At 38.5% G+C, this 72,089-nt stretch overlaps 1 pseudogene across 1 annotated transcript; it reads left to right on the top strand.

The window, feature by feature from the left end:
- The first annotated feature begins 40,511 nt into the window (after positions 1-40,511).
- Positions 40,512-44,862, top strand: LOC308511747 (large ribosomal subunit protein P1-like; annotated as a pseudogene). Its single transcript has 3 exons — positions 40,512-40,540; positions 42,781-42,936; positions 44,628-44,862. The product of its transcript is annotated as a large ribosomal subunit protein P1-like (transcript).
- Positions 44,863-72,089: the final 27,227 nt, after the last annotated feature.

The raw sequence follows: 72,089 nt of genomic DNA, 5'->3' as shown, positions 1-72,089 counted from the left end.
TGTGAGATGGGACATACAGCCAGCAAATGGGTAACATATATGAGGATATTTGATTAACCAAAGTGTCTTCTACACTGAAATCTAATACCCAGTTTGTGGCTAGTCATATAAAAGGTGAGAAAATCCAAATCCAGGACAGTGTGATACTTTGGTAATGGCAAAAGCTCCTCAAAGCAGTGACAGAAATGTGAGCTACTGAACGTGATGGGGTTTTTAAGAAGTGTGCAGATGGTAATGGATCCCTTTGGGTTAACTGAAAAACAATGAAAACAAAAGCTTGATGAATAGGCATCAATGAAATAGTCTGTTAGTTTTGTTTTTGCTCTTTTTTTCCCCTTCATCCCTGTGTATCTTGCCAACCAAATCAGCCAAAACATTTATCCAGCGATGCTGTAATATATCAATGAGTTTCCTTTGACTTTGTAATTTTACAATACTATCAAAGCATACGAAAAGTAGTGGTAATCCTAGAGTGAAGTACTCACAGTAAAACAATGAACTGCATCTTATGTGGCTTGCTAGTGCATGTGGTTTGCTTAGGTCTTGGCTCGGATGGCTAGAAACATGGTCATCTATTTAAATGTTAAAGAAGAAAGTGCCTTATTTCTATGTACTTATGGTAGCTTACATCTATGTGCACCAGAGGATTTTCTCTTGAAAAATTTACCTGTTTGCCAGAATTTCAGTTTCACAGCTTCTATTTTACCTTTACATATGCCCTCATGATACTTTCACTGGTGAAATACTTGCTAGATTTTTGAATTAACCAATTAATTTTACATTTATTTTGGACCTAGAAAAAATCTCATCACATTGAGGAAACCTTAGTATAAAAATTCACACTCAGTCTTGTTCCACTAAATCACTATTTAAATTTTAGTGATGGGTTGAATGATTGATTGGTTTTAGAGATAGAGGATAGGAGAGAAAGAAACAGAGAGAGAGAGAAACATCGATTGGTTATTTCACTTATTCATGCATTCCTTGATTGACTCTCATATGTGCCCTGAGCAGGGATTGAACCAATCAACTGAGCTACCCAGCCAGGGCCACTAAATCATTATTTAGTTTTAGCCATTAAAACACCTCTTGCCTTTCTATGCTGATGTCACTCGCATTCCTATTTTTTTTAAAAAAAATAATAATCTGTACGCTTTCTCTCTAGAAAATCTTTTTGTGAAAAAGTCTTAGATTTCTGCATTAGGCATGTGCCTGGATCCCATAAGCTACATGCAGGGGGCTGCTGTTTTTATCACTGAACCTTATTTGGTTTTCCCTAATCAGAAGTTTCTGCATGAAATAATTGCATGAGTATGTGGTTCCTCTCATCTCAGTGCCAGACAAAGCAACCCAGGCTCTGATGCACTGATGTTAAGGGACAACCACTACTTTTCCTCTCCAGCTTTTATCATAGGCAAATGCCATTGCTGTGAAGATCCCATTCACCCCATCACCTCTTTTGGGTATAATACTTGCCCCCTTGCAAGTAATACACTTATCCTATTAAGTACAATCTGGTAAAAAGCTGCTTTCTAGTAGCATGAATATTTAGCTATATCTCCCTGATCCTTACCAGCATAAGGTCAGACAATTGATAGGAAAAATGTGTGTGTGCATGTGTGCGTTTCCAAGCTTGAGAAGAATAAAAGGACCTTTATATTCTTAAATTAGATTTTGTACTATAAAGAAATAGTAAGCACATAGTTAAAAAATGAACCATGGAGGGGACATATGTGATATTTTCAACAATGAAGAATTAAAAATTAATTAGTTAATTAATTAATTAATTAATTAAACTAAAACGATAAAGGGAGGGGACACTCTATCTGCCTGAATTTATACCTGGAGACAGAAATGAACAAAACTAATGGTAACATCAGCCTGATGTGAACCAGGGTCAAGTCACGGGGGCACATTTTAAAAACACAGATTCCCAGGTTCTGATTCAGTAGATGTGCAGAGGTCCCAGAACCTGTGCAAGTAATTCTAAGGAGCTGTCCTGCTGGGATCCAGTAGAACGCTCAGGGTTCTTGATCTGGAACATGATGCATATCTTATACATTAAAATAATTAGTGCCAAAAGAAACGAACCATGGGTTATACTTCTAAAGTTATGAAATGAGTCAAAATTCCCATTCTTCCGGGAAGTCTCAATGAACTTTTTCCCTGACGAAAGGCCAGGAAACCTGCCCAGGTTTGTGTCCAGTACTCTGGGAGCTGACAGGTTACAGTAGTTTACGCGGATGCTCAGACTGTTCTGTGTGCTGCATCATATTGAAGCTAAACGTATGCATTTCAGTGTTCTACTTCCAACAGTGCGTGCTTGCTGCTTCCCTCTTTGCTCCCTGAATTTTCAAAATAATAACGAATGGTTTTAAGTATGAATAAGGTGTTTGTGAACAGCGCATTAAACCAGGGATGAGGAGACTAATACTCAGATCCTGGCTTTGCCACTAACTAGATGAATGGTTTAAGGCAAGCCACTTCCCTTCACGGGGCCCCATATTAACTTTGGAAAACAAGAGATTTAGATTCTTTATGTTCCCTTTTATCTCTAAATATCCATGATGTATTGTTTTAAGACTACCTTTACCAGACAATAACATTTATTATGAGGCACTATTTTTCAACCTCTTCAGAAAAATGTTTTCAATTTATTTACAGAATTATAGCAGCCATTTTGAAGTCCCCTGTTCTTTTTTGTCATATTGAGAAACAAATCAACATTGAAGTATGATAATATCCGTATTTTCTTTTAACTGGCAGCTGTTTAGCAGTGCAGTAATAAATAAGCTGACAGAATTTATTGACAAAAGAGAAGTTCATTGTTTGTATGAGTTAATCTTCTTACCTGTGATGCATTAATGTCCTTCAATAAAGATCATCCAGTTTTGTTGCCCCTCTTCAGGAGACAGGTTTAAAATGTGTTCCAGACAATAGTTCTCATGTTTAATGAATTAGAATCAGAGGAATCTTTAGAACAACCCAGAGGAAATTTTTTTTAAAAAAAGGAAATCCCTGTTCTAAAGGAAGGGAGCTGTGACAGAGATGCCAGTTACTGTTACTCAATGTACAAATCCAAATAATTCATTTTTCTTTCTTACTTTTGTTTCCAGACCCCCTAAATTAGAGTGCCTTCGAAAGATACTGTTTATGCAAGCTGGCATTGGGAGGACCTAAATTTAAGGATCTTTATGGTGATGAAGATAAAACAAGAGGAAGAAGTTCTATTTATATGGCTGAGTTTTATAGGTTCACTCATTCATTCATTCAGCCAGTCAGTCATTCAGTTAATCAGTCAGTCAGTCATTTTTCAAATATATCAAGTACATCTAAGTGCCAAGCACCTTGGTTTGACCTACATACTGCTCCTATTAATAACATAGTGTGTTTTCCTCTCTTTATAAAAATTCTGATATATATCAAGCTGTTAGAGAGGAATAGATAATAACTAAACAAACATTTTTGTACTTACCACTAAGTTTTACTCTTTTTCAATATTTCATTTAGATATTTAAAAAAAATATTAGAGATACCTTTCCTGTTCCTGTTACCTTCACTTACCCCTTAAGGTGATCAACAACTTTCATTTGATATATTTTCATACATATGCATGTATCTATGCTAATTTATGAGATTGATTTGCATGTTTTAAAATTGTACATAAATTGCATGTAAATAGTGTCATTCTAACTATATCATTCTGCAACATAATTTTTTTTTCTCAATCGTATGTTTTTGAGCTTAAATCCATATTGGTACAAATAGCTCTATTTCTTGAATTTTAATTGCTACGTACTATTGCATTGTTTAAATATTCCACAGTTTGTCTTTTTTCTTATTGATGCCCTTTTACATTTGATTTTTTAATGTTTTTTGGGTGTTACAACTCTACAAGATAAAGAAAAAATATTGTAGGAGTATTCTCGCACAAATGTGTGAGTTTCTTTATAGTTGGATCAAAGGATATCTTCAAATTCACTAAATATTGCCAAATTACTGTCCAAATAATGTGCATACAGTTATTTCATTCCCATCAATGAGTGTTCCATCGCTACACGTTTACCAATAAGTGGTGGCTTAAGGTTTACTTTGCTTCTTTGTTCTCTAAACATAAAATAGGGATTCTTGTTTCCTTGAATTTTTGATAAAAGTCACCTGTTAAAATCATCAGAGTCTAGGTTAAATTTTTTGAAGGGAGATTTTTTTTATTGCTGATTTAATTAATTTAATGGTTATTGATTTACTCAGGCTTTCTATTTTTCATTGATTAATTTTGGTAAATGATATTTTCTAGGCAATTTTTCATTTCATTGAAGGTTTTAAATTTATTGGTATAATAGTGTGTATCATATTTCTTTATGATTGTTTAACTCTATTTTCTCTGTAGTTGATTTCCCTTTTTGGTTTCTAATCCTATCTAATAAAAGACAAAAAACGTAATTGATCATACCTTCCCTACACTTCCCATTAGCTAATCAGGGAGATATGCAAATTAACCGCCAACCAAGATGGCGGCCAGCAGCCATGCAGCTGAAGCAAGCAGGAGGCTTGCTTGCTCCAGTGATGGAGGAAGTCAAGGCTCCCCGCCTGCCACAGCCTGGCTCTGAGCTCCAAAAGCAACAAAGTTTCAATTATAGAAGCTAAACAAACCCCAGATACCTGCTTTCAGCAGGCCCTGGCCTCAGAGCTGGAGCCGGCTCTCAGCTCCAGTGACAGCAACAAAGTTTCAATTATAGAAGGTAAATAAATCCCAGAATTAAAAAAAAGAAAAGAAAAAAAGGAGAGGCTGGTAGCTTCAGTCGCCAGTCAGCTTGGAAATGTCCCTCAGCCCCTCACCCAGGCTGGCCAGGCACCCAAGTGGGGACCCCCACCCTGAAGGGGGTGTGACCAGCTGCAAACAGCCATCAGCCCCTCACCCAGGCTGACCAGGCACCCAAGCGGGACCCCTACCCTGATCCAGGACACTCTTCAGGGCAAACCAGCCGGACCCCATCCATGCACCAGACCTCTATCCTATATAGTAAAAGGGTAATATGCAAACTGACCCTAACAGCAGAAGGACTGGGAATGACTGGTCACTATGACACACACTGACCACCAGGGGACAGACGCTCAATGCAGGAGCATCCCCCTGGTGGTCAGTGCGCTAACACATGGGGGAGCTCTGCTCAGCCACACGCCAGGCTGATGGCTGCCAGTACAGTGGTGGTGGTGGGAGCCCCTCCTGCCTCCTCAGCAGCACTAATGATGTCCGACTGCAGTTTAGGTCTGCTTCCTGCTGGCAAGTGGACATCCCCCGAGGGCTTCCGGGCTGCCAGAGGGATGTCTGATTGCCATCTTAGGCCCAATCCCCCGGGGAGCAGGCCTAAGCCAGCAGGTGGTCATCCCCCGAGGGGTCCCAGATTGTGAGAGGGCACAGGCCGGGCTGAGGGACTCCCCACCAAGTGCACAAATTTTTGTGCACTGGGCCTCTAGTATTATTTATGAATGAAATTTGTCCTCTTTGATTAATCTTTTTTTTTCCTCTTTTATTCTATTTTTTTTTAAATTTATTGCTTAAAGTATTACAAAGGGTATTACATATGTGTCCATTTTATCCCCCCGCCCTAGACAGACCCCTAGCCTCCCCTATCCCCCAATGTCTTATGTCCATTGGTTATGCTTATATGCATGCATACAAGTCCTTTAGTTGATCTCTTACCCCCCTACCTCCTGCCCCCCAACCCTCCCCGGCCTTCCCACTGCAGTTTGACAATCTGTTTGAGGCAGCTGCCTCTGTATCTATTATTGTTCAAAAGTTTATAATGGTCTCTACTATCCATGAATGAGTGAGATCATGTGGTATTTTTCCTTCATTGACTGGCTTATTTCACTTAGCATAATGCTCTCCAGTTCCATCCATGACGTTGCAAATGGTAAGAGTTCCTTCTTTTTTACAGCAGCATAGTATTCCATCGTGTAGATGTACCACAGTTTTCTAATCCATTCATCTACTGATGGGCACTTAGGCTGTTTCCAGATCTTAGCTATGGTGAATTGTGCTGCTATGAACATAGGGGTGCATATATCCTTTCTGATTGGTGTTTCTGGTTTCTTGGGATATATTCCTAGGAGTGGGATCACAGGGTCAAATGGGAGTTCCATTTTCAGTTTTTTAAGGAAACTCCATACTGTCTTCCATAGTGGCTGCACCAGTCTGCATTCCCACCAGCAGTGCACAAGTGTTCCTTTTTCTCCACATCCTCTCCAGCACTTGTCGTTTGTTGATTTGTTGATGATAGCCAGTCTGACAGGTGTGAGATGGTACCTCATTGTTGTTTTGATTTGCATCTCTCGGATGATTAGTGACTTTGAGCATGTTTTCATATGTCTCTTGGCTTTCTGAATGTCCTCTTTGGAAAGGTGTCTATTTAGGTCCTTTGCCCATTTTTTGATTGGATTATCTTCCTTTTGTTAAGTTGTATGAGTTCCCTATAAATTTTGGAGATTAGGCCCTTATCAGATATGACATTGGCAAATATGTTTTCCCACACAGTGGGCTTTCTCGTTGTTTTGTTGATGGTTTCTTTTGCTGTGCAGAAGCTTTTTATTTATTTTTTATTTTTTTAAAAATACATTTTATTGATTTTTTACAGAGAGGAAGGGAGAGAGATAGAGAGTTAGAAACATCGATGAGAGAGAATCATCGATCACCTGCCTCCTGCACATCTCCCACTGGGGATATGCCCGCAACCCAGGTACATGCCCTTGACCGGAATCGAACCTGGGACCTCTCAGTCCGCAGGCCGACGCTGTATCCACTGAGCCAAACCGGTTTCGGCAGAAGCTTTTTATTTTGATGTAGCCCATTTGTTCATTTTCTCTTTAGTTTCAAGTGCCCTAGGAGCTGTATCAGTGAGGAAATTGCTTCGTCATATGTCTGAGATTTTGTTGCCTTTGAATTCTTCTAGAATTTTTATGGTTTCCTGTCGTACATTTAAGTCCTTTATCCATTTTGAGTTTATTTTTGTGTATGGTGTAAGTTGGTGGTCTAGTTTCATTTTCTTGCATATATCTGTCCAATTTTCCCAACACCATTTATTGAAGAGACTATCTTGGCTCCATTGTATGTTCTTGCCTCCTTTGTCAAATATTAATTGAGCATATTGGTTCGGGCCGATTTCTGGGCTCTCTATTCTATTCCATTGATCTATATGCCTATTCTTGTGCCAGTACCAGGCAGTTTTGAGAACAGTGGCTTTGTAATACAACTTGATATCTGGTATTGAGATCCCACCTACTTTGGTCTTTTTCAGGATTGCTGTAGCTATTCGGGTTTTTTTTTACTCCAGATGAATTTTTAGAGAGTTCGTTCTAGATCTCTGAAGTATGCCGCTGGTATTTTAATGGGAAGTGCGTTGAATTTATAGATTGCTTTGGGTAGTATGGACATTTTAATGATGTTGATTCTACCAATCCATGAACACGGTATGTTCTTCCATCTGTTTATGTCTTCCTCTATATCTTTTTTCAACGTCCTGTAGTTTTCTGAGTAGAGGTCTTTTACCTCTTTAGTTAAGTTTATTCCTAGGTAGCTTAATTTTTTTGGTGTGATGGTAAACGGGATTGTTTTTATAATCTCTCTTTCTGAAAGTTCACTATTGGTGTATAGAAATGCCTCAGATTTCTTGGGGTTAATTTTGTATCCTGCTACATTGCCAAATTCATGTATTAAGTCTAATAGCTTTTTGATGGAGTCTCTAGGGTTTTGTATGTATAATATCATGTCGTCTGCAAATAAGGACAGTTTTACTTCCTCTTTTCCAATTTGGATGCCTTTTATTTCTTCTTCTTGCCGAATTGCAATGGCTAACATTTCCAGTACTATGTTGAATAGGAGTGGTGAGAGGGGGCATCCCTGTCTTGTTCCTGTTCTTAGGGGAAATGGTGTTAGTTTTTGTCCATTGAGTATGATGTTGGCTGTGGGCCTGTCATATATGGCTTTTATTATGTTGAGGTATGATCCTTCTACTCCCACCTTGCTGAGAGTTTTTATCAAAAATGGGTGTTGAATTTTGTCAAATGCTTTTTCTGCATCAATTGATATGACCACTTGGTTTTTTTCTTTCAATTTGTTTATGTGATGTATCACGTTTATTGATTTGCGGATATTGTACCATCCTTGCATCCCTGGGATAAATCCTACTTGGTCATGGTGTATGATCTTTCTGATGTACTGCTGGATCTGATTTGCGAAGATTTTGTTGAGGATTTTGGCATCTATGTTCATGAGGGATATTGGCCTGTAATTCTCTTTCATTGTGTTGTCTTTACCTGGTTTTGGTATTAGGGTGATGCTGGCTTCATAGAATGAGCTTGGAAGTGTTCCTTCCTCTTGAATTTTTTGTAGTAGTCTGAGGAGGATAGGTTTTAGTTCTTCCTTGAATGTTTGGTAAAACTCCCCTGTGAAGCCGTCTGGTCCTGGGCTTTTGTTTGATGGAAGCTTTTTGATGACTGCTTCAATTTCTTCCATAGTTATTGGCCTGTTGAGATTTTTAGATTCTTCCTGATTGAGTTTTGGAATGTTGTATTTTTCTAGGAATTTGTCCATTTCCTCCAGGTTGTCTAGTTTGTTGGAGTAGAGCTGTCCATAGTATTTTTTAACAATCATTTGTATTTCTGTAAGGTCTGTTGTTATTTCGCCTCTATCGTTTCTGATTTTGTTTATTTTGGTCCTCTCTCTTTGCTTCTTAGTGAGTCTGGCTAGAGGTTTGTCAATCTTGTTTATCCTTTCAAAGAACCAGCTCTTGGTTTCATTGATTTTCTGTATTGTTTTTTTGGTCTCTATGTCATTTATTTCTGCTCTAATCTTTATTATCTCCTTCCTTCTGCTCACTCTGGGCTTTTCTTGTTGCTCTCTTTCTAATTCTTTGAGTTGTAGAGTTAGCTGATTTACTACCATTTATTCTTGTTTTTTTGAGATAGGCCTGTAGAGCTATAAACTTCCCTCTCAGGACTGCTTTCATTGTGTCCCATAGGTTTTGGATTGTTGTATTTTCATTGTCATTAGTTTCCAGGATGTTTCGAATATCTTCTTTGATTTCATTGGTAACCCAATCAATATTTAATAGCATGCTATTCAGCTTCCAGGTGTTAGAGTATTTTGGGTTGTTTTTATTGTAGTTTCTTTCTAATATTATGCCATCATGGTCTGCGAAGACGCTTTTTATTATTTCAATCTTCTTGAATTTGTGGATACTTTGCTTGTGACCCAATATATGGTCTATTTTTGAATATGTCTTATGAGCATTTGAGTAGAATGTATATTCCCTGGCTTTGGGGTGAAGTGTTCTGAAGATGTCTGTTAAGTCCATCTGATCTAGTGAGTCATTTAGGATTGCTGTATCTTTGCTGATTGTTTGTCTAGAGGGCTTATCCAGTGTTGTCAGTGGTGTATTAAAGTCCCCTACTATGATTGTATTGTTGTCGATCTCTCCTTTGATATCTTCCAGGAGTTTTTTTTATGAATTTGGGTGCTCCTGCATTGGGTGCATATATGTTTACCAGAGTTATATCTTCTTGTTGTATTGATCCCTTTAGTATTATGAAGTGGCCTTCCTTATCTCTTGTTATGGCCTTCACTTTGAGGTCTATTTTGTCCGATATAAGTATTGCTACCCCAGCTTTCTTTTCCTTTCCATTTGCCTGAAAGATATTTTTCCATCCTTTCACTTTCAGTCTGTGTGAGTCCCTTCTAATTAGGTGGGTTTCTTGTAGACAGCAGATGTATGGGTCATGTTTTTTGATCCATTCAGCCACTCGATGTCTTTTGTTTGGAGCATTTAGTCCGTTTACGTTTAAAGTTATTATTGAAAGGTACTTGTTTGCAGCCATTTCTGTTTTTGTGTGGCTGTTTTCTTTCTGAGCTTTTTATTTCTTATTTTTATACCAGTCCCTTTAGCATTCCTTGCATTGCTGGCTTGGTGGTGATAAACTCCCTTAGCCTTTTTTGTCTGTGAAGCTTCTTATTTCCCCTCAAGTTTGAATGATAGCCTTGCTGGATAGAGTATTCTTGGATTCAGTCCTTTGCTTTGCATCACTTTGTAAATTTCTGTCCATTCTTTTCTGGCCTGATGTGTTTCTGTTGAGAAATTATTTGACAATCTAATGGGAGATCCCTTGTATGTAACTTTCCGTCTCTCTCTTGCAGCCTGTAAGATTCTCTCTTTGTCCTGAACGTTTGCCATGGTAATTATGATGTGTCTTGGTGTGGGTCTTTTCGGGTTCACCTTGTTTGGGACTCTCTGGGCTTGTGTGACTTTTTTCTTCCCCACCTCAGGGAAGTTTTCTGATATTATTTCTTCTGATAGGTTTTCTAATCCTTCTTCATCCTTCTGTTGTTCTGGTACCCCTATTATTTGTATGTTGTTTCGTTTCATGTTGTCCCAAAGCTCCCTTAGGCTCTCTTCCTGTCTTTTAATTTTTTTCTCCAATTGCAGTTCAGTTTGGGTGTGTTTTGCTTCCTTGTCTTCTAATTCACTAATTCGGTCCTCCACTTCTCCTAGTCTACTGTTGATACTTTCAATGGAGTTTTTCATTGCAGCTATATCACTCTTCATTTCTTCTTGGGTCTTACTTAAGTTGTTGATTTTTTCATCTGTTTCTTCTAGCTTCTTGCAGAGGTTGTCGATTTTTTCCTCCATCCGGTTTATGCACTCTAGGACCCTTATTCTGAATTCTTTTTCCATCATGTTGCATGCCTCTGTATTACTTAGCTGCTTTTCTGGAGAGTACTCCTTCTCTTTCCTTTGGGGGTTTCTTTGTCTACCCATGTTTGATCTCACTGACATATCTAGACGTTGAGTCGTTCAGTGGTTGTTCCCTTGGTGGCAGTGACTCCTTGGTCTGTGGTTACTCTTCGGGCTGTTGCAGTAGCAGCTGCTCTTCAGTTGGCAGCAGCTCCTCTGGTGGGTGCTGTTCACAGCTGTGGTGGCTCTTCTGGCTGGTGGGGCGAGGTTTCACGTTCAGCTGCTGTTCCTCAGCAGAGGGTGTTGGTGCTCAGGAGGTTGCTGTTGCTTGGATCTGCTGCGTTGATTTAAAGGCACAAAATACAACACAACAAGGCACCACGTACCAGGCACTATACACAAATATATTCACGATATTAATAACCCCAAATAAAGGTGACCACCTGAATTAAGAGAATTAGGGGATAAGGAAGAAGGAAGAGAAAAAGATAAAAGAGAAAAAAGAAAAGAAAAGTAGGGACCAAAAAAAGGAGTGCAAAAATGAAATTGGGAAAAAGGAGTGGGGAAAATTAAAGCGAGAAAAGAAAAAAAAGAAAAAAAAGAGCGAAAAGAGAGAATGAAGTGGAAGAGGGGAAGAGACTTTTTTATATGAGGAGAATACTCCTATAGAACAGCCATTAATCCCAACAAATTCCAGCAACAGCTCCCTGGAGATGAATGCAAACTAGAGACAACCAATAATATAACAATGAAAATAGAATGGAGAACACTAATCCCAAAATAAAATAAAGAGAAAATAAAATGGCACTTTAAAAAAAAATGGTAAAATGGTAGCAGTAATAATACTGGTTAAAAATAAGAAGGAAGTAATTAAAAGGGTAAAATCAGGTGATGGAAAAAAGAAGAAAGAGAAAAAAAAAGAAAAGAAAAAAAATTGGTTTCTTAGTTAAAAGGTGAAAATAGAAAAAAAAAATTGCAGTAGTGAAGGTCCTTCTGTTCTTCTATTCTTCAGTGTGGCTCGCCTTAGACCTGCCAGGTATTCAGGAGAGTGTTGAGTTTCCCTGGGATACACTGTTCCTCTGTGTTGTAAACCACAGTCCTTATTTTAAAGCAAGCCGCATTTGTTTCCCAGACTGCCTTATTTTGTGTTTAGCAAAGAGTCAGTTTGTGGGTCAGCCTCTGGGTGGCAGTGTTCTGGGGTTGGCCTCTGAGGCTATAGGGCCTCTCTGTCCAGTGGAGGTTCACTGCCCAGACCTGGCTGCGTAATAGTTAGTTACTGGAGCTGTGTTGTTGTTGGGATTGAAAATCCCTCTATAGGCCAGACCCTGTTAACTCCCAGGGACTGATCAGGTTATTTTAATCCTTGATCTCCTACAGGGTGGAATCTGGGTGTGGCTGTGCTCCTTGCCTGGGGGCTGGGGGGAGGAGTCTCACTCTCAGGAGAGAATGTCTGCCCCAGACCTGGGCTTGGGGGTGTCTCAGCACTCAATTCGCTGCCCCCTCTCCCGGCCCCCCTTCTCTCCTCAGTCTCTCCCCAGATTCCACTCCTCCGCACACTCTCCCTCTCTTCAGCACAGGTGAGTGTCTGTATCCGAAATGTCCCATGAACAGGATTCAGTAAAAACAAACAAACAAATGCTGGCCGTGGAAACGGGAAAGCTTGGTTTCTGTAAGCTTCTTCTCTTACTGGGACTGCATGGTCTGGTCAGCTCTTCAGGGTGCCCCCTTTAGGCTCAGTCCTCTGTGATCACAGAACCCAGCTCTCAATTCCCCCTGTGGCGGCGCCAGGAATCCCACGGTTCTCCTTTCCCCTGTCAGGGGCTGTGCCTGTCCCAAGGGACGCGGCTGTCTGCCACGTGGTCTCCCTCCGACTCTCTGGGCTCAGAGGTCTGACAAACTTTCCTGCCCAAATCCCTGTTTTTTTTTTACCTTTCCAGGGGAGTTTTGCTCTTCCTGGCTGCAAACCGTCTCATCAGCTGAGCAATTTCGCCAATTCGGGGTGGATGTTACTAGTTTCAGCTGCTCACTCCATTTGCTCCGGGACACGACCTGGGACGCGTCTGCCTATACCGCCGCCATCTTGCTCCTCTGATTAATCTTGTTAAACTCTTTTATCAGTCTTTCTTTATTTTAAGAACCAGATTTTGGTTTTCTTAATTCTCTATATTTTTTGTTTTCTCTTCCACTAGCTATAAAAACTACTTTCATATCTCAGACTTCATTAGGATGAGCAGTTAGAAAACAGGGAGTTGCCCTAACCAGTTTGGCTCAGTGGATAGAGCATCGGCCTGTGGACTGAAAGGTCCCAGGTTTGATTCTGGTCAAGGGCATGTACCTTGGTTGTGGGCACGTCCCCAGTAGCGGGTGTGCAGGAGGCAGCTGATTGATATTTCTTTCTCATTGATGTTTCTAACTCTGTATCCCTCATCTTGCCTCTCTGTAAAAAATCAATAAAATATATTTAAAAAAAGAAAAGAAAATAGGGAGTCGTCAGTGTTTATACTCAAGCCTGTACAGTGTGCTGATTAAAAGGAAGGGGGGCCCTAGCCAATTTGGCTCAATGGATAGAGCATTGGCCTGGGGACTGTAGGGTCCTGGGTTCGATTCCAGTCAAGGGCACTTACCTAGGTTGCAGGCTCAATCCCTGGCCTTGGTCGGTTTGCGTGTGGGAGGCAACCAATCGATGTGTCTCTCTCACATGGATGTTTCTCTCTGTGCCTCTCCCCCTCCCTTACACTATCTCTAAAAATCAATCGAAAAGTATCCTCAGGTGAAGATGAACAACAACAAAAGGAGTAGTTGATCCAATTATGTAGATAATTGGTCTAAACATTGACAAATACAAGAATGGATAAAATATCATTTATTTTGTCAATATAGTGAAGAGGTCCATGTCTCCACTTCCCAAGAGGAATTAATATAAAGTCAGTTTAGATTGAGATAACATCCTAATCTTGCATAGGAGGTAATTCTGAACTGTCCCTTAGCTAGACATAAGGGGAAAAACAATAACCTGTAGAAGGACAGTCCTAATCTACAGCTAAGGAAACACCTGCACAATTATAACTCAAAATATACAGCTGATGTGTGATTGAAACATAGGCTTCCATTTCCCCCCAGTGATTTTATTTTATTTTTTTTTCCCCCTTTGAAAAAGGATTTGTCTCTTTTAAGATCTTCCTCCCTTTGGAATGGCCTCAACATTGATTACTTTGATTAGTATTTTTATCTTAAACATAAGTCGTCCAAACCATCAACATGGGTTGTATTGCTTTTTATTTTGATATTTTTAAATTTCTTTCAGCAATATTTTGTAGTTTTCAGTGTATAACTCTTCCGCGCCCTTGATTAATTTTATTTTAAAATGTTTTATTCATTTGATTCTATTGTAAATTATAAAAATATTATTTTTCAGGTTTTTTATTGTTAGTATAAGAAATGCAATTGATATTTGTTTTTTGATTTTGTAACTTGTAACTGCTGAATTTTTAAATTAGTTCTAATAGGTGCATGTGTGTGCATGTTTGTGCATGTGTGTGCGTAATCTTTAGGGAATTTTTACATGTAAGAGCATGTCATCTGCAAAGAGAGACAATCTTCCTTTTTTTCTTTCAAATATGAATGACTTTCATTTCTTTTCTTGCCTAATTGCTATGGCTAGAAGATTCATCACTATGTTGAACAGAAATGGGAAAACTGGTCATCTTTGTCTTGCTACTGATTTTAGAGAAAAAGTTTTCTGTCTTTCAATTTTGAATATTATCATAGTGGTGAGTTCTTAATATGTGGCCTTTTTCATGTTGAGGAAGTTATATTTCTAATTTACTGGCTTTTAAAAAATCAGAAATGGGTATTGTATTCTGTTAAATGATTTTTCTGCATCAATTGAGATAATAATATGATTCTTTTTTAATTTAAATTCTTTATTGTTTAAAATATTACATATGTCTCCTTTTCCCCTATTGACCTCTCCCCAGCCACTCCCACCCCCAGCAAATGCCCTCACCCCCCTAGTGTCTGTGTCCATTGGTTATACTTATATGCAGTCATACAAGTCCGTTGGTTGATCTCTTACATACCCACCCTCCCCTGCCTTATCTCTGAGATTTGACAGTCTGTTCAGTGCTTCTGTGTCTCTGGATCTATTTCTGTTCATTATATTCCACAAATGAGTGAGATCATGTGATATTTATCTATCTCCAACTGGCTTATTTCACTTAGCATAATGCTCTTCAGGTCCATCCATGCTGTTGCGAATGGTAAGAGTTCTTTCTTTTTTACAGCAGTGTAGTATTCCATTGTGTAGATGTACCACAGTTTTCTAATCCACTCATCTACTGATGGGCACTTAGGTAGTTTCCAAATCTTAGTTGTTGTAAATTGTGCTGCTATGAACATAGGGCAATTTTTTTGAAGGTTTTAAATTTATTGAAGGTTTTAAATTTAAAACCATCAGCCATAAGCCCCTCATCCAGGCTGGCCAGGCCCCCCAGTGGTGTGACCAGCTGCAATCATATATCCTTTCTGATTGGTGCTTCTGATTTCTTGGTATATAGTCCTAAAAGTGAGATCACTGGGTCAAATGGGAGTTCCATTTTTAACTTTTTGTGGAAACTCCATACTGTTTTCTACAATGGCTGCACCAGTCTGCATTCCCACCAGCAGTGCACAAAGGTTCCTTTTTCTCCACATCCTTGCCAGCACTTGTTGTTTGTTGATTTGTTGATGATAGTCATTCTGACAGGTGTGAGATGGTACCACATTGTCATTTTGATTTGCATCTCTCAGATGATTAGTGATTTTGAGCATGTTTTCATATGTCTCTTGGCCTTCTCTATGTCCTCTTTAAAAAAATGTCTATTTAGGTCCTTTGGCCATTTTTTATTGGATTGTTTATCTTCCTTTTGTTAAGCTGTATGAGTTCCCTGTAAATGTTGGAGATTAAATCCTTATAGGATATAACATTGGCAAATGTGTTCTCCCATGCAGTGGGCTTTCCTGTTGTTTTGTTGATGGTTTCTTTTGCTGTGCAAAAGCTTTTTATTTTGATGTAGTCCCATTTGTTTATCTTCTCCTTAGTTTCAATTGTCCTAGGAGCTGTATCAGTAAAGATATTGCTATAACATATGTCTGATATTTTGCTGCCTATGGATTCTTCTAAGATTTTTATGGTTTCTCGTCTTATGTTTCAGTCCTTTATCCATTTTGAATTTATTTTTGTGTATGGTGTAAGTTGGTGGTCTAGTTTCATTTGTTTGCATGTATCAGACCAATTTTCCCAGCACCCTTTATTGTAGAGACTATCTTGACTCCATTGTATGTTCTTGCCTCCTTTGTCAAGTATTAATTGAATATAATGGCTTTGGTCAATTTCTGAGTTCTCTGTTACATTCCATTGGTCTATATGTCTGTTCTTGTGCAAATACCAAGAAGTTTTGAGAACTGTGGCTTTGTAGTATAGCTTGATATCTGGTATTGTGATCCCTCCAACTTTGGTCTTCTTTCTCAGGATTGCTGCGGCTATTCAGGGTCTTTTTTTATTCCAGATGAATTTTTGGAGAGTTTGTTCGAGGTCTGTGAAATATGTCATTGGTATTTTAATGGGGAGTGCATTGAATCTGTAGATTGCTTTTGGTAGTATGGATATTTTAATGATGTTGAATCTACCAACCCGTGAACATGGAATATTCTTCCTTTTTTTTATGTCTTCCTCTATCTCTTTACCTGTAGTTTTCTGAGTATGGGTCTTTTACCTTCTTAGTTAAGTTTATTCCTAGGTACCTTAATTTTTTTTTGTTGAAATGGTAAATGGGATTTTTTTTTTTAGTTTCTCCTTCTGTGGGTTCATTATTGGTGTATAAAAAAGCCATAGATTTCTGGGTGTTAATTTTGTATTTTGCTACATTGCCAAATTCATTTATTAGGTCTAGTAGTTTTTTGATGGATTCTTTAGGGTTTTTCTATGTACAATATCATGTCATCTGCGAATAATGACAGTTTTACTTCTTTTCCAATTTTGATGCCTTTTATTTCTTCTTCTTGTCCAATCGCTATGGCTAGCATTTCCAGTACAATGTCAAACAGGAGTGGTGAACATGGACATCCCTGTCTTGTTCCTGTTCTTAGGGGAAATGGCTTTAGTTTTTGCCAATTGAGTATAAAGTTGGCTGTAGGTTTTTCATATATGGCTTTTATTATGTTGAAGTATGATCCCTCTATTCCCACTTTGCTGAGAAAGAATGTTGGACTTGTCAAATGCTTTCTCTGCATGAATTGATATGATTATGTGATTTTTGTCTCTCAATTTGTTTATGTGGTGTATCACATTTATTTATTTGTGGATATTGTACCAGCCTTGCATCCCCAGAGTAAATCCCCCTTGGTCATGGTGTATGATCTTTCTAATGTAATACTGGATCTGATTTGCTAGAATTTTATTGAGGATTTTAGCATCTATGTTCATCAGGGGTATTGGCCTGTCATTCTCTTTCATTGTGGTGTCTTTATCTGGTTTTGGTATTAGGGTAATGCTGGCTTTATAGAAAGAACTTGGAAGTGTGCCTTCCTCTTGAATTTTTTGGAATAGTCTGAGGAGGATAGGGTTTAGTTCTTTGAATGTTTGGTATAACTCCCCTGTAAAGCCATCTAGATCAGGGCTTTTGTTTGCCGGCAGATTTTTTATTACTGCTTCATTTTATTGGTAGTTATTGGCCTATTCAGGTTTTTTTTTATATTTCCTGATTGAGTTTTGGAAGATTGTATGTTGCTAGAAATGTGTCCATTTCATCTAGGTTGTCCAATTTGTCAGAGTAGAGTTGTTCATAGCATTTTTTTTATGATCCTTTTTATGTCTGTGGGGTTGGTTGTTACTTTTCCTCTTTCATTTCTGATTTTGTTTACTGGGTCCTCTCTCTGTTTCCTGGTGAGCCTGGCTAGCGGTTCATCAATCTTCTTTATCCTTTCAAACAACCAGCTCTTGGTTTTATTGATCTTTTGTATTTTTTTTGTCTCTATGTCGTTTATTTCTGCTCTGATCTTTATTATTTCCTTTCTTCTGCTTACTCTGGACTTTTATTGTTGTCTTTCTAATTCTTTAAGTTGTAGGGCTAGATCATTTATTCCTTTTTTTTTTTTTTTTTTTTTTTTTTTTTTTTTTTTTAGGTAGACCTGTAGAGCTATGAACTTCCCTCTCAGGACTGCTTTCACTGTGTCCCATAGATTTTGGATTGTTGTGTTTTCATTGTCATTTGTTTCCAGGATGCTTTTTATTTCTTCTTTGATCTCTTTGGTAATTCAATCATTGTTTAATAGTATACTATTTAGCCTCCAAGTGTTTGATTTATTTCATTGTTTTTCTTGTAATCGTTTTCTAATTTTATGCCATTGTGATCTGAGAAGATGCTTGACATGATTTCTATCTTCTTGAATTTGAAGAGACTTTGCCTGTGTTCCAATATATGGTCTATCTTTGAAAATGTCCCATGTGCACTTGAGAAGAATGTATAGTCTGTAGTTTTGGGGTGAAATGTTCTGAAATTGTCAATTAATTCCATCTGATCTACTGAGTCATTTAGGATTGCTGTTTCTTAGCTGATTTTTCAGTTAGAGGATTTATCCAGTGGTGTCAGTGGGGTATTAAAGTCTCCTACAATGATTGTATTGCTGTGATCTCTCCCTTGATATCTTCCAGAAGTTCTTTTTTATGTATTTGGGTACTCCTGTATTGGGTGCATATATATTTACCAGAGTTATATCCTCTAGAGATAATCATCTGATTCTTTTCCTTAATTCTCTCAATGCAGTATACTAGAATGATTGATTTTTGTGGGTTGAATCATCTTTGTATTTAAAGAATTGTTTTCCCCTGATCATGATATATAATCCTTTTAATATTCTTCTTAATTAATTTGCTAATGTTTAATTGAGAAGTTTTACATCAATATGTACATGAAATATTGGTCTCTGGTTTTCTTGTAGTTTTTGTGTCTGATTTAGGTATCAGGATTGCTGGGGTCCAGACCCAGCAGGTCCAGGGGTCCCTAAAGGTGTGGACGGAGTCGGCAAAGAAGGAATGACATGGAGGCAGCTTTCAGTTCATCAGCATAGTTGGGTTCTCTCGCCTGGTTCTATCCAGGATCTCCAGCCAGGTACTGTCCGGGTTCTCTTGCCATGTTCTCTCGCTAGGTTCTCCAGCCAGGTTCTGTCACCAGGTTCTGTCCAGGTTCTCCTGCCATGTTCTCTCACTAGGTTCTCCAGCCAGGTTCGGTCGCCAGGTTCTGTGACCAGGTTCTATCCAGGTTCTCCCGCCATGTTCTGTCTAGGTTCTGTCTCTAGGTTCTGTGTCCTGTTGTCTTGTTACATCTGTATTTATACCAGTTGATTCCAATCCTATCAATTTCTATTCCAAAGGTTAGGGCATTTCTTATCTCCATTCCAGGGAGTAAAGATTATGTAGCTTAAGCATGATTGTTCGTAGTTAAAGTGATTAACTACCCGCCTGGCACTAAGTTAAGGGGTTTTATTCCCTCCCTAACTTCAGGGAAAAATCCCTAACTGGGGAAACAACCTTTCTCGGAGAGGTGACCTTGGTTAAAACACATAGCGCCAAGAAGGTGAGCAAACATATTAAGAACAGTATGCCATTTATGCCAGGTCCCTTGAAACATATGCTGTGCAGATGTTTCTTCCCTGCAGTGACTGTGTCAAGCAGCAAGGATGGACTGGCTTCCGGCACAGGATAATGCTGACCTCATAAAATTAATTAGATACTGTTTTGCTTCCTTGATTTTTTGAAAGAATTTTGGGGAAACATGGTGTTAATTTGTTTTTAAAGGTTTTAGAAAATTCATCAGGGAAGCCAGCTGGTCTGAGGCTATTTTGTGTTTGAAGGTTTGGATTATGGGTGCAATATTCTTATTTGTTATAGGTCTACTCAGAGTTCTATTGGTTCTTGAGTTGGTTTTGGTAGTTTGTAAAAATTTGTTAATCTAATTTTTGGCATACAATTATTTGTAGTATTCTCTTATAACATTTTATTGTTGTAAACTTATTAGTAGTATATTTCTGATTTTAGTAATTTGAGGCTTTTTTATTTTTTCTTAGTAAAACTAATGAATGTTTTGCCAATTTGTTGATCTTTTCAAAGAACCACCTTAAGTTTTGTTGCATTTCTTTATTGTTTTTCTATTCTCTATTTCATTTATCCCCACTCTAAATTTTATTATGTTTTCCCTTCTTCTAGCTTTGGATTCAGTTTACTTTTTTTCTAGTTATTTAGGTTATGTATAGTTAGGTTGTTAATTTGAGCTCTTTCTTCTTTTTAAATATGTGCATTTAAAGCTATAGATTTCTCTCTTGGCACTGCTTTCACAGAACTCATAAGTTTTTATATGTTGTGTTTTTATTTTTATTTGTCTCAAGGTATTTTATAATTTCCTTTATGATTTCCTCTTTGACCCATTGGTTGTTTCTGAGTATGTTCTTTAATTTCCTCATATTTGTGGATTTTCAAGTTTCTTTTCTGTTGTTGATTTCTAGTTTTATTCCGTTATGATCAGAAAATATACTTTGTATGATTTCAAACACTTAACATTTACAGAGTCTGTGTTGTGGCCTAACATATTGTCTACCCTGGGGAATTTTTCATGCGTACTTAATAAGAATGTTCTCTGTCTGTTTTTTCTAATACTGTTCAAGTTCTCTATATCATTATTGATCTTCTGCCAGGTTGTTTTATCCAATATTGAAAGTAGGTTATTAAAATTTCAAATTATTATTGCAGAATTGTCTGTTTTCCCCTTCAATTCTGTCAATTTTTGCTTCCTATATTTTGGGGCTTCTTTGTTAGGTTGTACATATTCATAATTTTTGGATAATTTGTTGTACATATATAATGCCTTTTTTTGTCTTTTAATCTTGTCTGACTTAATGTTTATTTTGTCTGACTAGTTGTCTTTTGGTTACTATTTGAATGGAATACCTTTTTCTACCTTTTTACTTTCAACCTCTTTGTTTCCTTATATCTGAAATGAGTCTCTGGTAGATAGAATATGGATAGATCCTATTTATTAATCCATTCTGCCAGTCTCTGTGTTTTAATAGGAGAGTTTAATGCATGTTTGGGTCCAACCCCAGCAGGTCCAGGGGTTCCCAAAGGTGTGGATGGAGTCTGCAAAGAAGGAATGACACAGAGACAGTGTTCAGTTGATCAGCAGCCTAGCCAGGTTCTCTAGCCAGGATCTCCAGCCAAGTTCTGTCTTTATTGTCTTGTTACATCTGTATTTATACCAGTTGATTTTAATCTTATCCATTCTATTCCAAAGGTTAGGGCATTTCTTATCTCCATTCCAAGGTTACTCTATTGTTCTATTAAGCCACAAGGAAGTAACTGAAGGAGATTATCCTAAGTAAAGATTATGTAGCTTAAGCGTGATTGTTTGTAGTTAAAGTGATTGATTACCCGCCTGGCACTTAGTTAAGGGGTTTCTTTCCCTCCCTAACTCCAGGGAAAAATCCCACCTAGGGAAACAACCTTTCTTGGAGAGGTGACCTTGGTTAAAACACATAGCGCTAAGAAGGGGAGAAAACATATTAAGAACAGTATGCCATATATGCCAGGTCCCTTGAAACATGCTGTGCAGATGTTTCTTCCCTGCAGCGACTGTGTCAAGCAGCAAGGGTGGATCGGCTTCCGGCAAATGCATTTAGATTTAATTTGATTAATGATAAAGTAGTATTTATTTCTGTAATTTAATGTTGTTGTTGTTTTTTTACTTGTCTTATATATTTTTGTTCTTCAGTTTCTCCATTACTGACTTTCTTGGTATTTAGTTTATTTTTAATAGTGTACCATTTTGATTCCCTTTCCCCCCTTTTCTGTATATTTTTAGTTATTCTCCTAGTGGTTACCTTGGGGGCTACAATTAGCAACTTAAATTTGGAACAAACTAGTTTGAATAATACCACCCTGATTTCAATACTATAAAGACACTGTCCCTGTACATCTCATTTTGTTCAGACATTGTTTTCCTGATTTCATTTAGTTCTTTTAATAGTTTTGTTTAGTTCACAAAACATATTTAAGACAGTTGATTTAGCATCTTCGACTAATATTTTCAATGTCTGGATATCCGTGGGGGCGATGGTTTCTGTCAAATTATTTCTTCCCTGTGAATGGGCCATTCTTTCATGTTTCTTTGTCTGCTTTGTGAATTTTTGTTGAGACCAGGACATTCTGTGTATTATCTTGTGGTAACTCTGGAAATTCTCTCATTGTAATTATCTTACCTCTAACGGATTGCTGGGGTTTTTGTTTGTTGAGGGCTAGAACCATCCTTTAATTATTTTTTGAAATATTTTTGCAAAGTGTGTATCTTTGCTGTCTATGGTCACTGAAGTTTCTCTTTCATTGTCTTTGCAGTGATCTGACAAAAGTTTCTTCAAATGTCTGGCTTCCAATAGGGCTGAAAAAGGGTTCTTGTGTCTTTAAATTCCTTTGTAGCTGGAAAGTGCATTAGCCCTTTGGTATTGAAATAATGGTTGACTTCTATACCAGAGCCTCCGTGATTAAAGCAGCAATCAGCAATCAAATTATAAAATTCATATCTCTGGTGGGCAATGTTTTCATTGCCCATCCTGACTCTAGCAAGTTGTATCAAGAACATGGGCTGCAATTGCACAGCTGCCTGTAGTGGTGTTGGTAGGGGATTGGAAGGAGGATGGTAGCTGGTACCAGTAAATGCTGGGAGCCGGTCCATCCTTGCTGCTTGACACAGTCACTGCAGGGAAGAAACATCTGCACAGCATATGTTTCAAGGGACCTGGCGTATATGGCATACTGTTCTTAATATGTTTACTCACCTTCTTGGCGCTATGTGTTTTAACCAAGGTCACCTCTCCGAGAAAGGTTGTTTCCCCAGTTAGGGATTTTCCCCTGAAATTAGGGAGGGAATAAAACCACTTAACTAAGTGCCAGGCGGGTAGTTAATCACTTTAACTACGAACAATCATGCTTAAGCTACATAATCTTTATACTCCCTGGAATGGAGATAAGAAATGCCCTAACCTTTGGAATAGAGATTGATAGGATTGGAATCAACTGGTATAAATACAGATGTAACAAGACAACAGGACACAGAACCTAGAGACAGAACCTAGCAAGAGAACCTGGCTGAAGAACCTAGAGACAGAACCTGGCTACAGAACCTGGATAGAACATGGCAAGAGAACCTGACTAGAACCTGGTGGCTGAACCTGGCTGGAGTACCTAGCGAGGAACATGGCTACAGAATCTGGCTGGAGAACCTGGAGAACCTAGCAAGAGAACATGGACACAGAACCTGGCTGGAGATCCTAACCAGAACTTGGCTAGGCTGCTGATCAACTGAACGCTGTCTCTGTGTCATTTCTTCTTCGCCGGCTCCGTCCACACCTTTGGGGACCCCTAGACCTGCTGGGGTTGGACCCCGGCAAGTAAAGTCTAAAATTGCCTGAAATTTACCATCTTCTTCATCAAGCTCTTCCCTGGATGTTGCAAGTGTTATAATAGATTCAGAGTTCCAAAATAATAGCTTCAGACAGTTCCTGCTAGTTCATTTGTTGTTTCTGTGACAGGATGGATTCCTGGAATATCCTACTCTACCATCTTTCCTCACATCACTCATGAATTGTTTTTTGTGTCCATTTTTTATTTGATTGTTAGTAACTTTGTTATGAATTTTTGAAAGCTCAATACATAAAGGGCATTGAGCCTTTGTCTGAACTATTTTTCTATTTGCCCTTTAATTTTGTTGTTACTAATATATATATTGTATATATGTTTTGAAATACATTGATTTTTTTCTTTGATAATTAAAAAGTCCTTCCCCCTTTTCAAGATCAGTTACTTAATAACCTACATTTTTTTCTAAATGCTATGATTTCATTTTTCATATTGCATTTTGTAAACCATGTGGAAAATATTTGGATATATGATGTATGGTAAGGATCTAACCTGATTTCTTTTTAAATTGTGAGCTAACGTTCCCAACACCTTCTGTTTAGTAGCCTTCATTTTACTAAATGATTGTGAATAATTCCTTTCATCATAAATTAAATTGATATTCCAGTGTTTTAGTCTGGCCTATAAATTATATTCTAATAGTATGCCAGCCAATTCCTTCACCTATACACCTTCATTTCAAAACTTTATATTTGTGGTAGATTTTATTGTTCTAAATCTTTATTGCATCCCCTGCAATAAGATTATTCACATATTTTGCTATGAAATTTGAAGTGCCCTCCCACTCTGATTCTTGGCTTGGCCATGTGACTTGATTTGGCCATTGTGATTTTAGGAAATGTGAGACACTTAAAAAGTGTTTCCAGTATTTGGCTTGTTTTCTTTCAGTTCTGGGACTACCATGCAGGACATACCTAGGTTATTCTGCTAGACAGGAGGAGGATGAAAGACATAGAGAGGAACTGCCTCAGTCTAGGTTACCTAGCCCTTAGTCAAACTTCAGATGTTGAAAAAATCCTAGTCAATATCCATAAAGCTAAATATCCTGGACTATACTAGATCAGCCAGTCCCTAAGTGATTCACAAACACCTGAGCTAAATAAATGTCAGTAAGTTTTTTGTGTGGTTGTTTATTATTTAGCAATAACTAACCAATTTAATAATATATTTTAATGTATGGCAGGATGTCAAAGCATTTTATTTATTTACTAATTTGCAAAGGTATTTTGTAGCTATTCTTGGCTGTTTATCCTGGTTTGCTTAAGAATGTAATTATTTGTGTTCATGTCTTATCTTTCACTTTGACTCTAAGATATTTTTGAAAGCAGAGTGCCAAAGGCTAAGACCAAAGGTAGTTAGCATATTAATGCCATATTCAGCAGGGGTGAAAATCAGCATAATATTGCCCTGCTGTTGGCCAAATGGCTCAAGACATTTCCCTAACCTGATAATTCTTTTACTGTTTACCAAACTTTACCTTTTGATATGCCTGTACTTATTCTTAAAGGGCAAATGTTTATTCAAGTGAATAAAAGCAGACAGACCGAGTTTTCAGGGAGCTTCTCCACTGGAGGGAAGTTTTCTGCCTGGCCCCCATGACTTCTAAATTCATATTTCTTGTCTAGTGTTTTCATTTGTGCAAGGCGCCTTCTTCAGATCCTGAACCCTAGCCACAAAAGGATGCGGCTCCACAGCAGAGACCAATTGGTTCATTTTTAGTAGTATCCATCACAATATCTATGCTCATAATGATACTCACTACCTAGTCATTTGCTGAATTAAACCGAATAACTGCAAATCAAGTTCCAGAAGCACATAGTGAATCCCTACATTACTATTTACTTCATTACCTATAATGATATTTAGAATGTTTGGTGATATATAGATGCAGCCTATATTTAGCTGAGTTTAATTTTATTCTGTCGTCTCTTCTCCATCATAGCAGTGGCTATTATAATTTATATCAAATGGTATATGCTACATTGGATTATATAGTATTGAAAGGACAAAGCAGATATGAACTCTCCTCCACTTTATCTTGTAGGGTTGGGCCCTCACCCCTTTCTGAGAGTGACCACAGGAATGCCAGTAATATCCTAACTCCCCCAGCCACCACCTGAGTGGACCAATGAAGCTCCAGGAACGCAGCTAAGGTCCTAATAAGGCTATAGTGGGGGACGGCTCTAACCTTCAGAATGTGTTGGTCACTTCCTGACCTTTGTGCTGTAAAACCCTGCTGAAAAACCCTGACCAGAGTGACCAATCTCTGTAACTTACGTCACTTACTTAAGCCCACCCAAATGACTAGCTAGCCCTATATAACCTTTGTTCTCTTGGGACTCGGGGCTCTCTTTCACATCCAGTAATGGAGGCAGAGGGGGACCAAGCTGGCTTGAATAAAAGACTCTCTGCTTTTGCATCGGATTTGGCGCTCCCTGGTGGATCTTTGGGAGGTCTTGAAATCTGGGCATAACAGTATTCATAATATAGGAGCTATGTAACTAGTTTTCATTTCTCTGTTTTTCAATTTTACTTTAACTTACTTCTCCAAATTACTCTGGCATCTCCCTTAATTTTCTTATTTTTATTCCAAGAAACTAAGTAATATTTGGATATATATATGAAGATATTTGAAGTAGGTGGACAACACTGATTCAGCTCAGTAAGAATGTTTGCAGATTTTTCATGGGGTTTTAGTGGCCTCAAATGTAATGCTCTTGTATAATGATAAAGTAGATTCATTATCCATAATATATAAATTGAATTTCAAAATTGCTTGGCTTTTGATTTTTGCTTGAAGAAAAGAAAAAGTAGGCCAGAATATCAGAGCCTGGTGCATATATGATCAATGTAATGCAAATAATTTTCTTCTTTCTTTCTCTCTCTCTTTTCTTTCTTTCTTTCTTTCTTTCTTTCTTTCTTTCTTTCTTTCTTTCTTTCTTTCTTTCTTTCTTTCTTTCCTTCTTCCTTCCTTCCTTCCTTCCTTCCTTCCTTCCTTCCTTCCTTCCTTCTGTCTTTTCTTTCTTTCTTTCTTTCTTTCTTTCTTTCTTTCTTTCTTTCTTTCTTTCTTTCTTTCTTTCTTTCTTTCGAGAGATTGATTTGTTGTTCCACTTATTTACGCATTCCTTGGTTGATTCTTGTATGTGCCCCAACCGGGTATCAAACCCACAACCTTTGAGTATTTGGAGGATGCTCTAACCAACTGGACTGCCCGGCCAGGGTACAATTAATTTTCTTGAGTGGGAATATATTTTTAATATTTATATCAGGATTTGCTGGATCCATCTTCCACTTAATATTTATCCCGCTGGAGGTCTTCTTACTGGTACTTATCTTTTGGTGTACCTTTCTCTCTTTCCATCTGTTTGTGGGGCATTTTAATTGCCTCTACAGATCTCCACTACAGCTAAATATTTTCCAATGCAGCCCATGATAAATGGATCTGCTATTGTGTTTAATCATTTCCATTAAATATTATAGTAAAACTGAATTATGATTTTAAATTAAATTAAAGAATAATATATTACATTGGTTTTCATTTAGAAAATCTCATTAATTTATGTTTGCACTTAATAAAACTAACCTCTTAAATCATTTGTCCAAAGTTTAAAAAACATGTTTCCCAGAAAACAAAGTAGTTAGAAAAAGATAACTAAATTGCTGTTGTGATGACAGCACTTTCAAGACCTTCTAGACATGTTTTAGGATGTGTGAGAAGCATGTAACTTCCCTAATTTTCATTCTGTCAAGCTTTTCTCATGACCTTGTGCAGGTTATATGACCTTGTCCAAGTCTCTTAACATCTGTGAACATCTGCTTTTTAACGTTTTTATCTTACAAACTCATCATCTTATTCTGTACATGGTAAAGCAAGGTAGCTATAGTACTTTAATAATGATTCTCCTGGGATATTTGCAATATAATTGTTATAAAAGTATATATTAACATAGAGTCAATATGCCACTCTGCTTCCATCTTTTGAGCCATACACATATAGCTGACTCTGGGTTATGAATGCAAATGGTGTCTCAAAATTATCATTATCCAACTGGTGTATGTGGTGAAATGAAGGTGCCTATAGCACAGGGCCGATTATACAAATAGTCAGTAAACGCTTATTGTATTAAAATGCTCTCCAATAAGACAGCATGTATCTATTGTTTGTTATTAATATAAATCTCCTGAGGCAAAGACATCTCTAGGTAAAAAAAGATCTTGTATTTTCACTTGGAGCTGAAAATTTAGCCTGTGAAGACAACTGCACACAAGCAAATCCAATGATGATGACTGAAATAGTTGAAGGAAATCCTTTTATTAAGGCTCCTACAAATTTGGCCATGACATTAATTTTTCTTTCTTTATTGATTAAGGTATTACATATGTGTCCTTATCCCCCCCATTTCTCAAACCTCAGAGGGAAGGTAGGGGAGGGTGGGGTAAGTGGGAGAGATCAATCAAAGGACTTGTATGCATGCATATAAGCATAACCAATGGACACAGACACCAGGGGGGTGAGGGCAAGAGTGGGTGGGGTGTTGGTGGGGCAATGGGGGGATAAGGGCATTAATTTTTAAAAGACCAACAGGATTTCCTTTTCTTTCTCTTTCCAAAATGGTTGCATGCCAAGAGCACAAACGATTGCAATTTTCCATGACTCCCTTCACCTGCCCCCACATCTACCCATATCCTCCAACCACTCACTTTAGTTCTCTTTTCATTATTGATGCTGAATAATATACTCTTCCCACTTTTAAATTTTTTTGGTGGAAGGAGAAAATCTAACACTCAGGCCAGGTCCTAATGTTTTGATAGAAAAGAATGGGTCCGAATCAAGAGCTGGCCAATAGGAGACACTGACCAAATACCCAGACCGGGGAATGAGGAAGTAGAGTTCTGATCCAAAAGAAAAGTAACAAGTCAAATCGAGGGACAAAATAGTGTTCACTATGGATGTCAGACTAGAGAGCAACTCTATTGAATGGGCGCTTTCCCTCTGTTCCTATGCTCTTAAGACTTTTGCTTCCTTTTATGAGCTTTGAGGACCCGTGTCCCCACTTCTGAGCTGATGTTCAGTAAAAAGCAGATGTGGTGCTCTACATAAGGGCTGCAACTGGACGCTGGGCCTCTGGTATCAGGTGACAATCCTGGAGGCCTGGAGGCAAGTACAGAGGCCAACAGACTGTTAGAATGACCTATTCTGACTTCATGCTTTTTGGGCTTCTACTACTTCGCCTTTCTTACTTGAACACATTTTATATGAAGAGTGAACAATATAGAAGATTTTCAATGGTGGAGAAAGTTAAGGTTGTTTTTTTTCTATATTTGGGCAGATAGTCTGCATATGGGATACTCCATAATGACTAAAGCCTAACTTGTTGAAAAATTACCTTCAGATGTTCATGAAGACATTGCCGCTGAACGGTCCTTCTCAGAGTGAATGTGTCAGACATCACAGACACCACAGCAGCGTTGCACAGCTTTCCTGGGAATGTGCTCTAAAAATAGCAGCATGTTCTGTGTGTGATAATTGTTGAGTTCAGCATAACCTTCAGAAATTTAGATAAGGCATACCTGGCAAAAGAAAGAACAAAAGGAAAGAGTGGTAATGAGAAGAACCCTTTCTCTTATGGCCAGTGATCAAGACGATTCCTACTTTATTCATTAACATGAACATTTCTGAAATAATACCTTTTCCCTTTCAAAAAAGTAGATTTTCCCCCTTACACATCAACTTGTCCAGTGTAGGGACACATCCGTGTGATACTAAATTACATGCATAAGAAGTTAAAATTCTTCTCCATTACCCAGTGTTTGGCCCATGTAACACCAAATCCTTCTATTTGATCGTACCCGGGTCATGCTCCACTGCCTTCCACACCCCGCTCCTCCCGGCCACTGAGGCTGCTGCAGGACTGGGGTGCCAGTTGGCCTTATTGACATCACTTTCATTTCCTACCTTAGCAAAGGAGCAAAAGGCTGAGGATGCTTGTCACAAGAACTTTTGGCGTCGTCCCTCTGGTGTGTGCTTCTCCCAAACACTGTACAAGTCTCCTTGGGGCAATGAGGAAAGAAAACATTATGTCATCTCTGAATCCTGCTGGGTCAGAATTGGGTTAATTTAAATGAATGAGAATACAGTGGGGCCTTGATTTACGAGTTTAGTTCCTTCCGAGACCGAGCTCGTTAAGAAGCTCGTTAACTTAAATTACTCTATCAACTCAATGCAAAAAATCGGCTGAGAGACAGTTGGTATCTCAAAAAACTCGTTAGTCGGGACACTCGTAAGTCAAGGCTCCACTGTATTTGAGAAAGGTGGATGCATCTGCACAGATGGGAAAACAATAGGGGGATTCAAGTGGTGGGTTGAAGTCCATTTGTATAGATGGTATAGTCATGGTTTGAATCTAGGCTCAGCTTGTCATATGATCTTGGGTTATCTGACTTAACCTCTTTGAGTCTTATCTATGTAAAATGAGGATTTTACCTAACTCACAGGTTTCTGTCAGAAAGAAATGACGTGAATGGGATGTAGTAAGCATTAAAACAAACGGCACTTCAGTTTATCTTAGAACACAGATCTGTGGGCTATGAAAGATGCCAGTGCAGGCAGCAGTCATGCCTGGGGTTATAAGGAGCCTTGACAGGCTGAATGGACTAAGTGGTGGAGAGAGGGGAAGCCTTGCAAGTGGAAGGAAGAACACAAGCAAAGGATTAATGGTGCAATAAAAGGGAGCCTATTAGAACAGATTTAGAAAAGAAAAAACAAACAAACAAAAAAAAAACCCCAAGAGTTGCAAACGATCTCTATTTCATGCAGGCAAATTCCAAGAAAAAGGAAAAGGCTCTTTTAAAATCAGCTTCCGGACATTACTTTTTATGTTTACCATTCCTATTGCCAGAAGCCTGATTAAGTTGGAAGTACACTCAGTTTTGTCAGGAAATGGTGTGGGTGTTAATTAGAGTGGTGTGAAACTAGCAGGTTTCAAGTATCAGCGGGGTCAATGGAAATTTTAGTCACTGCAACTTTCAGAGCCTTCCTCCAACCATGAAGTTTTCAAATTTTTTTTAACATATACCAAATAAGGAAGCCTATTGACTACAGAACCTGCTATAAACAGGATTGCCATTATCAATACTTCCAGGAGGGGGCAGGGGAGAGCATTGGGAAATAGAACCACTTAATCATGACTACTGCTATCCACAAAGGAGAAGGGGAAAGGAACATATGACATATTTCATTAATTGAATGAAAACACCTATACAATATTAGTCCAATTTTTTTTATTACATCATAAGATAATGTTAGAAGGGGCCCCTGGAATATACCAATGTTCCTGGTGTAGATAGAGGGAACTTGAAATGGTGCTCCTTACAATAAATAACAGAATTACACCCCCAAGTCACTCCCTCCTGGTGCCTGCAGTAATCATTAATCACTCTTTTGACTTGAGGTTTTGATGGTCCCCGTTAAATTGCTAATAGCTTTAGGAGGGATAATATATTAAGTTATGAAGTGTTGTTAAACCTTAAGTGAGAATTAATTGATCAGATCCTTTCCAAGGAAATAATCTATTGAAAAGAGGTTTTCCAAGAAGGAATATAGGAAATTATCTGCTGGGAGTGAATTTGATTAGAGAGTGATGGGGCATGCAGCATAAAGACACTGTGGGGATACCTGGATGATGGTGCAAAATTATCTGGGAGTAGGAAAAAATCTGAAAGAGGAGGAATAAAGGTTCAGGGGGGAATTTTAGCAAGAGATTACAATGTGCCTGGCATTGGGTGAGACACACACTTCGTTTTTGCCGTATGTACTGAAGTTAAGCACTGCTTACTTCACAATTTTGCCTGGGGCTAGCTATGCATATATTATAGCTGTTTATCTATATCTGTGAGTTTTGATTCAATTTCTTATATTTGACTTTTCAAGTGTAAGCGCCAGTAAAAAGTAAAAGAACATTCCTTAATGTACACCAGTAGCTTTCCATCAGGAAAGGAATTAAACAATATTTGATCAGTGGTAGCATGATGAAAGGGAAGTATTGTACTGTAATTTTTTCTGGCTATTTTATTTTTATTTATATTTACATGTTTTTATTGAATTTTTTAGAGAGAGAGGAAGGAAGGGAGAGGGAGAGAGAAAGAGAAACATCAGTCGGCTACTTCAAGCCCACAACCAGGGCATGTGCCCTGACCGGGAATCAAACCAGTGATGTTGGTGCATGGGACGACGCTCAATCCACTGGGCCATACCAGCTGGACTTTTTCTGTCTATTTTAAAAGGGTCTTTCAAACTCTTCACATCCTCCTGCCTTATGTGCAAAGTTATGGAGATAATTTTGGATGCTGCATTCCAGCCTAGGCATATATTTCAGTGAATATTCAGGTTCAGTAATGAGTCCTTATAGCAGAAATACCACTCCTGCTCTTTCAAGCTGTGCTTGTGCATTTGGTGTTAGGGACACAAGAGAGGAATGCTCGATCGTGTAAACTGGACAACTGGCAAACCTCCTTGTGGGTCAAGATTTCTTTTAACCTTAGTGCTTTAATGGTAGACACTGCACTCAGAACGAGTGATTTCCATTTTATTTCATTTTTCTCTAGAGCAGTTGTTCTCAACCTGTGGGTCGCGACCCCTTTGGCGGTCGAACGACCCTTTCACAGGGGTTGCCTAAGACCATCCTGCATATCAGATATTCACATTACGATTCATAACAGTAGCAACATTACAGTTATGAAGTAGCAACGAAAATAATTTTATGGTTGGGCCACAACATGAGGAACTGTATTTAAAGGGCCAGAGGGTTGAAAACCACTGTTCTAGAGCATAACACCCCAGTAAATAAAAATAACTAAGGAGAAGGATTTAGTTTTAAATTCATGCAAGTGGGACTTAAGCTTCAGAATTTCAGCCTCCTGGGCTGTGTTGTCAGCTGCGCCTTTTCTGCGATGTGTGTGCTGGTTTACTCTAAGCTCACAGCCACGCCTCTGGATTCATTAGGGTCTGCATATATGAGTTGATAGAAAGCCTATCCGGCAAATACAGTAAGATGTACAATTATACAGAACACATTGGCTGTGTGCACTCATAACTATGACACCAGTTTGACACTTGAAAAAATAAATCTGTGCCCATCAGCAGCAGAACTTTCTGTTCTGTTGTTCAATGAACATTATGTTGTTCTTAAATGAATAGGGGGTTAGGGAAGTAAGTACACTGATGTCAAGAATTGCATATGCCATCAAATTCATTTCAATCAAATACAATTATGTATGACAGGCATAGCACCATTTGGAAAGGATTTTAATCATTTGTTTTCAAATAAATCAGCTTAATGGACTTAGTTGATCATAAGTAGTGTGAAATTCATAATTTTAATTGGAAATCATTGTCGAAATTGTACTCTTGTACAATTAAAATCTCTAACTGAACAAATAGAACATTACAAATAGCCAGACTGCGAAGTGAAAAGGAAGAGGAAAGAAGGACATGAAAGGGAAAAAAGTTCCTCCCAGTTGGGTGTAATACAGTGGTTCTCAACCTGTGGGTCGCGACCCCTTTGGCGGTCAAATGACCCTTTCACAGGGGTCGCCTAAGACCATCCTGCATATCAGATATTTACACTATGATTCATAACAGTAGCAACATTACAGTTATGAAGTAGCAACGAACATAATTTTATGGTTGGGTCACAACATGAGGAATTGTATTTAAAGGGCCAGAAGGTTGAGAAACACTGGATAGGTGTCGTCTTTGAAGTATATGCTTTGACAAAAGAACAAATGATGCCAAAGGGATGAAAATGTATCATTTAAATCAAAACACTTTGGGGAATTGAATGTATGAACAGCCCCTTACTTTCTTGTCTTACTATGCTGAAATTTGGGGAAATGATGTTTTTGAGGTCAAAATATACAGGAAAATACTGATCACCAGGAGAGAACTTTGATCCTAAACCTGTAGAAACAGTATCACCCTCATTGTCATGGAAGGTTAACAGGGAGGCAAGAATCCAAGATTTTGATACGTCTCAAAAGCTAATGAGTTACCATTAGTTCTCTGCACCGCATAGGTCTCAGTGGGAGACAAGGAGCACTGAAGCTGCTTGTGGCACAGCTGGAGTTAGAGGCCTCTTGCCAGTTAGTGAACTCTCCAAACAGAAGCACCTACACAAAAACTTAGCTACTGGTGTCATCAGAAATGAATAAGCATACTTTTCTTTATCAGGAATTAAATTGAATTTAACTAAACCACTATATAGTAAAAGAACTTTTAAAAAGAATATTTGGGAAACTAAAGGCAGCAATAGGAGATGAATGAATTTTATCGAATGTTGCCAGAAGGTGATTTCTGTTCCAAGATAAAAATTTGTAATTCAGAGATTAATGGAAGTTCTACACTTTTTCTTAATAGTATAATTTCTCCACTCTCAAAGACATAATATTATTTATAACAAAATAAAATTCCTTTGAGCTCATGAAAGTGTTTTATAGCAATAAAAATTAAACAGAAAAGTCCACCCCCTGAAAAATATGCAACTTGCTTATTGTTTCTGCCTTAAGGAAAAAATATTTTTATAAGCATGAGAGAAATCAGAATTTATACAGCATAAACTATACATCTTTCTCATACTTTTTCTAAACAATATTAGAACAAAGACCAGTAAGGATATGAAATTATTTTGCTGCCATAAAAAGTGAACATATAATCTCTATAATTAAACTTCAACCTGACTATTTACTCGAATGAGCACATATCTTTGGGAGAGACACATATAGTGAAGTGAGGAGGGAGGTAGACACCTCCCTAACAAGCGAGATGTCCAGAATCAGCCCTAGTGATCAATGCAGTGAAGGTCAGATTCCATTTGATCCCATCTGATTATAAAATAAGACAGTGTTATTAGGTGAATGTTATTCATATACAAAATTGCATGTGGTTTGCATAATGATGTTATGTGCATCTGAGAATGCTTTCCTAAAATGATGGGAATGTGCATGTTTTATATACATATATTCACACTGCTGAAAGATCTAAAGTCACAGAAATAGAACAAAGATATCATCATCTCTACTGAATAACACATTTTAATATTAATATGGAGAAAGTGTGTTTTTGACAAGTTAAAGCACATTTATTTTGGTGGCTCTCAAATCTATATTTCCAGCCTAGACCTCTCCACAGAATGTCAGTTCTGTATAGTCAACTGTCTACCTGAATATCCCATTGGTCCCTCATATCAACATGTCTAACATGGAAATCATGTGTTTCTCTGTCCTAACTTGTTTTTCCTTTGCTAGTTCCACCTGTGGTAGAAATATAGACCTTTACATTCAAGTTGAAACTACATGCTAATAATACTACCTTTTTAGCACTTACACTGCACCTCTTCTGGCTCCTCAGTGAGTTCAGTCTCTATTCAGCTCTTCCAGCTCTTCTGATTGTTTCCAGTCTTGGCTTCCTCTAAACTCTTCTGTCTACAATATTGCCTGAGTTATTTAATGGAATGTATATTGGATCATGCTACTCCCCTAACTAAAGCGCTTCAATGGGACTTCTAAATAAACACATGTGATGATCAGACCACTTCTTGAAGCCTATAAACCATTGATAGTAAAAGCAACTGAGAAGGTATAAAACAGGGACAAAGAGGATGGGAGGAAATCCTGAAGACTAGACAGATCGACACATTTTGGAAGATAGAAAGTAAATGTGTGAGTAGTAACTTATGTAACAGAGTATGAAGAGATAAAACTTAAATATTTGCAGAAGGAAGACGTAAACTTATATAACACACCAGGAAGGCTCAGGAACTAAATGCAGCAGGTAACTCTAGAGTCAGATTGGCTGGTTTCGGTTTTTAAGTAGAAACAAGATCGATTGAAAGTCTGGATAAGCAGTAAGATCCCAGATTCCTAAGAAACTCACTTTCATTCTTTTTTAGGCAACAGTTCTGGAGTAGAACATCTATATTTTTCAAAAAGTCTTTAATACCTTAAAATACACGTGATATACATGTGAATATATTAACATAATTTTATTACAATGCATATGAAACTTATAATCATTCATTAGCCTGGGCAGTTATGACTGTCACTTATTCTCTTGCAAAAGCTTTATGAGTGCCTTTCAGGCAACACAGTGTTCAGAAAGTAGATGTTTAATAAATACATCATTGACTTTCAATGAACAAGCTGTGCAGATAGGCTTCTTTACTGAAACGGGGTTTACGGGATAGGGGATTTCTAGACCCTGAAACCTGAAAAATCTTAGATCTTTTTTGATGGAGCTTTGAGGTCCTATTGCAGTGGTTCTCAACCTTGGCTGCATATTAGAATCACCGGGGAATCTTTTTAAAATCCTGATTTCTGGGCCTCATCCTCCGGAAATTCTGTTTCTTTGTTAGGGGGTGGGGCCACAACATTAGTAACAAAGAAACAGAATTTCCGGAGGATGAGGCCCAGAAATCAGGATTTTAAAAAGATTCCCAGGTGATTCTAATGTGCAGCCAAGGTTGAGAACCACGGTCCTATTGTTTTGTAGCAATCAAAGTTTAAGAAGGAGCAGCAGGTGGAAACCATACATACAAGGTGAAGTTGAAGAAACCTGTAGGTACCATACAGTGTGGAATTACAGAGGAAATTTACAATCTGCCTTGTATTTTGGTAGGCAAAATGACCAGTGCAGCATGGAGATAGGATATAGAATATCCAGTCTTTGGGGAAAGGAAGGATAATAAGGCTGAGATGAAAGGTAGGTAGGTTATAAAATAAGAAGAAATTATGTTTCATGTGAGCAGGGTATGTGTTGTGATTTGGAGTCCTTTTCAATTTTCATCTCTCTCTAGTGCCAACTTGGGAGACATATTATCATGACTGAATTGGAGAGTCGACAGCATACCAGAAAGTGTCATTGTATAGCTTGGGACTAGTGAAGATGGAAATCATAATACCATTTTTTTTTTTTTGCACAAGCACCCCAGGAAATTAACCTCCAAATACAACTGAGGAATAGGCACTGTTATGGCTTCTTTATGGATCAGTAGATTGATGAAATATGGTGAAGCTATATAAGTAGACCAAAGATGTACAAGAAGACATGCATTGAGCAGAAAATAAATTGGAGCCTGGCCTCTCAACTCTTGATTTAACCAGAGACAGTTCTATCCCAAATAGGAGATTCAATATAGAAGCAGGATGGAATTCGGAAGTAAAATCTGATGAGTATTTTTCCTGAAATATTACAGCTGTCACTCCCGGGGCCCTAGTCCTGAGATAGTGGCAGGTTAAGATATTAAATTTATATTTTTCCGGGAGCTCTTCATGGACTGTTGCCATGTCAATGACAGTGCAGACAAGTACGGTGATTTTAAAGAGCGTGCTGCTTGGTGTGCCTTCTGCATAGTGCAGCTACACTCTAGAACAGCAAATGTTCATCTGAATTCTTTACTATTTCTCCAAAGGATTCGTGTTTTCTGACATAACCTTTCTTTCCTAAGAAAAAATATCAGTGGTGCATATTGTAACTATGCTTTAGCATCTGAACTTCTGTCCTAAAGATCAATACATCAAGATGACCCCAAAGAAAATGCTGATATGGTTCTAAAGCAAGTGTTTTAAAAATTTAAAAATCTGCTATCCTGTTTCTCTCTCTCTCTCTCTCTCTCTCTCTTTCTCTCTCTCTCTCTCTCTCTCTCTCTCTCTCTCTCTCTCTCTCTCCTTTTAAAGCATTGAGCATCATCTCATACAGCCATGAACATAAACCGTGACCACTTTACTGAGTAAGGCTATAATCAAAAGAACACATAATGATATATTTGTCTTTCCTTTCTTGTCTTTGCATTTCATTTTCATATATATCCATGTTTGTGCAGTGACTTTGAATGTGTTTCCTGGAGGCGGATGCCCGTGCAAGTTTAACAGCAAAGACAGGAGAGGGGAACACAATGGCCAGGGGAGGAGATGCTGTGCATTGAGGGCAGGGCCAGAATATATTGCAGGAAGGGAAGCAGGCTTTTGATAACAAAGGGAGCCAGAGTATGTGCCTTTGCTTGCTGCAGAGACTATAGATAAGGAGCTCTGACTTTTCATGATCTCCTCTTTATACCTAAAGGAGATGCTTTCCAATGGATTCCTTCACAGTCTTTTCATCATAGTTTTATAACAGTCATGCCAACACACTGGCTTTTAATTATAGAAAAGGGACTAGTTTGGGAGACTGTGCCAGCACAAGTGTTCACAAGTCTACCTCTGCCATGGTCGGCTCTGACGGTGATACTGGCGGTAAATCACTTCCCTGACACTATTCTTTTTGCACAGCAAAGTGATTACAAGGTCTTTTAGTCTGTTACATAAATTAGAGGAATGTGTATCCTCATGAAATCAATAATTAGAAAAAATAGACACCAAGGATAAATGCAATGAGTTTTCAAAAGTTTCTTGGTAATGACAATAGCAACACAGCTACCAACATATATCACACTTTCTATGTTCCAGGAACTCTTATAATTACTTTACATTTCTCATGTCATGAACACTCAGAAAACCCCGTGACATAGGTACTGATGTCCTCATTTTAAGAGGCAGATTTGAGATTGAATCCCAAGCAGGGTGGTTCTAGGGGCTGCACCCTTTATTGCTATGCAGTACTGCCTTTCATGAGATAACCTTCTGTATTTTTTGACGTGGCTTTATGACAGGACCAGAGCTTAGGCCTATTTGTGAGCAGGTGAAGTTTTTGTGTGGCTTAACTCACTCTTCCCTTTCGTACTTTGCACAGCTACCCTGCCTCCCAACCTCTAGTGTCCCATGCTGTACTGCTTCCTTGCACTTTTGTCCTAATAGGGAAGCACATGATAAAAAGTATCCTCTAAATCAGTGGTTCTTAACCTTTCTAGTGCCGCGACCCTTTAATACAGTTCCTCATGTTGTGGTGACCCCCAATTTCATTGTTACAAATTGAACATAATTAAAGCATAGTGATTAATCACAAAAACAATATGTAATTATATATGTGTTTTCCGATGGTCTTAGGCGACCCCTGTGAAAGGGTCGTTTGACCCCCAAAAGGGTCGCGACCCACAGGTTGAGAACCGCTGCTCTAAATATTATGTTCTCCCCCTCAGAAGTATATTCTTTCAGGTATAACTCTCCCAGAAATATTTGCATTGTCAAAGAGGATGTGTGGAGAGGAGACTGGGAGCATACTGTGTAGGTAAGATTTCTAAAAGCTCCTCAAATTGCAAAAAGGTAGATAATGACATACGTCGCTACCCTGTGGGCAGTCTAGCTTTATGGTGCTATCAGCACTTCCTTGCCAGATGCAAAGGTCATGAGGATAGTTTTCACATCACTTCAGAGGCTCCTGTCTCCTCTGCTCACCCTTAAGTCATTACTACATCTGGATTTCTGTGGAGAGGAAAGATCCTTACCATTTGTGGTACAATAGGGACGAATTCCCGGCTCATTGATTTGCCAGGTTTAGCAAATATAAATACATGACTCGAGTGCAAATTTGAATTTCATATAATGAACAATTTTTAGTATAAATACATCTCATGCAGTAGTTGGGACATTCTTAGACAAGAATTATTTGATGTTTATCTGAAATTTAAATTTAACTGGACATCTTGTATTTTATCAGGTAATCATACTCGGGGTGGACTTTAACTGTCCGTAGACAGGAAAACTTCTCTTTATGGAGATCTTGTGGTAATCTAGGTATGCGGTGATGAGAGCATGAAGGGGAGTGGTGGCTGTGGAGAAAGGGCCACATCCACCCCCACTGTGGAAGAGATTCAAAATGTGGTGATTGCTTACCTGGGAGGGGTTGATGGAGACATCCCAAGTGTCTTGCATAGAAGTTATAAGTAACAAAGCAAAGGTCATTATAAAAGACTAAGGCTGGAAACTCAGGGATTTGGGTTCAATTTTGATGAGAAAAGAGGTTGCATAAGTTAATCAGAACAGAGACAAGATTGAGTCCAGGAAGTTGAAGAAGACTTAATGAGATTAGCAAAACTTAAACATTTTTCCAGGTAACAATCCAAAAAACTAAAGATCAGTTAGCTTTCTATTGAATACCTAACAACCAGATATTATTATATAGTCATACTCCCGTCTGAATTAAGATCATACCTTATATTTAACAGTTCAGTTAATATGATCAGGTTAGGTGCAATTGTTTACAACCAAAACTAAAATTGCAATATGCTACACATGTAGTCTTCTGGAAAAATTCTAAACATCGAATAGCTATTTTCTGATGTCACAAAATACTTCAAACATAAAAGAGAATCCACTTTCACTGGGCTATAAGTTTGCTCCCCCCTCAGGATAAGCATGGAACAGACTGTGAAATCTCAGAGGGAAGGAGGGGATGGGTGGTGGGAAGAGACCAACCAAAGAACTTGTATGCATATATGCATAACCCATGGACACAGACAATAGGGTGGTAAAGGCCTGGGGTAGGGGTGGGGGGCAGGCTAGAGGAGGTCAATAGGGGAGAAAGGGGACATCTGTAATACTTTCAATAATAGATTTTTTAAAAAATTAGATGATAACTAATGGCTAAATTAGGAAATACAAGTTTTATTTATGGAATTGCTCACAACATGAAGCTGATTTTCTGTTCTAGCTAGAATGCCCATTAACTATTTTGATTTATTTAATTATAGTTTGATTTCAGAAGTTAAGAAATCATTGTTCATATGGTAAGATGAATGAATAATACCTAATTAGACAGCTTTTGCAAGATGCTAATACGAGAGGTGGAATACAGTGTAAGGAAAGTATTTTAAATATAAAGACGGTGTTGTAGGGCATACACCGTAGGGGAAGAGCAAGGCTACTGTGGGAACTGCAATCCGGAATTTCATGACTTGTCTTGTGTGATTACAAATTTAATGCTGTAGCAAGACTGTGTGACTTTTTCCTTTAGTTTGAGAATGATTTATTCATGAATAATCAGGAAAGGACAAGGCTTAGATGTGACCTGAATCTGCCTAAACTAGGAGGATCCTACATCTTTTAGGAAGATAGAGGGGGGAAAACGGTATGAAAAGGTGATCTCCTCAAAAGTACATGAGCACACTGTAGAAAACTATCTTGCACTTTCACTCGGACTTCCTTTGCAGCTGAAGATTTCCAAATGCTTGGAGATGGGCACAGAAGCTCTATGATGTTTCTTGAAACTCCATAGGTCTAGTCGTGACCGTGAATGAATTTCAGAGGCTAGCTCGCAGCTGAAGCTGGCAACAAAAAGCAAGAGAGGCTACAGGAACATGGATTTCCTGGAGTATAACTTGCAACAGTGAAGTATGACTACCATTGTCTGAGAAAGAGCAGCAACAGACAGGTGAAGTGTGTAGCAGTCAACATATGAGTTGTCTTGCTCTTAGAAGAGGGCTGGAGTCAAACATGGGTATCAGATTGCGCACGCACACAAAGGAGTGTCACACTGACCATACATTAGCCTGCTACGTGTGTCTTCACTTTATGCATTTTGATGGAAAGAGAAGTTTATGGTCAATGAATAGGGTCTTTTTACCACAGTTCTAAGCATATGGATGTCTCCAAAGAGTTGGGTATTTGACACATTTTACAATATATTGATTAGCTTATTTTTCTTTGCATATTGCTAGATCCCATAGATTTTGAGGCTATGCCAGTTTAGGCAATAGATATTCCAAATAATAACTTCCACTGTGTACAGTTTGTATGAAACAATTTTGATAAGGCACAAAAGGCCCACGTATACACTCACACATTGGCGGATATCATATAAAGGTTAGGTTCCTTCTGGTACCTTTTGGAGAAGGATTTAATATAAGTGCTGCTGCCTAGACAAATTTAACCAAAATTAACATGCTGATTAGTTAATGCTACTACTAATACATACTAGCACTTTCTGGCTTCATCTATTTTCTCTTCAAGATGTGTCATTTCTAAAGTCAATCAATGTAAGTTCCTGAAGCCTGAAAATGCAGTATGTACTCTACAGAAAATAAAATTAAAATTATTGCTATTGATGATAAATAAGGAAGTAAATGGTGAGTGGGATATAATTCTAGAGTAACAAAGATATAAAAAAATTTAAATTAAATATGCCCTTCAAGTCATGGAGCACTAAGAGTATTATCAGCAAAAAAAAAAAATTTCTTAGCCTTATTCAGGTTGGCTCAGTGGATAGAGTGTCAGCCTGCAGACTAAAGGGTCCTTGGTTTTATTCTGAACTCGGTTGCAGGTTCCTCCCTAGCCCGGGCCCTGGTCGGGGCGCTTGCGGGAGGCAACCAATAGATGTGTTTCTCTCATATCAATGTTTCTCTCTGTCTTTTCCTGTCTCTTCTACTCTCTCTAAAAATCAATGGAAAAATATCTTCAGGTGAGGGTTTTTTAAAAAAGAATTTGCTTAATGGAAGAAAATCCCTATTAAAAGTTTGAAACAGTGGTTAGCATCAGTAAAAAAAAAAAAAAAAAAAAAAACCAATGATGAATGAATTAAAATGTAGAATATCAGTCAAAAACAAGCATTCCAACATTTTAAGTTGTTTTTATTTTTCAGTTACAATTGACAAAATATTATATTAGTTTCGGGTGTACAACATAGTGATTAGGCATTTATGAAGTAATCACCTCAATAGGTCAGATACCCATCTCACACACCATGCATAGTTATTACAGTATTATTGACTACATTTCCTATATGTACTTTACATACCCATGACTGTTTTTATAACTGGAAATTTCTACTTTTTTTGGAGTGAGAGACAGGAAGGGAGAGGAAGAGAGAGAGAGAAACATCTATGCAAGAGAAAAACATTGATCAGCTGCCTCCCCAGCCCACCCCAACCAGGGATTGAACCCGCAACCCGGGCATGTGAGCTGGCCAGGAATGGAACCAGAGACCACTTAGTGCAGGGAGGATGCTCCAACCAATTGAGCCACACTGGCCAGGCTACCAATTTGTCCTTCTTAATTTCTGCCCCTTTTTCACTCAGCCCCTCAACCGCTCTTCAATCCAATCTTTTATAAGGTCAGAAAAATGGTCAGAAAAGAGGTCATCTTCATCTTGGTCAACTTATAATGAAAGTGGGTTATTCTAAGAAGAAATAGAAAGGGAGAGACAAACAAAAGGTAGTCAAGTTTTAGGTTTTCACTAAGTCAGTGATGGTGAACCTATGACACGCGTGTCAGAGGTGACACATGAACTCATTTTTTTGGTTGATTTTTCTTTGTTAAATGGCATTTAAATATATAAAATAAATATCAAAAATATAAGTCTTTGTTTTACTATGGTTGCAAATATCAAAAAATTTCATATGTGACACGGCACCAGAGTTAAGTTAGGGTTTTTCAAAATGCTGACATGCCGAGCTCAAAAGGTTCGCCATCACTGCACTAAGTGCATGTAGATTGCAATGAATAAGAAATAAAAGAAACAATTAAAAGAATGTAAGGCTGCCCTTTCCCCAGCTGCCGATAAGGTGCTTGGTTCTTCCGAGGAAGCTAAAGCCATGTTGGGGTGAGGCCCTCAATTCATCCGGCGACTAGCACCGCTCCCAGCAGCACTCGCCCAGCACTCAGCCTCACCACGGCCTCAGTCTCAGAGCTCGCTTGCATCTACTCGGCCCTTATCCTGTGTGAGGATGAAGTGACGGAGGATAAGATCAATGCCCTCATTAAAGCACATACCATATTCCTGGATTGGTAGAATAAACATCATTAAAATGTCCATACTACCAAAAGCAATCTATAAATTCAATGCACTCCCCATTAAAATACCAATGGCATATTTCACAGACCTAGAATGAACTCTCCAAAAATTCATCTGGAATAAAAAAAAGACCCCGAATAACTGCAGCAATCCTGAAAAAGAACAAAGTAGGTGGGATCTCAACACCAGATATCAAGCTTTATTACAAAGCCACTGTTCTCAAAACTGCCTGGTACTGGCACAAGAACAGACATATAGATCAAGGGAATAGAATAGAGAACCCAGAAATGGACCCGAACCAGTATGCTCAATTAATATTTGACAAAGGAAGCAAAAACATACAATTGAGTCAAGAAAGTCTCTTCAATAAATGGTGTTGGGAAAATTGGACAGATACATGCAAAAAAAAAATGAAAATGAAACTAGACCAACAACTTACACCATACACAAAAATAAACTCAAAATGGATAAAGGACTTAAATGTAAGATGGAAAACCATAAAAATACTAGAGGAATCCAAAGGCAACAAAATCTCAGACATATGCCGAATCAATTTCTTCACCGATACAGCTCCTAGGACAATGGAAACTAAAGAGAAAATAAACAAATGGGACTACATCAAAATAAAAAGCTTCTGAACAGTAAAAGAAACCATCAACAAAACAACAAGAAACCCCACTGCATGGGAGAACATATTTGCCAATGTTATAACCTATAAGGGTTTAATCTCCAACATTTATAGGGAACTCATACAACTTAACAAAAGGAAGATAAACAATCCAATAAAAAATGGGCAAAGGACCTAAATAGACACTTTTCAAAAGAGGACATTCAGAAAGCCAAGAGACATATGAAAACATGCTCAAAGTCACTAACCACCTGAGAGATGCAAATCAAAACAACAATGAGGTGCCATCTCACACTTGTCAGAATGGCTATCATCAACAAATCAACAAATGACAAGTGCTGGAGAGGATGCGGAGAAACAGGAACACTCATGCACTGCTGGTGGGAATGTAGACTGGTGCAGCCACTGTGGAAGACAGTACAGAGTTTCCTCAAAAAGTTAAAAATGGAACTCCCATTTGATCCAGTGATCCCACTTCTAGGAATATATCCCAAGAAACCAGAAACACCAATCAGAAAGGATATATGCATCCCTATGTTCATAGCAGCACAATTTACCATAGCTAAGATTTGGAAACAGCCTAAATGCCCATCAAAGATGAATGGATTAGAAAACCGTGGTACATCTACACAATGGAATACTATGCTGCTGTAAAAAAGAAGGAATTCTTACCATTTGCAACAGCATAGATGGAACTGGAGAGCATTATGCTAAGTGAAATAAGCCAGTCAATGAAAGAAAAATACCATACCACATGCTCTTACTCATTTATGGATAATAAAGACCATTATAAACTGATGAACAAAAATAGATACAGAGGCAGAGCAGCATCAAACAGACTGTCAAACTACAGCATGAGGGCCCGGGAGGGTTGGAGGGAGGGGTAAGAGATCAACCGAAGGACTTGTATGCATGCATATAAGCATAACCAATGGACACAAGACACTGGGGGGTAGGGGATGCTGGGGGAAGCTCAAGGGAGAAAAAAAAGGAGACATATGTACTATTCTTTGTAATATTTTAAGCAATAAAACAATTTTTTTTTAAAAAAGCAACTGCTATAAATGGTGAACCTTTCTGGCCAGGCTTGTTTGCAAAGGCTCTGGCCAATGTCAACATTGGGAGTCTCATCTGCAATGTAGGGGCTGGTGGACCTGCCCCAGCAGCTAGTGCTGCACCAGCAGGAGGTCCTACCCCCTCCACCATTGCTGCCCCAGCTGAGGAGAAGAAAGTGGAAGTAAGACGCATCTGAGGAGTCTGATATGACATGGGCTTTGGTCTTTTTGACTAAACTAGGTCTTTTGTAATGCATTCAATAAAAGCTGATTTCTGTAGCAAAAAAAAAAAAGTAAAGCTGAAGCAAAAATCCAAAAACAACATATTTGAGTGTAATATATGTTGCATGAACAGACTTTACTACCAAAAAAATGCTAAAAGCACTTGCAGGTAAAAAGTAGAATGTCAGAGGACCCAAATTTGATAAAAATTTGATATAATAGAGTAGTTACTTTGCCTGAGTTCTTGTTCTCTTTATCACCATTTTTTTCTCATGAAATGTCTTCCTTGTAGTGGAGAAACAGTGTTTTAATAAGATAGCCATGAGAACTTTTATAATTGAAACCAAAAGATTGAGCTCTATTTCATCAGATTGATATAAACCAGAAGCTCTTTAAAATGAAAAAGTAAAGGGAACAGATTTCTCAGAATAAAAATAATTTAGAAATAAGTTCAATATCAAAATGGATAAAAGGGGCTGAATTGCTTAAATGTCAGTTAGGATGAAAGTGGTACAGACAAAAGTGAGAGGAGGAAGACAGTGAAACTGAGCCATCCATATATGAAGCAAATGAAAGGAATGTGTATCACAATGTGCATTGATGCCCGTATTGTTCAAGTCATGTCAGCAATTCCCCGAATATCGTGATTTGCAATGGGTTTTAGAACTTAAGTATAACGCATAGACTCTCTGTCTGCACAAAGGGGATTTTTATAGTTTACTCACAATTTAGGAAAAAATAATCAATTTGGTCCCTTGGGCTCTTTAAACCACAGTTTCTACAGAAGCTGTAGTATATTTTCTGTATTGTTTTCCCCACTTGTTAAAAGACACACACAAAACATGATAAAGGTCATCTGTGGAAAACCCACAGATAACATTGTAATCCCTTGTGAAAGCCTGAAAGCTTTCCCCTGAAGATCGGGAACAAGACATGGACATGCGTGCTTGCACCACTGCTATGCAGCTTTGGATTGGAAGTCCTACCCAGAGCGATTAGTCCAACTCAAAGAAACAAAAGGGTCCAAAATTGGAAAAGAAGTAAAAACTATTTCTATGGGCAGGTAACATAATCTTATATTTAGAAAACCCCAAGGACTCTACAAAAAGAGAATCCAACCCACTTTATCATGTTTTGAATTTTGTCCACCAAATAGATAGGTATAAGTTTGAGATACCCCCAGTACCACAGGATGTGACATTATTTGTGGGAAATAAGGCTACTGTAATGATTAAGATGAGGTCATACCAAGGTAGGGTTGCCCTTTAATCCAATATGACTGGTGTCCTTTAAGAAGAGGTGAAGAGACAGACACACAAAAGGGGAATGCCATGTGATGGTGAACACATAGATTGGACACACATGTACAAGCTAAGGAATGCCAAAGATTGTCAGGACTGCAGAAATCTGGAAGAGACAAGGATGGACTCTCCCATAGAGCCTTTTGAGAGAGCATAGTCCAGCCAACAGCATGGTTTCAGATTTCTAGACTCCTGAAGTATGAGAGAATGCATTTTGGTTGTTCTGAGCCATCCAGTTAGCGGTAATTTGTTATTGCAGACCTAAGAATCTAATGCAGATCGTAGTATCAGGGAGTGAGGTGTTGCTGTAACATATGTGTAAGAACGTGGAGTTGGCTTTATTGAGTAATGCGTAAAAACTGGAGGAAATTTGAGGGCCTTGATAGAAAAATCACTGATTGCCTTGATGGTTGGTAGAAATATGAACATTAAATGTACTTATGGTGAGTCCTTAGGTGTAAATGATAAACGTGGTTTTGGGGCACCAGAGGAGACATGATTCTTGTAATAAAGTGGTAGATTTTTGGCTGAATTATGTTCTATCTTTGGGAGGAAAGTGGAATTTGTAAGCAATGAGCTTAGATATTTAACCGATGAAGCAATGTGTGGAAGGTTCGGCCTGGTTGCTCCTTGCTCCCTAAGATGAAGATAAAATAAGGACTAAACTTAAACACAATGGCACCAACCTGACGGTTTTGATTTAGAAGGTTCTCTGCTTACCCGGAGAGTGTGCTCTGGAAAGCCGGCCAAGTGTGTGGCTGGACAACAACTTGCTGAGAGATTAGGCATGTGACTTATGTTCAGTCAACCATCTCAGCAGAAGCCAGGGACAGAGATGGGGATATCTAGAAAGTATCTGTGGGGAACCATTTTGTCTAATGGCTTGGGTCTCTATAAATTGGGTGGGAGACCAGCAAGTTTTTTGAAAAACTTTTATCACCAAAAATGCTGCCAGCCTGGATTGAAAGGGACAGAGGAACAAAATGAAAGAAAAATGACTCTGAGGGCAGAGCCATGAGTGCAAAGGACAGAGCTTCTCAGCCCTTGAAATCTAACAGAATTTTTCCTGCTGGGTTTGGGCTTGCTTGGAACCTTTGGCCCATTTTTTCCTTCCTAGTTTTCCCTTTTGGAATGGGAGTGTCTATCCTATGCTTGTCTCACCACTGCATTTTGGAAGTAGATAAATTGCTTTACAGGTTTACAGATGGAGAAGAATTTTGCCTCAGGCCATACCCAGAAGTTCACCCATGACTGATTTAGATACATAGATGAGAATTTGGACTTCATCAAAATTAAAAAACTTTTGTGAAAAGGGATATTATCATGGAAGTTAAAAGATAACCTACAAAATAAGAAAAAATGTTTATAAATCATATATCTGATAAGTAGCTAGGAGAGAGAGAGAGAGAGAGAGAGAGAGAGAGAGAGAGAGAGAGAGAGAGAGAGGACTCTTACAACCCTAGAACAAACAAACCAGTTTAAAAATGGGCAAAGGATTGAATATGCTAGAAATCACTGAATTGCACACTTTAAATTGTGAATTTATGCTATATGAATTATATCAATGAAGCCATTGTGTTTAAAAACAGGTTTAATTAGGCAAAATGAGTGGCTGTGATATGGGATTAGTCAGTGGATTCTTAGATATGATATTTAAGTATAAGCAATAGAATAAAAAATAGATAAATTGATCATAATCTAAAATTAAAATGTTTGTAAAAAGACACCATCAAGAAAATGAAAAGAAAACACACAGAATGGGAGAAAGTGTTTGTAAATCATGTATTTGTAAAAACTCTAGAATATATAAAGAAATCTTGAAAATAAATGATAAAAAGACAAATAACCCAATTGAAAAAAATGGACAAAGGATCTGAATAGACATGTCTCTATAGATATACAAATGGACAATAAGCACAAGAAAAGATGTTCAACATAATTAGTAATCAGGAAATGCAATCAATTCGAAATCCAAATCACAATGAGACCACACCACAGCCACTAGAATGTTTATAATAAAAAAGAAAGACAGCAACAAGTGTTGATGAGGATGTGGATACATTGAAACCCTCATACGTTGCTGGTGGGAATGTGAAATGGTATAACCACTGTGGAAAACAGTTTGTCAGTTCCTCAAAAAAGTAACATAGAAGTATTATTTGATCCACCAATTTCCTTTCTAGGTATGTGAGTTGAAAGAGAAATGAAAACATATGTCCACACAAAAATGTGCACATAAATGTTCATCGCAATATTACTCATAATAGCTCCAAAAATGAATGAAGTAATAATACATGAAACAACATTGAAGACCCAGGAAACATTATGCTAACTGAAAGAAGCCAGTCACAAAGTTGCACATATTAAATGATTCCATTTATATGAAATGTCCAGAGTAGGCAACTTAGAAACAAATACTAGGTTGTTGACTGGGTGGTGTGAGGGAGTGGAGAGTGTCTGCTAAAAGGTATGGGGTTTCTTTTGGGGCGATGAACATATTCTCCAATTAGATTGTGGTGATAATTGCACAATTCTGTGAGTATACTAAAAACCACTGAATTAAAAACATTCAAATTATACGTAAACAAAACTTCTAAAAAGCTGGACTGTGTTGATTTCAGAGGATGTTTATCAGTAATGAAGTCAAATTTGGGAATAAAACATTCCAACTGAAGGCTAATAATTAGTGACAAAAACATTTATTCACTAAAATTAAAAATATAAAGCTAATAAGACCTGGAAAATACAGGGCGTTCCCAAAATGTATAGATACTTTAACAGCTGATAGCTCAATTTTGAAAATAAAATGTATTTTTAAAATTTATCTTTATTGTTGAAAGTATTACAGATGTCCCCCTTTTTCCCCATTGACCTCCTCCACCGTGCACCTGCCCCCCCAGGCCTTCACCACCCTATTGTCTGTGTCCATGGGCTATGCATATATGCATACAAGTTCCCTAGTTAATCTCTCCCCCCCACTCCCACCCCACCTTCCCTCGAAATTCATCAGTCTGTTCCATGCTTCTATGTCTCTGGATCTATTTTGTTCATTGCTGGGGTCCAACCCCAGCAGGTCTCCAGGGGTCCCCAAAGGTGTGGACAGAGTCAGTGAAGAAGGAATGACATGGAGGCAGCGTTCAGGTCATCATCATAGCCAGGTTCTCTAGTCAGGTTCTATCCAGGTTCTCTAGGTAGGATCTCTAGCCAGGTTCTCCAGCCAGGTTCTCCAGCCAGGTTCTCCAGCCAGGTTCGGTCGCCAGGTTCTGTAGCCAGGTTCTTCTGCCAGGTTCGGTCGCCAGGTTCTGTCCAGGTTCTATTACCATGTTCTCTCGCTAGGTTTTCCAGCCAGGTTCTGTCGCCAGGTTCTGCCCAGGTTCTCCTGCCATGTTCTGTCTAGGTTCTCCAGCCAATTTCTGTAGCCATGTTCTCTCGCTAGGTTCTCCAGCCAGGTTCGGTCGCCAGGTTCTGTAGCCAGGTTCTGTCTAGGTTCTCCAGCCAAGTTCTGTAGCCAGGTTCTGTCCAGGATCTTTTGCCATGTTCTCTTGCTAGGTTCTGTCTCTAGGTTCTCTGTGTTGTTGTCTTGTTACATCTGTATTTATACCAGTTGATTCCAATCCTATCAATCTCTATTCCAAAGGTTAGGGTGTTTCTTATCTTCATTCCAGGGAGTAAAGATTATGTAGCTTAAGCATGATTGTTCGTAGTTAAAGTGGTTAACTACTTGCCTGGCACTTAGTTAAGGGGTTTTATTTCCTCCCTAACTTCAGGGTAAAATCCCTACCTGGGGAAACAACCTTTCTCGGAGAGGTGACCTTGGTTAAAACACATAGCACCAAGAAGGTGAGTAAACATATTAAGAACAGTATGACATATACACCAGGTCTCTGAAACATATGCTGTGCAGATGTTTCTTCCCTGCAGTGACTGTCTCAAGCAGCAAGGATGGACCGGCTCCCAGCACATAAGGGCCCGGCCAGCGTGGCTCAGTGGTTGAGCGCTGACCTATGAACCAGGAGGTCACAGTGTGATTCCCAGTCAGGGCACATGCCTGGGTTGCAGGCTTGATCCCCAGTGTGGGGTATGCAGGAGGCAATCGATCAGTGATTCCCTCTCATCTTTGATGTTCCTATCTCTCTCTACCTCTCCTTTCCTCTCTGAAATCAATAAAACAATATTTTAAAAAAACATAAGGAAGAGAAAATACACTTACAGTACTTATTTTTAAAAATCCTCGTATAAGTTGACCTGCACAGTTGGAACCTGTGTTGTTCAAGAGTCAACTGTGCAGTGATCTACCTGGTCAGTGTTAGATTTATAGGCGGGCATGTGATTCATTTTTGCCTAATGAAACTAAACAAAGATCGGATGGAGGCATATGATAAAGAAATTTTTCTTCTTAAAAAGAGTTATAAGGAAAAAAAATAACCTGCTTCATATTCCACTAGACATCAAGTGTGTTGGGATAACCATCTTGTGACCATGAAGAAAAATAGCCCGAAGACTAAGCTAGAACAAAGTAATGGAAAGATCCTGAGTCCTTGATGATGTCACTGAGGCAATGTAATGACCTATGGAGGATATGTCTACTCTGAACTTTTTTTAATAGGAGAATAAATGTCCTCATTGCTTATCCCACTTTTGTCTCGGTTTTCTGTTACTTAAAGCTGAAGGCATTCTAACTGACCATTGCACTGCTATTGCAGCATTGGGAAGGATCTTGCTAAGGAAAAACCAGGAAACCAGTGACTGGAAAATTTCCATACAGCAAATAACTCTGTCCTGGCCCGTATTGCTCAATGGCTAGAGTATCAGCCCACACACCAAAGGGTTTTAGATTTGATTCCCAGTCAAGGGCATGTACCTGGATTTCAGGTTCAACCCCTGGCTCTGGTCAGAGTGTGTGTGCGGGAGGCAACCAATTGATGTCTCTGTCACATAGACGTTTCTCTCTCTCTCTCTCTCCTTCCCTCCTCCCTTCCACTCTCTCTAAAATCAATGGAAACAATGTATTTGGGTGAGGATTAACCAAAAAATTGATTGATTCACATCAAATTAAGGATGGAAGGTAAACTACTATAAAGATGCAAAGTAGACTGAATTTAAGTAGGCTGCATTTGACAAAAGTATAGCTTAAATGAAAAGAAAAACAGTGCTTTAAGTCTGTGTGCACTCATGCAATCTGAAATGGAAAAATGAAGATATTATCCAAACAATTCACCTTTGCTTTAATTACCTGAGCCTATTATGAAAAAAAATCTTTGAGTTGTACAAATCTGTGAGTTGTACATGAATATGTTTGGAGGGCAAGGATATGCGTTCGTGTGAAATGCCTAAGTTAATGAAATTATTTTAAAATATAATAAATGTGAAAGTGATTTCTTAACTACAAAATGCTACATTGAACTTAATGAGGTATTTAATTGGACTTATTAATTCACTTGATTTTGCACATGTAGATGAAAATTTCAACTTCAATTATCTATAATAATAAAAGGGTAATATGCTAATTAGACTGGACATCTTCCAGACATCATTCCGGACTTCCTTCCTGATGAAGCCGGGGCCCAAGGGAAATCAGCCCGGGGCCTGAGTGCCTGTGGCGGGGGGGGGGGGCGGCGGGGGGGGCATAGGGAAGCCAGCCCAGGTCCCGGGTGCCAGAAGCCGGGAAAAAGAAGGCCTACTCTTTTTCATGCAACAGGCCTCTAATATATATCTACACTAATAAAAGAGAAAAATGGTAATTGGCGTACGGCGATACCGTTTTCATTGGCTAATCAGGGCTATATGCAAATTAACTGCCAACTAAGATTGGCAGTTAACTGCCAACAAGATGGCGGCTAATTTGCATATGTAGGCACAATGCAGGAAGGTGAAAGGGAAAGCAGGAAGAAGCCCCCTGCCACTGACAGTGATCAGAAACCCAGGGGGGGGCTAAGAGCTGGGGGGCAGGGCAAAGGCGGCCCTGGGGCCGCCTTTGCCCTGCCCCCCAGCCATGATCGGAGAATCAGGCGCCTTTGCAGCCCTGGCCAGTGATAGCAGGAAGTAGGGGTGGAGCCAGCGATGGGAGCTGGGCACGGTCGAAGCTGGCAGTCCCAGGAGCTAGGGGTCCCTTGCCTGGGCCTAAAGCGGAGCCCACGATCGCGGCACCCCCCGCTGCCACTGCAGGTCCCCGCTGCCTGGGCCGGACGCCTAGGCCAGAGGCATTAGGCCTGGGCAGGGGCAGAGCCTGCAACCGCGGGGAACTGGGGGTCCCCTGCCCAGGCCTGACACCTCTGCCGGAGGCCTCAGGCCTGGTCAAGGGGCCGATCCGGTGACTGGTGATCGGAGGGTGATGAGGGTCAACTCCTCTGGCTGAGGCATCAGGCCTGGGTGGGGGGCAGAGCCGGGGATTGGGGGGATATGATGGTCCCCTTGCCCAGGCCTGAAGCCTGGGTCAGAGGTGTCAGGCTTGGGCGGGGGGTGGAGCAAGCGATCAGAGGGAGATGGGGGTCCCTGCCCAGGCATGATTCCTGGGCCAGAGGCCTCAGGCCTGGGCGGGGGCCAGAGCCAGTGATCAGGGGGAGATGGGGGTCCCCTGTCCAAGCCTGACACCTCTGGTGGAGGCATCAGGCCTGGGCAAGGGGCCGATCAGGCGATCGGAGGGTGATGGGGGTCAACGCCTGAGGGCTCCCAGTATGTGAGAGGGGGCAGGCTGGGCTGAGGGACACTCTCCGCCCCCCCACACCCAGTGCACGAATTTCGTGCACCGGGCCCCTAGTGTGTGTGTGTGTGTATATATATATATATATATATATATATATATATATTGCCTAAGCAACCATTGGACCATTCAGCTTGGAGCTATGATGCACACCACCAGGGGGCAGATGCTCAGTGCACAGGCATGGAAACATGGAACAGACTGATGAATCTCAGAGGGAAGTGGGGAGGGGTAAGGGTGGGAAGAGATTAACCAAAGATCTTATATGCATACTAGAGGCATGCCTGGTGGAGTCCCTCATGCTGGTCTGTGGGGATCGGGCTGAAACAGGCAGTCCAATATCCCCTGAGGGGTCCTGGATTGGGAGAAGGAATAGGCCAGGCCGAGGGCCCCTAGTAAGTAATATAAACAATATGGACCTCCTCTAATATGTAGGAAATTTTAGTTATGCTAACTAATAGTAATTCTCACTATTTTTCATATACCACTGAGATGCATATAGGGTAACATTATTCTACCTACTTTGCAAGTTGAGAAGTGGAGAAGGTTAAAAAAAAATCAAGTCACCCACTCTGAAGTATTTCATAGAAATGACCAGATGGAATTGGAAACATAATTAGAATCAGAATTCAGGCGCAGACTGATCTTCTGTTCTTTTAACAAGAATACAAAATCTCATTTCTTTCCAGAAGAGAAATAAAATGACAACATGAAATATATTGAAAACAGGGTTAGTTTATCTGCAACTGTGAAAAATACAGCAGGTTGTTTTCTAACACATATCTCCAAAGAAAAGAAATGAGGCCAAAATAAGCAGGAGGCATTATGCTTCTTCAGTGGTGGGAAATGAACTGGTTGAGTGTCAGTCTTTCAACACTGAGGTGTCCCTTGAACAATACATTGAAAAAGTATAAGAGGAAAGAAAGTTATTCCAAACCAATGGGCTACATAAGCACCTGGGATAAGGAGATGTTACAATTCATAATTAAACAATTACATTTGACTTATTTATGTGGGACCTATGGGAAATGAATTTCATTTGCAAAAATGGATAAAGAAGATGTTACAGAGCCACACTGCAGAGTTATTTTGTAGGAGAAATAAAAAAGGAAATGCAATTAAAAGCAATGTTTTATCAAAAGTAAAGAATTCAAAGGCATAAACTCTCTGTGGTAAGGATAGGCCAGACAGAGAAGTCTAGAGCTCTTTCCAAGAAAACAGCACATGTAAAATTTACTATAACCCCCTCTAATATTCTAACTATAATTCCAAAAACAAAACACGCAATTCAAGATCCATACACACACTCACAGAGTACATCTTTCTAACAACCTATCTAATAAAGAGGAAATATGCAAATTGACCATCACTGAATCACAAGGATGGCAGCACCCAGTCCCCTCAGCCCTGCCGGGGGAGCGGCAGGCCATCAGCACAGACGGGCCCATCCCCAGGAGTCCTCCAGTCCTTTCAGTCCCACCAACAGAGAGCTGGCAAGAGGGCCCCGCAGACAGCAGACAGCAGGACCTGCTTGCCCATCACCCTGGCATTGAGCAGGCAGGCCCTGCAGAGAGTAGAGAGTCACAGGGAGTGGGCCTAAGACGTCAGTAGGACATCCCCTGAAGGCTCCCAGATTGGAGAGGGTGCAGGTTGGGCTGAGGTAACCTCCCCCTCCATGCACGAATTTCGTGCATCAGGCCTCTAGTGTTAATATATAGCTGATGCTCATCTAAATGACGGAAACAGAGCAGAATAAAATAAAAGAAATGAAGTGTCTATTTCTAATTAAAAGTTATTTTCTGTGTGAGTGAAATATCGTAGGAATACTGGCTATATTTAATGAGCATATATTTCCTAATGTTTCTTTTCCATTCTGAGTTGACAACTGTTTGTTGTTTTTTTAAACTTGAATCTGCTCTTCAAGCCCTGTTTCCTTCCTCTCACATAAAAATTTCCATAACTCAGGGTCTGCTCTGCCCTGGATGACAGCTTGTGAGTCTGAGAAAGCAATTCTTTCTCTGGTTCTCCAGTGCTAATAGGATACTATGTTACTTCTCCCCTGATCTCTGTTCCCCAATTGCAGTCCCATTTGAATAGATGCTTCTGGATGTGCTCAATTTTTAAAGAAGCTTGGATGCCATGGAAAGTGCACTGTTCAAGTTTCAGTCTTTTTGAGACTCACATGACCTTAGGTGAGTAAATTAACCTCACTGAGAATTGGCTTTCTCTAAGCTACAAAAGCTGTATAACAGTACCTTCAACCTAGAGTTGTTGTGAAGATCTGATGAGATGATGTATGTAAAAGTACTTTGAAATGGTAACATACTATGCAGGGCTAGGGCACCAGTGCTCCCCCAGGAGTCTGAAAGAGTAACTCCAATTACAGGTGATAATTCAAATTCTGAATTGCAGCCAGTGGGACAAAGGGGTTTGAGACAGCTCTCACAGGTTACTGTATACGGGGCAGCTGGCATCAGGCCTAACAACCTCTGACAGTACTACAGATTTTAGAAGAGCATCATTATATGAATTTTAAAAATGACCTATTAACCCTCTATACTATTTGTACTGAAAATAACCTAAACAAAATCTATCTTGCAGAGAAGTTATTCAGATGCATTTCAGATATCCATCCTCATGCATGAAAAATGCACAGGTCACTGAGACTGTGTATGTGTACAGATTAGCACTGGATATTGGTGCTGCTATACTAGTTCCATGATTCCTGAAGTGGTTAGTAAATATCTTAGAAACATGCCAGAAATGGCATAGGACTATCTTCTATTCTTACTTAAAACATATATAGGGTGTCTCAAAAATGTATAAACACACTTTGGAGAATTATAAAGGCAGTGTTTAGTAAAATACATTTCATGCACTTCTGGTAGGAATGCAGACCGGTGCAGCCACTGTGGAAAATAGTATGGAGTTTCCTCAAAAACTTAAAAATGCAACTTCAACTTGACCCAGTAATCTCACTTCTAGGAATATATCCCAAGAAATCAGAAACAATGATCAGAAAGAATATATGCACTTCTATGTTCATAGCAGTGCAATTTACAATAGTTAAGATTTAGAACAGCACAAGTGCCCATCAGAAGATGAGTAGATAAAAAAGATGTACTTCATTATACCATGGAATATTATGTAGCTCTCCAGGTCCCTTTGAGGTAGCATGAAGGGACCTGAAGAGCATTATGCTAAGTGAAATAAGCCAGTCAGAGAAAGATAAAAATCACAGGATCTCACTCATTTGTGCAATATAATGAACAAAATGAGCTGATGAACTGCTGGGAGCCGGTCCATCCTTGCTGCTTGAGACAGTCACTGCAGGGAAGAAACATCTGCACAGCATATGTTTCAGGGAGCTGGCGTATATGTCATACTGATCTTAATATGTTTACTCACCTTCTTGGTGCTATGTGTTTTAACCAAGGTCACCTCTCCGAGAAAGGTTGTTTCCCCAGGTAGGGACTAGTTAGGGAGGGAATAAAACCCCTTAACTAAGTGACAGGCGGGTAGTTAACCACTTTAACTACGAACAATCATGCTTAAGCTACATAATCTTTACTCCCTGGAATGGAGATAAGAAACACCCTAACCTTTGGAATAGAGATTGATAGGATTGGAATCAACTGGTATAAATACAGATGTAACAAGACAACAACACAGAGAACCTAGAGACAGAACCTAGCAAGAGAACATGGCAAAAGATCCTGGACAGAACCTGGCTGGAGAACCTAGCGAGAGAACATGGCTACAGAAATTGGCTGGAGAACCTAGACAGAACATGGCAGGAGAACCTGGGCAGAACCTGGCGACAGAACCTGGCTGGAAAACCTAGCGAGAGAACATGGCAATAGAACCTGGCAGAAGAACCTGGCTACAGAATCTGGCTGGAGAACCTCGTTGGAGAGCCTAGTGAGAGAACGTGGCTACAGAACCTGGCTGGAGATCCTAGACAGAACTTGGCTGGAGATCCTGGCTGGAGATCCTGGCTAGAGATCCTAGCTAGAGAACCTGGATAGAACCTGGCTAGAGAACCTGGCTATGATGATGACCTGAACGCTGCCTCCATGTCATTCCTTCTTCACCGACTCTGTCCACACCTTTGGGGACCCCTGGACCTGCTGGGGTTGGACCCCAGCATTTGGCGCCCAAACAGGGACCCCTTAGGTAAGCCCCCCCGCACTCGGGATGGATAAGACTCCACCATAGGAAAAGGGTGGATAGTCTTCGCTGACTCTGTCCACACCTTTGGCGACCCCTGGACCTGCTGGGGTTGGACCCCAGCACTTTTGATTTTCTTAATAACGTTTTCTGTTCTGTAGCTTACTTTATTGTAAGAATACAGTGCACAATACATATAACAAACAAAATATGTGTTAATCGACTGTTAAGGCTTCCAGTCAACAGTAGGCTATTAGTAGTTAAGCTTTGGGGCTTCAAAAGTTATATGTGGATTTTTGACTGTGAAAGGGGACAACACCGCTATTCACCAATTGTTCAAGAGTCAATAATAATTAGATAAAACATGCAGTGCTTAGCCCTGAATCACATGGTGGAGGGGTAGGATTCCTGTATCATATTGTGGTTCCAGCAGCAAGTAAGGAGGGAGGACTGCTAGGGAGACTATCAACAGTGTCTGCTCTACCTGGGAACTGTAACCTCCCTCTAGGCTTCTTCCTGAGAAACTTCCATGAGGATATTCCTGGCAGCCTGTTCACTTATTCTTTGACAATGGAGTTTTCGTTGAGAATTTCCTATATTACTTTTGAAAGTAGGCCTAAAACAGGGCCCTGAAATTTTGTCTTTATGTCATCCATATTACTTGACTTGTATTGCTCATATGCATCTAATAAAAAAAAACTTTGAGATACAATTTACATGAAATAATGTACACCCATTTTAACTGCCCATTTAATGATTTTTCACATGTGTATGCCTGTGTACTGATCACGGTAATGAAAATATACAACATTTCCATAACTCAAACAAAACATTCTCTTAAGCTTCTTTTCTTTTTATTATTATTATTATTATTATTATTATTAGTTAAGGTATTACAAATGTGTCCTCATCCCCCCCATTAACCCCCAACCTCCCCCCCCACACACAAACTCATGCTCCCATCCCCCTGTTGTCCATGTCCATTGGTTTGTCTTATATACATGCATACAAGTCTGGCCACAAGCATCTGATCCCCTTCTTTCTGTAACTATAGGTTCATAATTTTTCCTAGAATTTCATATAAATCATATAGTATTTATTATTTTGTATCTGACTTATTTCACTAAGCATATTTTTTTGATTCATCCATGTTGTTTACATTTGTAGTTTGTTCTTTTTTATTATGACTTGTATTCCAATTTACAGCCATAGGACATTTTGTTTATCCATTTACCTATTGATGAATATTTTAATTGTTTCCAGGTCTTAACTATTAGTAATGATGCTACTAGGAACATTAATTTGTAAATCTTTGTGTTGCCATGATGTTTCCTGTAACTTATCTAATTTAGGAGTGGGATTGCTGTGTTTTATGCTGTGTTTAACTTTATGTAAACCTTTCAGATTGTTATCCAAAGTTATACCATTTTACATTCCCAACAGCAATGTACAAGCATTACAATTGTTCCACATTTTCAACACCTGGTATTGTCAACCTTTTAAAAGTTCTAGAGCTGCAAACATGGTACTAGGCAGAGAGTCTGGTCCTGAGGGCGGGCGCCGTGGGGACACTGGACACAGGCCCCAGTCTGCTGTCGGTGGGTAAATTCACAGAGAAACATGAATGGATAACAACAGAAATGCTATTGGAACAGTGGGAATCAGTGTGAATGTCCCCCCACGTCCCACGTGGTTCAGGGTTCGGGTTCTGGAGAAGGGCTGCACACAGATGAAAAAGACCAGACAAGAAATAATTTGGAAATTGGGGGGCCAGGCGAGAGTCCAATGCAAGAAGATGGAATCCGCTTGGGCTCAGGTCTTGCCATCCTTTTATTCAGTTTGGGATACACCTATAGCCCTTAGACAAGCTAGTTCCAGTAACAGACAGGCTATCTTTTTTTTTTAAATATATTTTATTGATTTTTTTATAGAGAGGAAGGGAGAGGGATAGAGAGTTAGAAACATCGATGAGAGAGAAACATCGATCAGCTGCCTCCTGCACACCCCCCACTGGGGATGTGCCCACAACCAAGGTACATGCCCTTGACCGGAATCGAACCCGGGACCCCTGAGTCCGCAGGCCAACGCTCTATCCACTGAGCCAAACCGGTTAGGGCAGACAGGCTATCTTATCAGTAAGGATTTACATGACTATCTATAGTTGCTTCAGCTACCATTGTCTGGACTAAACAGTGGATGCAGAGCTCTGACCTTTGCCAGGGCTCAAGGGTCACCAGCATTCCGGGCTCCTTGTCCACACCTCTCTGCCTAGTGATGACAATAGGCAGTTTCCCACAAATCAGAAATTTTGTACAGGAAGCTTTGGAGGATGTTGTTTACTGTAGTTTGCCAGAAGTTGGGACAAAATTGAACAAACAAGGTGAGCTTGGTGCTTTGGAAAGTGTGAAAGCTGCTAGTGAACTCTGTTCTCCTGTCAGGAGAAGTAACTGAAACTAATGAGGCTCTTACAGAAAATCCAGGACTTGTCAACAGGCTTGTTATGAAGATGGTTGGCTGATCAAGGTGACACTGAGCAACCCCTCAGAACTAGATGAATGAATGAGGGAAGAAGCATATGAGAAATACATAAAATCATTGAGGAGTGAAAATGGAACCCTCCCCCTCCCCTAAATAAAGTAGTGTGAAACAAGCAAATTTTAGCCATTATAAATGTCATCATTATATGTTTAATTTTCATATCCTGGATGACTAATGATTGTTTTCATCTTTTCATGGGCTTATTGTTCATGCACATATCTTCTATTATGAAGTATCTTCTCAGAACTCTTCCCAATTTATTTATTGTGCTGTTGATTGTCTTTTTATTATTAAATTGTAAGAAATACTTATATCCCTGACTGGTTTGGCTCAGTGGATGGAGTGTTGGCCTGAGGGCTGAAAGGTCCCAGGTTCGATTCCGGTCAAGGGCATGTAACTTGGTTGCTGGCACATCCCCAGTAGGGGGTGTGCAGGAGGAAGCTGATCAATGTTTCACTCTCATCCATGTTTCTAACTCTCTATCCCTCTCCTTTCCTCTCAGTAACAAACCAACAACATATATTTGAAAAAAAAGAGAAGTATTTATATATTCCAGATATAAATCCTTCACAGATAATGTGAATTGTAAGTCTTTTCTTCCAATCTCTAGCATGCTTTCTCATTTTCTTAACAGCATTTAAAAGAGTTGAAATTTTAAATTTTTATGAAGTACAATTTATTGGAGTTTTCTTTTATGATATATGCTTTTTATGTACTGTATAAGAGCTCTTTGCCCACTTCTAAGTTGCAAAGAAGTCCTCCTTTTTTGCCTTCCATAATGTGGTCAGAAAACTTTTCACTAAAAAGGTCAGAGAGCAGATATTTAGGCTTTGAGAACTACATATGGTCTGTGTTGCATATTTTTTTCCTCCTCCTTCCTTCCTCTCCTATAAAAATGTAAAAAAAATATCCTTGGCACTAGGATAATTTGAGTGCAGTGCCAAAACAGACTGTATATCAAACATGGTCCATGGCCATGGTTTGGCTTACTTCTACTCACAAAGATTTATAGTTGTAGCTTTAATGTTATGGCCCACGATCCATTTCAAAACTAATTTTTGTATTTGGTGTTAGATAACAGTTGATACTCATTTCTTTTCTTTTTTAAATTTATTTTTCAACTACAATTGACATGCAATATTAAATTCGTTTCAGGCGTACAACATGGTGATTACACATTTGTATACCTTATGAAGTGATCTCCCCGTAAGTCCAATACTGACCTGACACCATACATAGCGATTATAATATTATTGATTATATTCCCTATGCTGCATTTTACACCTCTATGACCATTTTAATAACTGCCAATTTGTACTTTTTAATTCTTTTCACCTTTCGCACACATGCCCCTAATCCTAATTCCCTTCCCACCTGGTGACTATCAATTTGTTCTTTATCTATGAATTTGGTCTTTTTGTTTGTTTTGCTTTTTAGATTCCATATATAAGTGAAATCATACAGTATTTGTCTTTCTCTGTCTGACTTATTTCACTTAGCATAATACCCTCTAGTTCCATCCATGTTGTTGCAAATCGTAATATTCTTTATTTTCCTTATATGTATATTTAAATTATTTCAGCAACTGTAGTTTGAAAAGACTAGGATTTCCTCAGTGAATTACCTTGGAACCTTTGGCAAAAATCTGCTGACCTTATTAGTGTGGATCTATTTCTGGATTCTCAGAGCTGTTTCATTGATCTTTATGTCTAGTCTTAGTTGTATAGCATACTGTGCTGATTGGCCTCTTAACAGTACCAAGTCTTTCAACTCTATACATAGCACCTCTTTACCTCACTTGCATTATCTCTGTTCCATTCTTAAGATCTCCCATAATTGCTTCTTTTAAGCTTGGCCCCTACACATTCTTCCCTGTACATGGATAATTGTGTAGTTAGTTAATGATTTGGGCAATTTTAGCTTACTCTTTCTTTGATTTCCTTGCTTTTAGGATTGACTCCTAATTTCAAACTGCTCTGCTGGCCTCCAGCTGTGTCTGCTAACATGAAGCCCATAAAGCTTTAGCTTTCTGTCACTGGAGCTACACATGACTGTAAATAGCTTTCTGTTACTGAGCTATAATTTAATTCTATTGTGGCTAGGTAACATTGTCTTTATGATTTCACTGCTTTGTAATTGAGATTTTTGAGGCTCAATTTATGCCTATTATATGTGAACTTAAAACAAATCTGCCCAGCTGGAGTGACTCAGTGGTTGAGCATCAACCTATGAACCAGGAGGTCATGGGTTTGATTCTCAGTCAGGGCACATGCTTAGGTTGCAGGTTCGATCCTCAGTACAGGATGCGCAGGAGGCAACCGATCCATGATTCTCTCTCATCATTGATGTTTCTATCTCTTTCTCCCTCTCCCTTCCTTTCTGAAATCAATAAAAATATTTAAAAACAAAAAATCCCAAATCTGTGTTCTTCCCTTGTTGGGTAAGTATTCTATAAAATTGCCGTGTGCAAGGGGTTTTGTGTTGTTCAGACCTTCTTATGTATATCATCCTGATTTTCTGTGTACTTGTTCTATTGATTCCCCCCCCCCATGGAATTTTTAAATTCCCAACCACAATTTGGGCTACTCTATTTCTCCATTTCACTCTATTGTGTATTTTAAAGCTCTATAATTAGGTGCATGCACATGTAGGATTGTTATATTCTCTAGATGAATTGACATTATTATTAGGAAATGATTTTTTCATTAGCAATATTTTTTGCTTTGAAGTCAAATTTGTCTGATAAAGCCACTCCATTTATGTTATGAATAGTTTTCATGGTGTTATCTGTCTTCATTATTTTACATTGAAATTGTTTGTTTTTATCTTTGAAGTGCATGTTTTAGGTCATACCAATTGTCCTTTTTAATCCATTCCATCTCCATCTTTTAACTGGAATATTTAGACAATTTATCTTTAATGCAATTAGTAATATACTTGGGCTTTAAAACTACCATTGTGGGTTTTTTTTTAATACATATCCCACATATTTTGTTCTGTAGTTTACAATATATACTTTACATTTTTGGAGTATACCTTCAAATACTACTATTATACCACTTAATGTATAATATGAGATCTCTATAAAAGTATGTTTCCCACCCCGGCAGGTTGGCTCAGTTGGTGGAGTGTCACCCATACACCAAAAGGCTTCCAGCTCCATTCGTGGTCAATGCACATACCTGGGCTACGGGTACCCTGGTCGGGGCTCATACGGGAGGCAACAAATTGATGTTTCTCTCCCACATCACTTTATCTCTCTCTCTCTCTCTCTCTCTCTCTCTCTCTCTCTCTCTTCCTCTCTCTCTCTCAAATCAATAAAGGCATATGTTCCGGTGAGAATTAAAAACATTTATAAAAGTATGTTTCCCATTTCAACGTATGTTATAAAAAGCATAATAGTTTGATATTATTTTTACTTTAAACAATCAGTTATCCTTTAAACTAAAGAAATACAAACATAAGAGTCTTACATTTACCTATGTATTTACAACTTCTATAGCTCTTCTTCATTTCTTACTATAGAAAACAGTTTTCTATTAGGTATCATTTTCTTCTCTTTGAAAATTTTGCAAAATTTTAGTAGTCATTTGGTTACTATAGATTATAGCAGTGTATTTTTGCCTGAAAAGGTACTTTGCCTAAATATTTGAAGGCTATTTTTACTGGATATAGGCTTCTTCTTTAACAGTTTTCTATTTTTTAGTGCTTTGTTATCATTCACTGTTTTCTGATTGTTAAGATTCTGATCAAAAGTCTGACATTAACTCTGACCTTTGTGCCTCTGGGTAGATCTTAACTACAAGAATATCAATGCAAATATGGTGACAGGAGAAGACTTGACTTCTGGTGGTGGCCACATGGCGCAATATACAGATCTTGTAACATAACCCACACCCGAAACCTATATGATCACGTTGACCAATGCCACCCCAATAAATTTAATAAATGATAATTTTAAAAAATATCAAAGCATGTTTTGATAACATGTTGGTTAGATTCCTGGATATTATTTCATGTGTCACTAAGGCTCAGTTCTTTTTGTGTTTTCGGTGTTTTTTTCTTTCTGTCCTTCAAGTTAGAAAATTTCTGTTGCCATGTTTTCTGATTCACTGAACTTTTCTTCTACAGTGTCTGATTTAAGCCCATTCAGTGTATCTTCATTTTTAGAAATTGTAGTTTTAACCTCTAAAAGTCCTACTTGGTTCTTTTTCTGTCTTCCAGTTCTCCCCTAATTCTGGCTGTTTTTTTACACTTGTATGCCATCATGTATGTGATTTCAGCTTCTTTTGTTGTTGACTAGTCCTTCTCCAACTTATGGATCTTCTTTTTCTTTTTCTTCACCTGTCTGTTAATTTTGATGGGATGTTGGTCACTGTAATTTTACTTTTTGGTGGCTTTTATGTTATCTTAAAAATGTTTGACTTTTTATGGCAGGCAATTAAGTTACTTGCCTTAATAACTTAATCCTTTAGAGTTGTTTTTTTTTTTTTTTTTTTTTAAATATATCCCATTGATTTCCTACAGAGAGGAAGGGAGAGAGACAGAGAGTCAGAAATATCGATGAGAGAGAAACACCGATCAGCTGCCTCCTACAAATCTCTCACCGGGGATGTGCCCGCAACCCAGGTACATGCCCTTGACCGGAATCGAACCTGGGACCCTTCAGTCCACAGGCCAACGCTCTATCCACTGAGCCAAACCGGTTTCCGCTAGAGTTTTTATCCTAAGTCTTTTTAGAGTCCTTCTACATAGCTTTTACGGCTAGTTTAGCCATCCTACTAGAGTACGGCATTCCCTTGGTCTCTACTGAACGTCCTGGCTATTCAATTAGTACTATCCAATCTTGCTGGTCAAAATTTGAAATTTTCCCTAATCTGTGTGAGACCCTCAGTTTAAAGCTTCTCAGTTGTTTATGCCTCCCCTTATGTTGTTTCAGTCTATTCATGTGTGGCTTAATAGTTAGCAACAGACACAAGTAGGTCCCTAATGCAGAATTTTGGAGTTCTTTTCTGTGAACCTGCCACCTTTCCAGTTCAGAGCCCTATGCATTTTAGCCCCAGCAGTCTGCCTAACTCCTATTTCTGTCTTCTCAATTCATTGAATCCCTGCCATGTATTTCTGTTACATTGTACTTAGGTTTTCCTTTCATATACCCTGGTTTGGAAAGTGCCTCTCCGGATAGAGACACAATGATTATTAGGTATCATCTCTTTTGTTTCTTTTATCTCTTGGATCCTAGTCCTGTGTTGCCCTTTGACCAATTCCTAAATATTGTGGTTTCATATTTATTGTCCAGTTTTCTAGCTGTTTATGTGAGGAGGGCAAGTGTGGTTCTTGTTGTTCCATCATGGCTACAATCAGATATTTCTCCTAAGCTTTGGCTTGTGTTAGAGCTCCTTGCTATGGAAAAAACAAAACAACATACCGTCTTTCATAGCTGAAGCTTAAGCCTATGCATTAAGATTTATCTGCACAACTTTTGGTGAGACCACCTGGAAATAAAAATGCATAAATGTAGTCAATAATGAAAGTGAAAAAGGAAGCATTTGTCAAGACTGAATTAAAACTTAGGTAGAACAATGTATATAGGCATTTTCAAACCAAAATACCATAATTTCTCAGACGGTGAAAACAGAGTCTATGATACAAAAAGAAAAATTTAACTTGAATAGAGTTTCTGTGTTCATCAGGATTAAAAAATAGAAGCTGATTTTGTTTTCTATAGTTTCATAATTGGAATTTTAGTTTTTAGAATTATATGATTACTTATGGCAATTTCTAATTCTGATATAATTTAGTACTGGAAATAAGAGAAACATACTGATATATGCAAACTTATGGTAAGAGGCAGAGACTATGAGTGATTAAAATATGAACATTAAAAGAGTCATGACAATTTATAGAGATGACATTTTTGTGAAGGAATCTGGGAAGGCATCAATGAGGAATTGGCTTTTGATCTGGGCCTTTAAGAGTGGATGAACTTTTGGTGGACGGTGTGAATAGCGGGGTATTTCTTGTGGAAGAACTTTGTCGGAGCCTTTGATGCTACAGCTCTGTGTACATATATTGGCAAGTTTAGTGCTGCATCTGGATATATGCATTTGTAATTTTTAATGAAGTGATATTAAAAATCATTTAGACTTGCAAGTGAAATCAGACTATTAAAATGTATCCCAAGGCCCAGCCGGTATGGCTCAGTGGTTGAGCATCGACCTATGAACCAGGAGGTCATGGTTCATTCCCAGTCAGGGCACATGCCCAGGTTTCATGCTTAATCCCCAGTGTGGGGTGTGCAGGAGGCAGCCAGTCAATAATGTTTATATCTCTCATTATTGATGTTTCTACCTCTCCCTTTCCATTTCTCTCTGAAATCAATAAAAATACATTTTTTAAAAAATATATCCCAAGGATTCTACTAATAAAGATGTTAAAACAGGGCAAATGTCAGTGCTCTTTGATCTTGTTTTTTTGTTTATTCTTTTTTCACTCATTAAACTTTCACTGGAAGACTTATCATAGAAAATAATCTCTATAAGGTACACACACTTTTATTTTTCTTAAAAATTTTAACAGTTTGATTCATTACAATGAAGGTTTTTCAATGTTAATTGGCTCTATAGAGTCCAAAAGACTAAGAATTTAAAAAACCACAGGAAAAAATTATTGAGGGTTTACTATATACCAGCTGCTGGTTAACCAGTTTACGTGGATTCTTATCTCATTTAATTCTTCATAGCAACCTTATGAGATAATTAGTATTATAATTTCTGTTTTGTGCATGAAGATACTGAGGCACAGATAATTTCAGTGAATTGCCCAAGATCACCAAGCTAGTAACTGGCAGAGCAGAATTTTTCTGATTCAATAATCCACATTTTAAACTACTGCCACATTATAGAATGATATGCTTTTATTAGTTAGCTACTAATACTTAATTAATAACTAATATTTATTATTTATCAAGAATTTACTATGTAGCAGACATTATTTAAGTACTTTACATCCTTTAATTATTTTTTTTAAATATATATTTTATTGATTTTTTACAGAGAGGAAGGGAGAGAGATAGAGAGCTAGAAACATCGATGAAAGAGAAACATTGATCAGCTGCCTCCTGCACATCTCCTACTGGGGATGTGCCCGCAACCCAGGTACATGCCCTTGACCGGAATCGAACCTGGGACCCTTCAGTCCGCAGGCCGATGCTCTATCCACTGAGCCAAACCGGTTTCGGCCTTTAATTATTTTTATTGATTTTCGAGAGAGAGAGGAGGCGGAGAGAGAAAGAAAGGAAGGAAGGAAGAGAGAGAGAGAGAGAGAGAGAGAGAGAGAGAGAGAGAGAGAGAGAGTAACAGATTTGTTGTTCCACTCATTTACACATTCATTGGTTGTTTCTTTTATGTGCCCTGAGGATCAAACCCACAACCTTGGCACATTGAGATGACGCTTTAACCAACTGAGCTAACAGGCCAGGGATTCATTATTTTATTTAATTCTCACAATTAACTGGTGACACTGAGATTGTAATGCCCATTTTAGAGATGAGGCAAGTGAAAACTCAAGCAATTTACCTGAATTCACAGAGTTAAGGAGTTCTCGAATATTATAAAAAACTAGATCAGTCTCCTTCTAAGGCTAATTTTTAAGCACTTTTATTCATTGCCCCATGTTCTATTGTTTTGATTGACTTAATTCAATTTCTAATAGCACATAATGTGTATAATACAAAACTTTCTTATGGGAATTAAAATGTAAATAAGGCAGTGTCTGAGCAAGGCTGGGGTAGAAAGTATCTATATTATTATTTCCATCGCTAGATCCCACCTCATAGGAAGTCAAAGCATGGTGGACTCCAGCTGATTGCGTTAGGGTATAATTATTGAAGAACAGCTCTGTGAAAACCCTCAAGTCCAGTCTTGGTGAAACAAATAAGGGTCACTCATAGAAATCATTTTAGCCATTTTCATTCTCATGCCGGAAATATTACTAAAATTATTCACATTTAAGCAAGGGGAACAAATCAAGTAATCTTATATTCATAGCCAATGGTTTGAAAACCAGGTTCCAGGTTATAAATAATATTTCTTGCAAATTTTCTAAAACAAAAATGAATGAAGACAATTGCACTGGTAACCCCTAGGAATTATAGCCTCTAATTTTTTAGATATCCTAGAGCACAATTTTCTTCATCTCTTATGTTGACATGACATATAGTTTTGGTACTTAAATTTAATTCAGGTATAAACTGATTTAGTATTTGTTAAACATATAAGAGTTGTGTGTAAAGGAAAAATTCCCAGATGCAGATTTACTGAGCAGGATGTCTCAGATTCCAAAAAATATTTGAACAAGCAGAGTTTTGAGTGTAACTTTTATGACCTTATATGACAGAGTTTTTATTTTTGTTTGTAGACTGATAGTATAAAAATAAAAAGCTTTGTAAATGTTTGTTTAAATGAGACCACAGCAAGGATAAATTTTTGCTGTTAGACTTCACGTTCTCTATTGAATATGTGCTTCTTTTCTATTTAAACAATGTAAATTTTGCATCTATTAGACAAAATATAATTATAAATAGAATTTTTAGTGTGCCTTGAATGGATAATATTTAGCACATATGTAGGATAAATATATATTACAATTTTAACAAATTAATATTTCATGTCAACTGGAAAAATAAAACAAGTAGCTTGTTTACATAAAAAAATAATGTACTAGAGTCCAATTTTAATGCAACCATTTTAAGGCATTTTCATAATAATGTGAAATTTAAAAGAGAATCAGATAAAACACACATCAAAACTCTTAACACAATTCAAGAATTTGTGTCCAGATTCAATGCAATCCCCATTAAAATACCAATGGCATATTTCAAAGACCTAGAACAAACTGTCCAAAAATTCATCTGGAATAAAAAAAGACACCGAATAGCCACAGCGATCCTGAGAAAGAAGAACAAAGTAGGAGGGATCACAATACCAGATATCAAGCTGTACTACAAAGCCACTATTCTCAAAACTGCCTGGTGCTGGCACAAGAACAAACATAGACCAATGGAACAGAACAGAGAACCCAGAAATCGCCCCAAGCCACTATGCTCAATCAATATTTGACAAAGGAGGCAAGAGCATACAATGGAGTCCAGACAGTTTCTTCAATAACTGGTGTTGGTAAAATTGGTCAGGTACATGAAAAAAATGAAACTAGACCACCAATTTACACCATACACATGAATAAACTCAAAATGGATAAAGGACTTAAACATAAGACGAGAAACCATAAAAATCTTAGAAGAAGCCATAGGCAGCAAAATAGCGGACATAAGTTGTAGCAATATCTTTACCTATACAGTTCCTAGGGCAATGGAAACTAAGGAGAAAATAAACAAATGGGACTACATCAAAATAAAAAGCTTTCACACAGCAAAAGAAACCATCAACAAAACAACAAGAAAGCCCACTGCATGGGAGAACATATGTGCCAATGTTATCTCTGATAAGGGCTGAATCTCCAAAATTTATAGGGAACTCATACAACTTAACAAAAGGAAGATAAACAATCCAATAAAAAAATGGACAAAGGACTTAGACACTTTTTGAAAGAGGACATAGAGAAGGACAAGAGACATATGAAAACATGCTCAAAGTCACTAATCATCTGAGAGATGCAAATCAAAACAACAATGCATTATCATCTCACACCTGTCAGAATGGCTATCATCAACAAATCAACAAACCACAAGTGCTGGCGAGGATGTGGAGAAAAAGGAACCCTTGTGCACTGCTGGTGGGAATGCAGACTGGTGCAGCCACTGTGGAGAACAGTATGGAGTTTCTTCAAAAAATTAAAAACGGAACTTCCATTTGACCCAGTGATCCCACTTCTAGGAATATATCCCAAGGAAACAGAAATACCAATCGGAAAGGACATATGCACCCGTATGTTCATAGCAGCATAATTTATAATAGCTAAGTATTGGAAACAACCTATGTGCCTATCAGCAGATGAGTGGATTAGAAAACTGGTACATTTACACAATGGAATACTACGCTACTGTAAAAAAAAGAATTCTTACCATTTGCAGCAACATGAATAACAAAAGGAAGATAAATGATCTAATCAAAACTGGAGAGAATTATGCTGAGTGAAATAAGCCAGTCAGGGAAACATAAACATCACATGATCTCACTCATTTGTGGAATATAAAGAACATCATAAGCTGATGAACAAAAATAGATCCAGAGACAAAGAAGCATCGACCAGACTGTCAAACTTCAGCTGGAAAGCAGGGGAGGGTTGGGGGGAGGTAAGAGATCAGCCAAATGATTTGTATGAATGCATATAAGCATAACCAATCGACACAGACACTAGTGGGTGAGGGTATGTGCCGCGGGGATGGGGGCCGCTGGGAGGAGGTCAATAGAGGGAAAAAGGAGACATGTTCTACTATTTGTAATACTTTAAACAATAAAAAAATTAATGAAAAGTTCAATTTATTCATCGCTTTCCCACCTCTCCTTGCTTCTTGCATGGTAAAAAATGTGACTACTTTAAAATGATGATCACAAAGCTATTTCAAGCTTTACATTTTCAGAGATTTTCCTTCTGAGTAGATAGCTTTATGAAGAAACAAATTGACCCTTTTCTCAGTCAAGACATGTAAAAGTCATGAAAGACAATATAGGTAAAGAAAGGATCAAAATCTGTTTACTTCATAGTTTTAAAATACATGAGAGTCTCTGTGCACTCCTGTAAAATCTCCAGTGTTAGAGCTACAGAGTTAGCATCAAAGAGTGTAGGGATGGGAGAGGGAGGAAGGGCTGGGGAGGAGGCAGAGGGAGGAATGAATTGGTACCGAATTTGCATTTAGGCTGAGAATGTTTCACAGCCAGGCAGTTAGCATTATAGAATTGTAATTTATGATCGGTCTACTGTCTTTACACATTCTAGCAAGACACCTTAAGTCTGATCGATGAGAACATGCTTAAGAAAAACTTTGAAAAATTAAGGGATAAAAGCAAAAGTAATAATGAAATATTGACAGCTTTAAAATAAACTTTGTTCTGACCCTCCAATATGCTATTTGGTACACAGGGTATTATTATCATGACTGGCAAACAGCCAGTTTCACAGGATAAGCTCACAATGCATCATTTTAAAGCTCATTAACATCTCTATACTAATATACTTGTGCAGGCTCTCTCCTTCCTTCCATCATTTGATCTGGCACATTTTTGGTAAGTGAAAATTGTTTTATTCACCGCTGTTGATATATTTATTTTTATGAAAGGTATATAGATTTAATATTAGATTCAGGATAAATAATGATGTAATATTAGCAACTTTTTAAATGTCATGTTGAGCTGCAACCGGCACACAAAGCCAGGTACATAAAGTTTGACCAGCAATTTCTAGAGAGTGGAAAAGGTCCTTTTCGTAATGTTTTTCAATTCCTCAATTTCTTTCTTTCTTTTTTTGTTAATCCTCACCTGAGGCTATTTTCCCATCGATTTTTAGAGAGAGTGGAATAGAGGGGGAGAGACATAGAGAGAAACACGTGTGTGAGAAAGACACATCGATTGGTTGCTTCCCTCAAGACCAGTCCAATTGAACCCTCGACTGGCACTCTACCCATTGAACCAACCCAGCTAGGGCTCAATTCCTCAATTTCTACTATCATGGGTTGCAGGAAATGGGACCATTTTTTTCTTACAACAGTAAGAACAAAATAAAATTTATTATTTAGTAATTTGTTGGCTTTGTTTATTGTGTATTTCTATATTGGCTTGTAAATTCCATAAGATCAGAGATCTCTCTTATTTACTTTTGTATCCTTAGCACATAATATAATGATGCCACATTATAGATAGTGAATAAATATTTGTTGAGTGAATAAGTGCATGGATATTGGCTACAATGAGCAAAATAGACAACAGGGTTTCCAAAAGCAAGATTGTCAATCGTAGCAATGTAGCTAGCCTGTAGATATGGAGAGACAGTTACACTTAGTTCATATTAATAAAATATATAGTCCAACTATAGAGATATTTATCTTTGCTTTTTTATAGGAGTATAAAATTACACATACATGTGCAAGGTAGAATAATAAAATATCTACCAACTTGGTTGCTTTTGTCTTTTTTTGTTTTGTTAATCCTCACTCGAGGATATTTTTAATTGATTTTTAGAGAGAGGGAAAGACAGAGAGAAACATTGATGTAAGAGAAATACATCAGTTGGGCTGGAATCGAACCCAGGACCTTTCGGTCTGCAGGCCGACACCCTATCCACTGAGCCAAACCAGCTAGGGCTGCTTTTGTATTGCTTCTTGAGATGTCAGTCATCTTTCAATGGACTTACCAGCAGTCATAACCAGTACCCAGCAGGCCCTAGGTTTTCTATAGAAATTATTAGATAACTAGGAATTGATTTTTTAAAATACTATTTTTATTGAGCATATGTAGTTTTCTCCCCTTCATTCAAATGCCTCATTGGAAATGTCAGTAAAGGAGTACAAAATGGAATA

The sequence above is a fragment of the Myotis nattereri genome, assembly GCF_964212035.1.
Source record: "Myotis nattereri genome assembly, chromosome: X".
Taxonomy (NCBI): Eukaryota; Metazoa; Chordata; class Mammalia; order Chiroptera; family Vespertilionidae; genus Myotis; species Myotis nattereri.
This window is presented reverse-complemented; position numbering and strand designations above follow the sequence as displayed.